The 70,730-nt window shown below is 44.7% G+C and overlaps 3 protein-coding genes across 4 annotated transcripts in view; 2 read left to right on the top strand and 1 right to left on the bottom strand.

The window, feature by feature from the left end:
• AP1AR (adaptor-related protein complex 1 associated regulatory protein) overlaps positions 1–1,702 on the top strand; it is a 28,061-nt gene extending 26,359 nt beyond the window's left edge. For both annotated transcript variants that reach the window (XM_010575534.1, XM_010575535.1), the window contains one exon: positions 548–1,702. In XM_010575534.1, the coding sequence (XP_010573836.1) occupies positions 548–813 (266 nt within the window). In that variant the 3' untranslated portion in view covers positions 814–1,702. The remainder of the gene's footprint in view (positions 1–547) is intronic.
• A 4,005-nt stretch (positions 1,703–5,707) lies between these two features.
• On the bottom strand, positions 5,708–6,378 carry TIFA (TRAF-interacting protein with forkhead-associated domain). Its single transcript, XM_010575536.1, has one exon. The coding sequence runs from the start codon at positions 6,376–6,378 to the stop codon at positions 5,815–5,817; it is 564 nt and encodes a 187-aa protein (XP_010573838.1). The 3' UTR covers positions 5,708–5,814.
• Positions 6,379–28,550: 22,172 nt separating this feature from the next.
• ALPK1 (alpha-kinase 1) lies at positions 28,551–59,494 on the top strand. Its single transcript, XM_010575537.1, has 13 exons — positions 28,551–28,671; positions 33,473–33,627; positions 44,047–44,245; positions 46,257–46,316; positions 47,959–48,045; positions 48,757–48,833; positions 50,421–50,516; positions 51,035–51,139; positions 51,561–53,610; positions 54,398–54,551; positions 55,629–55,791; positions 58,377–58,563; positions 59,187–59,494. The coding sequence occupies exons 1-13, from the start codon at positions 28,551–28,553 to the stop codon at positions 59,381–59,383; spliced, it is 3,651 nt and encodes a 1,216-aa protein (XP_010573839.1). The 3' UTR covers positions 59,384–59,494.
• The last annotated feature ends 11,236 nt before the right edge of the window (positions 59,495–70,730 follow it).

The raw sequence follows: 70,730 nt of genomic DNA on the forward strand, positions 1-70,730 counted from the left end.
TGTTTTGCCTTATTTTGTGTGAAATTAAATACACCTTTTCAGACAAACAGAAGACCTTTCCTAGGCAAATGCACCCAGTATCTATCTAAATTGTAGCTGCTGTTTTAAATGTTTCACATGATGATGTTTCATCTGTTTGTCAGAAAGTTACAGGAGTGTTACAAGATTCCCCAGACATTTAGCTTTTCTTGAAATGGCACAGTACTAAAATTCTTCTAATATTTACATGCCCATAATGTAGGGCAGCAGGCTGCATATATAGGAGAAATAAACACTGCTGGTGAGTTGTTTCACTATGTTGTCTGTCTTCCTTAGAACTCTATAAAATGACATCATTGGCTGTTGTGTTCATTTGGGCCAAAACTGACTGTAAACTATGGATTTAATGTGAACGCCATCAGCAGAAAAGATACGGTGATGCTCAGGAGTGAAATTACCAGAGTCTGGATCTCTAAAGGATTCTTGTTGTTTCTTCTGATGTTCTAACACAAATGTAAAGGTACTTCCCTCAAAATTGTCTTTCTCATAAACATGTCTAAAATTGCAGGCATGAACAGAATGATTCCAATGAGAGAACGCTCCAAAACAGAAGAAGATATACTCCGGGCGGCACTGAAATTTAATAGCAAGAAGACAGGAAGTAATCCAGCTTCAGCTTCTGACGATTCTAATGGATTGGAGTGGGAGAATGATTTTGTTAGCGCCGAAATGGATGATAATGGCAATTCAGAATATGCCGGATTTGTAAATCCTGTATTAGATTTGTCTGCATCAGGTGCAAGGATATCTGATTCTGGTCATCAAGACAGATAATGAAACTGCGTGGCCCTTGTTTATGACCACACATTGAAGAGTGAAATAGAATGTACAAAACCAATTTGCTCTTTTTTAACATGGTTCCCTTTTTCTTACAAATTGATCAGCAAGGAATGGGAATGACTTGCTATCTGAATTAATTCAGAATTAAGTGCAATTTTATCATCTACCTTCTAAGCTTTTATGAAAACTGGGATGATTCTATTCTGTATATTTCTGGATATCTGGATTTAATATAAAATTATCTGCACTAATTTAAGCTTCATAGCTTGACATATCTATATTTTAACTAGCCTTTTTTTCTGGATGATGTTTCTACTGATTTTGGTTTTAAAATTCATCATTGGCCTAACATTTAACTCATAAACAGTCTTATATAATTTATCTAGTACTTGAATATAGAAAAATAATTTAAAAAACATTTTTATTTCCAATATGTGCTTTTTGACTTGTTCTTTAGTTATTTAGAGGGTGTAGTTAGTGAGCTGCAAAACATATTTCCACATGGTAAATTGCAGTTTTTCCCTGTCTAGCTTATAGTCTTCTTAGCCATGTGTTGTCCTCTTCCCATTTATTTTATTTTTTTGTTACTTTATGCTAAGCACAGTTAACCTCAATAAACTTAGTATAAATAATCAGTTTAGGTAAGATACTTTCTTGTATAATATGCCAGACTTAGTAAGTGTGCGCTAGATAGAAAAACAACTATAAAAATTCTTTGTGTCAGACTGGAAATTTTAACCAGTATCTAGTGGAGAACTGGGAGGACCAAAGTCTTGATTTCCCCGCCCTCACAAACAGACCAACATCAGTTACTACATGGTCCTTAAAATTCTGTAGTTGTGGAAAAACTTATAATTCAGCTCAACTGGAACAATTATCAAAAAGCAACATTCTCTGAGTGAGCTGGGAGAGGGATGACTGCTCTGCTGCTGGGGTGGGAAGAGCAAGAACCTAAAGACTGAATTCCTATCGATACATTTTTAAAAAGGAAAAAAAAAAAGTTCAAGTTACAAAACAGTGTGTTTAAGTGCTCTAGCTTTCCTGTGCCTCTAAACCGGATGGTTAATATTGCTAATAGCAGACTGAAATTCAAGGAGGTGTGCAGTTATTGCAAATCTGGTGTAATGTATTGTGTGGTGTCCCCCAATATTTAACATAAGTTACACTTTTTAAAAAAAGAAAAAGCTCACTGAAGAGGACGTGCAAAACACTTGTAGATGTCAAGCTTTCCCCAAGGTTTCAGTAAAGCCATTCTATTCTACTGTTATTTTGTGTAGCTGTCTTGTCCCTGAAAAAAAAGGGAACAGGGTGTAACTTCACCGTTGTGGAGTAAAAGCAACACACTGTGTTAAGTAGTAAATCTGAATCATCATCAGAACTGAATTTGATGGTGAAAATTGTGTCACTGTTAGATCATCTGAGCCTATATATAATATTAGGGTCACTGCAGTGTGGTCCTCTTCATGATAACTTGAACAAAAATAACTGCACACTTGGATTAAATATGTACAAATATCAACATTAATGAACAGATAAATATTGTTGACAACATTCCATTTCTTAATTTAAATAGTAGCTATGTCATTGAAACTATTTTAATGTAATTATCTACGTTTGCAATGCCTGTAAGAAGCTTTAAAAATTTGTACACATCAAATGTATATTTTTGGTTTGGCATAAGCTACTACTGTGTAACTTCTCCTGAACATTTATTTGTATACTATATTCCTATGGAAACAAAGGCAACTTTCTCAACATGTAAATAACACGTTTTTTACCTGCTGAAACTGTAACTTACCTTGCAGTGGTCACTACTTTTTCTGACCAGTGAACATGAGGTTAACTTGTCCTGACCATGCTTTGAGAAAGTAAACTAGCTGATAGTCCTGCTCGTAGAAAGAACAAGCACTTAGGAGAAAGGAAGCTGACTCCAGCTGAAGGCTTTTACTGTGATGGGCATGTCATGTAGCCATGGTTAATAGCATTTTGCTTTTCAGAGCTCAGTGTGCCACACAGAGTGACTTAAGAAATTATGGTCAATAGTTGTGGAAATTTAAGAAATTGAAAGATTATATAAACAGCTCATGTGAAACAATTCAACAGTACTGTAAAATGCGTATCTGTACAAATTTAGAAGTCATTAAAATTTTCAGTCAGTCTTATGTTTGGAAATGTTTTATCTGTTGCTGGTTTTGTGGCTGCCATGTCATGCATGTCAGTAAACTAAGGAAGGTTTTAATAAATAATTAGCTGTGTCTTTAACTACTGAATTCCATAGCATCCCTTCTTGAGACCTGTTGCTTTGGAAGGGAAGCTCTGACAAGCTGCCATATCGGAGGACTTGAGGAACTTGGAGCATGGAGCCCTTCTTCTATCAGAAACAAGCAGCTGTACCCTCATACTTCAAAGGTAAGATAACCTTCCTTGTGTAATGCAAGCAGCTTCCCTGACTTCATGTCTGTCTGAGCTAGTGCACCATTCGAGTTGACTTAGCCAGCTGTGCCTGTATAGAGGAAATTCAGCGTTTTTAATAGGAGAGTATTATTTTTAATTCCAGGGAAGTGTTTTACTGAGTTGTTCACCTACGGGTTACACATATGTTTCTATGCTAAAGTTGAACCATTGTTGAATATAAAAGCATTTGACGTGACTATTTGGGCAGTCTGTTCAGAGTTACTTGGTTAAGCATAAAATTGGTGTTTCAGCATTGTCTTTTAGTATTCCATGATTGTGAATACTAGGACAGTTGAACCAAGCAAAAACTACAAAAAAATGTTAGCTGCCTTTGTGTGTGTAATATTTCTCACAATTAAGTTAGCAGTATATGACTAATGGCAAGTATATGACTATTCCCAAGGTTTTCTCCTGGTTCCTGTAGATGTGCCTAAGGAATCCGCCGCTCTAGATCTGTGGATATCTGTAGAGTCCCTCTGTACAGAGTGAATACAAAATCTACTGAGACGCAGCACTCTGAACTCTGCAGACCAGACAGAAGACTTTTCTCAGGTAAGTACTCTATTTGTAGATGCTTTTGTTTATATATTGTACTTGAAAATTTGAGATTGGGGTTGTCGCTTTTTCTTTAGATAATAGCCCAGAAGGTGTAAGCAATTATTATGATCAGTGCCATAGGTTAATGTAACAGCCAGTGAATGGAAACTGGGTAACGATACTGCTGAGTGGTAGTATTAGCAACCTGTTTTTTAAACCCAAAGCAGTACAAAACAAGAACTTGCATGTCATCCGTAATAACTTAAGAGCACTAATAGCAAGAGAGCCATTTAGTGGGAATACAAAACTAACGTTTCCTCCTCCCTTGCACACAAGCCAAATTAGCGAGCATAAGAAATCCCATGCATTTTATATGAGAGGCTGATTTAATGTAAAAGCTTTTATGCATAAGAGCTTGTTTCAGATTATATTTGCATCTTGCTCTCTTTTTCTAGACAGCTTGCATCTGCATGTATTGGCCACTCTGTCTAATTAAAGAGTCGGAAGACTCGGGTCAAAAGCATAGAAAAGTCGAGCAGCCAACAACTGCTGGAAATCTGCAACCAGTAGCACCATGTCTGGTGACACGGTGATACCTGCTGGGGTTTGTTTTGTTAAGCTGCAGGGCTGGGTGTGTGCAGGCATTTGTGCCAAGTTGGCAGCTGAATTGCACATCTAGGGCCAAAGACTGTAAACGTTAAGTACCAGAGCCTGGTTCAAAGAGTATAAAACATGGCAACAAGGTATTTTTGGCAAGGGTGAGATGAACAGACAAATGAAATCCTACGTAAGGTTGTGTTCAAGTTTCCTTGCCTCTTCTGTGACTTTCTCTCACTTGTGGTTGTTTGCCTTAATCTCAGGTTATGTAGCGTAATTCAGCTGTCCTCCCCTCAGCTGTAATTCTGGTTTTCTTGTAATTATTAACGCTGAAATGCACTCTAATGTTTAGAGGTGGTAAGATGGGTAAGTCTTATGTATGCTCTGTTCTGATTCTTTCCAGTGTGTCTTTCAAGCAAACTAAAATACTTGACAAAAAACAAGTGCCAATGAAAAGCTGAGCCCGTAGCAAAGAAAAACTTAACTGAAACAACCTTAGAAATACTTAAATGAAAACAAAATTGTAAGAGAGGTTGGGACAGGGGGTAGAGGTGGAAAACTTGCTGAAAGTATTTTAGTCAACTCTTATTTTGGAGCAATGCCACTTTTAGCCCAGAATAGTGCCAGTGAAAATTTTTTATCTGGATTGTCGTGGAAATAATTTTGTTCACCATAAGTGCTTTTAGACTGTAGTTGTAGAAGACAGCAAATCCTTACTAGGCAACTAAATGCTTTTATTACAATTTTTTTCTGGATTTTTACATACCATGATCACTGATGCTACATGTTCGTTTACATTCACAAGCGAAAGGAGTTAACTTGCAAAAAATAGGTATTTTTAATTCATTTTAAAAATAGAAGAAAAATCTCGCCGCAAAGTTAATAAAAAACATTGAAGGACTGTGCTGACAAAGTGTTTCTAAGCTGCAAAAATCTGGGAAGTTACAACCTAGGCTTGAAAATACTGTTTGGAATTTCATGTCAAAAGCGAAGCACAACGTATAACAAATGCAGTTAGATGTTATGTCCCTACTTAGCTAACCAGTGTTGGGGCTAAAGCACTGTTCTGTGTGCTCTATATTAATGCCTGTTAAATACATGTTCAAGGCATGCAGTCACAGTTCTTGAATGGAATCTGCTGCAATGGATTGGAGTGGCCCTGCACGTCTCCCACATGTTTATGCAGCAAACAGTGGTGATCAGAGAGCACATACGCCCTGAAGACAGTGGCAGGAATCTGCTTCTGTTGAACAAGTATGTTCCGGTATGCCTATGCTGAAAACAAGTAAGACGACTGATGTGCAGCAGTGAGAACCATCAAGAACAGCGGACTGAGATAACAGCCTTCAGTTTTGGAAGTTGTGCAGGTTGCAAATGATAAATCCTGATCCAGCCTCCTTCTCCCCGCTAGCATGACTCATTTTCATCAGTCTCCATGGGGCTTTTGCCTTGGGAAGGAAACAAGGAAGAAGAAATGCCATTCTCCGGTATGGGTTGCAGTGATGGCAGGCATCTTTCTTGTAAGATTGGCACTTCAGTCAAGTGCAAGTAAGTCTCAAAATAATCCACGGACTCCCCTTCTTGAACCTCTGCTAAAATCTGGTAGTCCCCAAAACAGATGATGCACTTCCATGGCAGGTCTGTTTTGTTTAAGTAACCCAGTTCTGTTTGGTCCACTAGCAGTTTTGTTTTCTTGCTCATGTTCTTTATCTCAAAACAAAATTCTGAGCTGTTCAGTTTTCTGTAAAACTGCAATGAAAACTGAATCCGAGAAACACGAGTATCCGTTAAGTTATAATGGCAGACATTAGAATCGCGGCCAAACTTGGCCATTTCATCTGCTCTGACCTGTTCTCGCTTACAGAAGTTCAAGCAACGAAACATCATCTTGTCTTTTTGGCAAGGATGGTAGAAGGTCATGTGGAGACATGTTACTGTTTCTTCAGTTTCAGCTTCTTCAAAAGAGGTCATGATGAAATGAGTCCTCCGAACTACAAGAAAGAAGTAAAATGACAGCATGAAATCACTGTAGTACCAAAAAAAATGACTGCAGCGTGGCATTAAGATACTTCATGTACTATTGTATAGTGAGTTTATGTAATTTATAGCAAATTGGCTGACAGTAAATGTAATGAAACCACTAGAACAAAGAAGTGGGCGTTGAGCCTACCCAGTCCATGACAACCATCATTCCCCACCATTTTGCCAGAGACTTGTTCGGTGATCACAGCTAAGTGACAGATTGTTCTGTGCTGAATTCTTTCCAGCAGTCAATCTCGCATCTGTTGCAATGGCTGCGTAGCACTTCAGAACTCTGAAAAACACCCATGACTGTAAATTGGTGCCAACTAGTTCTTTCTGAGGATCTCACAGGTAGATTTATCTTTGCAAGAAATATGTCCCTGAGCAGTGACAGTAAGGTTTACTTTATGGACTTAAAATGGAGCATTAGTAGTACTGTCTGGGCATGCGTGCTCTTGTTTTACAGTGTAGTCCTTTGACTAGAAGGTATCAAATGACTTTTACAAATGCAGTCTGACTGTAGGCAGTAGTATTTCAAATGTGTATAAAGCATTCTTGGCTCTTTAGTCATAATTCACCTCTTGTATGAAACAAAATCCAGTGTTTAGAAGTGACTGATGTGCCAGTATGTAAAATGAATGCAAAAGCTGGAATATCAGCGAGACCTAAAGGAGGAATTGTCACCAGCTCTAGGTATTTCCCTGTTGCCTATCAGAAAATCCCAGTTATCTGCTGCAGAAGTACTTAACTAGGCACTAAAAATAACAAATAACTTCTGTTGGGTTTTAGTTTGGCGTTGTTTGTTTTTTTTTTTAAGCTTCTCAAGTGCAGCACAGAGACGCTTGCTTGTAAACTAAGTTCTGTTCTAAAGTCTGAGGAACTGCAGTGCATCCAAGTCTTATCTATGAGACGTCTCTGGAAACACTGTGATCTGGTCCTCTATACGTGCAAGCTCAGTATTTTCCTGCGCTGAAAGTTAGTCTAAAGAAAGAAAAGGCTGGGTACTTAAAGTAGGAACCAGAGAATGAGTTCTCAGTTAGTCACCAGAGAAACATGCGAGCAGTCAATTAACTGAAATAATATAGTACAGATGTTTGTCATGTTTTTCCTTCTAGATTGCAATAAGTTCCCAACATGTCACACACAGATCCTGTGGTTTCTCACCAGCTCTGGTCAATGACTGACACTGAAAAGCAGCTTATCATTTAATCTGCTTTTTTATGGGTAGGTGAATCATCACTGCAGTTAACTATTCTAATTTGTGGTTTTTTTAAGGCTAAATTATACCACTGTACATTAACTCCAAGCACAGTGAATGGTGGTATATCAGTGTGTCACCTTCTGTGTGAAACCTGAAAATTGCTTCCTTCTTCTATCTTTAACACAGTAACAGCAATAGTTTAGCAACCTCAGCTTGTGTGCTTAGGTAGGCTGCAACAGTGCTTCTACCAAGCTTAGATGATTAGAGAAATAGAAAATTTCAAGTAGCTCTCAGAGCTCACTTTAAAACCAGGAAATACCATCTGTGCTTCTGACAGAAGTACAAAGAGACGCCTTGATGGCAGGTTATTCCTGCGGTGGCACCAGTATCCATCCCTCTTCCTGTTAGTATGCCTCAACTCTGGGGAGCTGGAAGTGGCTCTGTGAGCAGCAGGATGGACTCTTTCTGTGCTTAGTTCTGCTCTTTGCTGTTTTGCACCAGCAGGAGGATGTGAGATGTTATTCGAGGTCAGCTTTGGTTAAAGGGGAAAACCAAGTCACTTCACTTATTTTGCAGATCCGCCTACAGGGACAGTTTTCTATCTCAGGATTTGGGCTGAATTTGATATCATCTTAAACGCATGTTCTGCTTCTGTAGTATCTTCCTTCATGGGTTTCTGAAACGGATCAGGACTGGGCAAAACAAAGGAATATAAAGAAATATATTTTGAGAAATCTGCAGTGTATACAACTGTGTATCAGATCAATGCACAATGTTGGCTTTATTCACATTTATGAATGTTACAAATGGCTATGTTTATTAATTAGGGAAGGGCAAGAACAGCCACTGATGGGCTTCAGCAGCACCTATTGAACCTGGATCTCAACAGCTCCCACAGACCCCGCTAGCTATTCATGATCTGCTTGTGTGCCACCTCGGGCATCCCCAGCTCAGCTGCTGAGTCCTGCGTTAAAGGTTTATTGAGGCTGGACTGAACATACTTTCATGTAAGTACTGAAGGAGTGTCTATTTACTAGATGGCAGCAGACAGGAGAAAAATTTCAGAGAACTCCCAACTGGAGATAGAAACTAGTCTATCGTTAAATCCAGACTTCTCCTGCAACTGCAAGGTCCCACGTTGCGCTGCTGTTGTCTGTACCTTAATTTGAGTCAAGCGAATCGTCATCTTACCGCTTGCCCATTTTCCAACATTGTCTCCTTCAGCGTCTGTCATTATCCCCATTGTTAGAGACAGGAGAATGACACAGAGTATTAAGAGCAAGGATGCCTAACCTGAGAACCATAGGGCTCCTCCTTGAGTCTTTAAAGATATTTTCAAGAGCTATGACTCCCTCTACGACTTACTGCTCACAGACCTCTGCCAGTTTGCTTTGGCAAATCTAAACATAAGGGTTCAACCTGTGTGTCAAGAAGAAAAATAACATCTGTGTTGTTGTTTGACTTTCATTTTAAATGACTGCGGACTTTGAGGCAGGGGCCACGCAGAATATGGTTTTCAAGCACATTACACAAGGACAGCTATCCTTTGCGTCTTCCCCAAAAGCCTATTTTTTGCCCCCTGCAAGAGATGACTTGCGTTTCAAACTCTGCTCATCCCGGGGCCAGCTTGTCCCGTGTGCTGGTGCGTGTACCCTGCACCCAGCAAGCCAACAGCTCCTAGGCAAAGCTACTTCTGCCAGCTCCTAACCTGGGAGCGCAGCCTCGGTTTTGTGAAAAATAACCATCGTTGCTGGCGTTTCCCATGAGAGTATGCCCAACCTTGTTGCCCGCCCGCGGACACCCCAAGCAGGACTCCGTGCCCCGCAGCCCCGGCCAGCAACTCCTCGCACGGACGGCAGCAGGCCGAGGGGCCGGAGCTTCCCGAAAGCGTTCGCCGCCGAAGCGGCCGCGTCCGTCGGAACTTACCGAAGAAATCCCGCGTCTCCCCTGTGCCCGTACCCGGGGACCCGGCACGCCGCCTTCCCCCGCCGGCGGGCGGGGGGGGGGCAGCGTCTCCCGCCTCTTTCCTCCCTCCGCGCCGCGGGGGACGCTCCTCAGGCGCCTCACGGAGGGTCCGCACCGGGCGGGCTGCGGCCGCCGACGGCTCCTCGACACCCACTTCCCCCCGGTACGCCGTGAGGGAAGGCGGGGAGCGGGCAAGAGTCCCGGCGCTGCGGGCCGCTCGACCGCCGGCAGGGCCTTCCCGCCAGCGGGGCGGGGGCTGGCTGTGAGGGAAGGCGGGGGCGGCGGGCCGCGTTCGGGGCGGGAGGCGCTGGGGCTGCGTTGGGGCCGGGGCATGAGCTTGAGGGAGTTTTTCAGAAAGTATACCGAGTTCTCCTTTTGTTATAGTGTCTAAACCGGGAGAAAAGAAAAAAATGGTCTCAGCTCTGTCTGCGGTTTTATGTGGGCATCTAAAAATCTCATGCTCGTAACTTAAACCCGTAGTCACAGCGATGTCGAGGACGTGATCCAGAGTTTGCAGGCTCGGGTTTTAGACAAAATATTTCAGGTTCAACCCCCCCCCGCCCCGATTAACACTTTGAAAAGTAAAACACTTTAGTAAGCAGCACGTTATAAGCATAACAGTTGACTGATAGTGTTCTTAAACGGAGTGTTTTCAAGTATTTGGTTATTTGCTTTAAGCAGCAGTGATTCAGCTTCATTGCACTGCCTTTAGGAAAAAAACTAATTTTTCCTTGGCTGCTGATCGAAGCTGAGCTGAAAACTTTCCATTTCACTAGAAAACCTGAGGCAGCGCTGCCATCTGGTAGGAAAAAATGAGCAACTCTCATTCGGCCGCTTCATTTTTCTTATTAAGCAAGATTACTCCCAAGCACAGAACAAGAGGCAGAGTGTAGGAAAAAACCTCTTTCATCTTGGACTCAATCCTGGATAATCAGTGTTCTTCCTTGCCTGTGCTTGTACAGCATTGTGATTAGCAATGTGTTGTGTCTCGATAAGTGCTGTAGGTTTGATTGCTTTGGCACGGGCAGTGAAATACTGTGTTGGTTCATATAAACTATTTTTGATTTGCGGGTTCCTTTTATTTATTCCACAAACAAGTAAATTACTCGTGGCTTGATAAGTTCCTTTGTATTTCTTGCAGAACAGCTTTTATCTGTACGCAGGCTAATAATACCTGCTGTGTATGCCCTCCCCTTATATCAGAAAAAAGGGGTTAGACTGTGTTTTGCAAGAAGTCACGTTGAAAAGCAGAAAGAGAAGACAGATTCTTCCAAGTTTCTCCCTTAGCAGAATGCCTTTCCTGCAGCAAGTAGGGCTGGGCGTGTGTGCTCACACAAAAGCACTTTGCTGCCTTCTGGAAAAGCCCGAGTTGTGCAACCCTGGTATTTATTGCATTTGTTGATGGTTATAATTGTCAGCCCTTCAGTTCCCGAAACAGCCTGCTTCCTGGGCCGCGAGAGAGCTTTTCTCATAGGTTTATTCCCGTACTTGTACATATTAAAGTCTGTGAGTACTTTTCCTTTTTTTTCTAGGATTATCTAACCTCATATTAACCGCATGTTCCTTATTAGTTTGTGATACAAGTATAGCTCTGTGTGATTTTTTACAGGAGAGGACAGGAACTGGATTTACAGCATGCTTTTCTCTTCCCAAAGTTTCTAACTGGTTGAAATGCTGCCAGGTTCAGGAACACAACTCCAGGTTTGCCCCGTGTGAGAAAAATAATTCAGGCACTCTGCTTGTGGGTTTTTTGGGTGATCTTCCTGCTAAAATGGTTATGTGGTCTGCTAGAGTTAATTTCCTGTATTACAATAACTTCTTTTTTTAATTGCTATTTCTTTGGTCAAAAGCGAAACTGCAAATAAATGTGTAAAGCTTTATAGGCTTGAGCTGCACTGTATGGTGAGCAAGTTGCTGGGACTTGGGCCAGGGGACCTGATATCAATGTTAACCTAGTTGCTCTTACTGCCGTCCTGTTTTTTGTTGTCTGCACGAACGCTTCCGCCCCTGGGGTTGTGATTTTCCCCAGATGTGCTTTCCTTTCCAGAGCATGAATCTGCTCTGGCATCTCTGGAGTTATCCAACGGATAATCGAGGTGATGGAAATTTGAGCCTTTCCCCATCGGATTGCAAAGCTGGTGGCACGTGGCATTCCCCTGGATTACAAAGACAGCGTGGGACATGAAAATAAAGGTGGAGCAGAACCATGCTGTCCTTTCAAGTTGTCTTGTAGCTGGCTGGTTTTCAGACACCTGTATTCATTGCCTTGCCAATTCCTACAGAGTAGGAAGGCCTAGGAAAAATCATGCTCATTACTTTAAATGGACGTTTCCTGCTTATGTTATGCCTGGTGTGGCTTCTCTGTGTAGTTATTGGTGGCACATTATCGATGCTAGCTATTTGGGCTAGTTAAGTATTTGTAATGCATAGGCTGAAAGACTGAGGTGGTTTTGACTTGGCAGTGGTGGTGTATTGTTTTTCAAACGACTGATTTGTAAGGCTTCGGATAACTCTAGAGCCTAAATAGGTAAATCGTGAAAATGGAAAAATACTGTTACTGAAATCTAGAATAAAACTCCTTAACAGCAATGAGAAGTTAAGAAGCAGGCACTCCTTTATTGCAGTGCTGGGCACACAGGGGATCGCTCCACCTATCGTGTGCACCTGTCTAGTCTAGCTGTGCAGGTTAAATACACACCTGTTATACATAGTCACTAAAATTCTAGAAAATGTTATACATAATCATTAACTTTCCGATAAATCATTAGCATATATAAATGTCTTTTCACGCAGGCGCAGTGATAGTCTCTGGTGGTCTTCAGAAGCCTGGACCAGTCTGAAACTTCCTATTTCTCTCTGCTATTTAAATTAACATGGTGAAAGTCTCCTTACTGTGTTGAATCAACAAGAAGTCTGGCTTGATTTCAGTGGTGCTGAGATTTCACCACAGTTGGGTCCTTCCCTCCTAAGGCCAGGTTTTACATGCGATTATCAAAACTGCCAATGTAGTGCTTAGGTTTGCCAGCTGTGTGACAGGACGGGTGTAGGTGTAAAGGGGTGATTGCACTTGTAAATGTTGCGTAAGTATGATTTCCGTGGTTTTCTGGTGGGCCTTTTTTTGGTTACCAGCTTTCTCACTCACTGATACAGCTTGTCAGTGGTGTCATCGTGTGAACATTGAAGCGGATGCAGTGACCTAGTGAGACCTCTTATGTCAAACCTTGCATTAGAAATGCTTACAGTGGATTTGAATGCATTGGGGTTTGGTTTTAAGGCAAATACGTAGAGATGCCGTTTTTCTGCAAGGTGGGCCTCTCGCCACAAGGGGACATCAGCAACGCGCTCGTGTTTTGAGGTCATGCGTGTGAAGATGTGAAGTGCAGCATCTGTACTGGGGTTAGCAGAAAGCCTGTGAAGAGCGCAATAGGTGAGCAAGGTACCTCCCAGCCCTCTCTGCATTCCCCTGGTTTGTGCAGCCCCTCAGGCACATCTCCCGAGGGACGTGTGCTCTGTTTGCCGACTTTCCCCAGCATTAAATGCCTCGCTCTTGTCTTGCTGTGGCAGTCGCCTGTCTCGTGGGCCTGAGCTTGCTGGGTGGCAGGGGGCATGCTGCCATTGTGCCTCCCTTGTTCAAGGGCTTGTTCTTCTGGGGTGGCACAGGGGTGACCTGAAATCGTCCTTCAGTCGTTCGGGGATGTAGAGAGACACGGAGGAGGAGGTTGGTGAGAGCTGATTGCTGCTTTAGAGCCATAAAATCCAGGCTGGTGGATGTGTCTGCTTGTGCGTAGACGATGCTAGAGTATAATAATATTCACAGCCTATACCTGTAACACGTGTGCTGGGTTCATATACCAACCTGTGCCCTCCTGCCAGTTTTCCTCTCTACTTCACAGCCTATTTCTTGATCCAAACCATGTTAGCACTGTGGAGGGTACAGGGACAGGGGCCAGTAGGTGGCAATGTGTGACCAGACATGGGGAGCCACCATTTGTTTGGGGGGTTCTGGTGTTTTGTGGTTTGGGTTGTGTTTGTGGGGTTTTTTTAAGTCAGAAACTTTATTGTGATATTGTGAGAGCTGTTGTAGTACTTGTAGGTTAATGGTAATATTGGCAGTGGTAACTTCCAAGAGTTTGTTTGGGAAAGGCGTAACAGAATACGCAGTGACCTATAGCTAGGTTCTGCAATGAGTTATTGCTACCGTACAGCAACCAAGCACCTCATGTTCAAACAGGAAGGAAATAGGCTCTTCTCAAAGACATGCGTATTCCAAAAATAAAGCAAGATATCCAGCTGGATCTCAGCATGAGAGGGAGGAGAGATGCATGGGAAGGAGGTGTGTTCACTGAACTTTTAGATCCCAGTGCCAAGAACAGCTCCACTCTATGAAGCAGAGGGGAGGTCTTGCAAAGGAAGAAGAGAGAGCACAGTTCCCTCTATGTTTATTTACTTCTTTGCTCCTTGTTTACTCAGGAAAAAGAACTCTTCCATTTCCCGTATCATCTGACCTGAGTTAAACTGATGAGGAAGCTCGTGCTGACTACTGAAGAGAACTGTTTCTTACAAGATAGACTTTGTTTATGGCACTCTCCAAGTTCTCATTTTCTTTCTTTTTCTACTTCGTGGTCTGCCCTTGGTCCTCCTCCTGAGCCCCTTTGGCTTCTCCCCTTTGCTTCTTTCTTGTCTGTCTGCTATCTCAGTTTCTCTTCCATCTTCCTGCCCCTCTTGCTGTCTGTTGTTCTTCTCTCTTGCCATTCTCCTGATTGTTTTTCCAACCCCCTCTGTCGCTCCCTCCACCCGTTGTTTGTTTTTTCTTTGGGGCCTTTCTCCCTCTGTCTGGATTGTCTCCCATTCATCCATCCCACTGCCCTTATTTCTGCTTTCTCCCCAGTCTGCTTTTCCTGCTCTGTGCTAGGCACCTGTGGAGTGATTTACAGGACAAGAGAAACCATGCAGTCATGGGGCAGCAAGTAAACAAACACGGGGAAGAGCCTGGGAGGTGGAACAGACTGATCTGTCTGTTGGCATCATGCAGCAAGACCCAGTAGTGGGTCCTCAGCATTTCCCTCCTTATTCTCTTGAAAGGATGGCTGCCCTCTCTATGAATAACTGGTAGAAATCCAGGGCCAGAAAAAGAAAGCACAGCAGGGGACACTGTGGAAAGAGGTGGAGGTGTTCCTTGGGACTTGGAGCCCCTTCTTTATTGATGGCAATGTCTTCAGTGGAAGGTTCGTGCTGCTTGGTGGAAGGGAAGCTCCTGTAATTCCAACTTTCTTGGGACAAGAGGCAGAAAAAAAAGAAGAGTAAGGGAGGTTCTATGCCATAGAGCAGGTGCTTGCTTCTTGCTCAAAATTCTAAGTAAATGATCTTTAAGCCCTGATACAGAAGAAAAATTGTCAGCTATTCCCTACTGTCTTTTTTTTGAAGTTGGAACAAAGCCCGGAGTCTTAATCGTGTTGGAGCATCACATTTCTCAGAGAAGAGTGCCTTAATGAATTTCAGTAGACCTCAAAATGAAAAAATAATTTGTGCAACCTAGAAACATGTCGGGGATGAGTAGTCTGTGCACAGCTGCTGATAGTAACTGGGCTTGGAGGATTCCCCTGTGTATTCTAATAATAGTTAGGAAGCTGTGGGGTTTTTGTTGGTGAGCCCTGCTGGAGTTCTCTTTGTTTACCAATAACTGTGAGTTCAGCTTTCAGTTATTTAGTGGTCATCTCCCATCTTTGTATGTGGAGGTGATTGACCAGTTGAAGTTCTGCTCCCCTAGTTGTACGTCACTACAGTTCTAGCTGGCATATACATCTCCCCACGTTTGTTATTTTGTGGAACTTCTCTCAAACTAGAAAGAGAAAATACTTGGCATACAGATAAGGCTTTTCCTTCTGTAATTGCTTCCAAGAAGTATGCAGTTCATGTGTGATTTTTTTCCCCCCCTCCAGTTACCCTGTGAACTTAGTACATATGATCTATGGTATCTTCATGATATGTCAGTTTTTGACCTTGTCAAATTCACAAGCTGTATGAGACTGGACCTTATCAAGGCTTGCTTAAGAGAAGTCCGTGTTGCTGTGGGTAGCCCAGCACGCAGCGTGACACCTTGACTTGAGTTCTGTGCCACAGAGGGCATGCCAGCAGGTGGAAGCTCCATCTTTCACATCAGATCTCACATTGAAGATCTGAAAAAGAGAGGGCTTGAACTGGTATATTACAATCATTGAGTGAGGGTTTATTAACCTTTGGTATCTCACTGATCAACTGTGACAATTAAGAGACTGACAGCAGTTCTTTGCAAGAACTGGAACAACAGGTTTCCTACAAAGATTACAGTAGAGGTAAGTATGTTCTTCCAAGGTCATAATCCTTGCATTTCAGTTTGATGTTCCTTGCTCTTTGCTATTTTCTCTTCTAGAGAGCTAAACTGAGGAAACTGCACTTTCTCAAAGTATCCAGATACCAGCAGTAATCAAAGGCATCACAATACATAGTTTGGCTAGTGGCAAGTACTTTAAATACTGTATTGGGAATTGATAAGGTTCTAACAATAAAATTTATTTGCTACATTAAAAAAATCTGTTTCCTCTTGCTCTGAAACAAATCCACTGGAGTGTAAAAACTGTGAGAATTGATATAGACTCCAGGGAAATGGTTTGACTGAGAGCAGAAGCTTCACGACTCCAGCGCACTTTGGAGTAGCCTCCAAAACACCATCTCTGTACTTCTTTATATTCACCACTTGAGGGCTGGTGTGATCTTGTCTCCAAGGTATATAGTAGCAATTCTAAATGCGTTGGATTATCAACATTTTGGATGAGATAGTATTTTGATAGCAAGGTGCTTAAACATTGCCTTTACCGGGACCAAGATTTTACCATAGACACCGCATCTGCTCACTCTTTCTGGTTTGACACCATTTAAATGGAGATAATTTTATGTGTACAGTGCAGACTGAACAGAACCAACATTTCCAGCTCCCTTCAAAAGCAGTGGTTGTACAAAGAAAGTTATTTTGAAGAGTTAAAGATAAGCACTAAAATAAACTGTCTTTTCCTGATACGTAGCAGGACCAGGGAATATAGCGCTTCTTCCCCCCTTTGTTGAATTTGTATAGATGTTAAGGTGTTAAAGATTCTACATTCTGTGCTGTGTGGCAATAAAAACTCTACTCCATTATTTCAGTTTATAGCATTTAAGGGCACTCAGCTGTGAGAGATGCAGCCTGCCTTGGACGTATGTGGCCTTTTGGTTTTGGTTTTGTTTTTTTTCTTTTAGAGGTGCGTATGATTGTGTCCCAAGCTACTCTACCTGCGATGTCTTTGTTGTGGAGCTTACTGGCACAATACAACACTATCCATTTTTCCTTGGGTGGAGGCTTTAATTGTAGTTTCTAGTGAATCAATTTGGTATTGCTTTCGCTTCTAGCTAGCATCCTAAAACTAAGTGACGAAAAAATAGACCTTAAATAAATGTGAACCTTGCTGAAATAAATGTGAGCCTTTCCACAGAAAAGGATCTAAGGTGGAACAGAGGCAGAAAGAGAAGACAAGAGGGAACCCAGTTTCAATAAATATTCTCACTTTGGCATCCTCTGTCTCACTCTGGGTTATACTGGCTGTCACCCTTTCAGATTGAGCCGTTGTAACCTGCTGTATTTCAGAAGCCTTGCTGGACTGTGAGAGAGAGGATTTGCCCAAGGAAGCAGGTGCCTGGTTCATCTTTACCTTTTATTGTTCTTGTAACCCTCCCTTGGAGCAGTTGCTGTCTGATGACGTTTAGAAATAAGGCATTTGTATTACTGTAGGCTCATAGGCTTTGGTTATAAATTGGCATTGAGGGGTGGTGAAGGCAGCCGTGTATCCTTCCTCTCTTGTGCAGCCCCTTGCTTGGGACTAGGGAGGGTCTGTCCCTTCCAGAAACTCTTGGTGATGAAAACAGTAGGATTTCACAGCACAGGGAGCATTGGTTTATGGCTCTGTGTATAGTCTCACAAGGGAACACTGTTCAATAGGCTTCAAAGTGATTCAGCCATGGCATAACCGAGGCTGTGGCCACATGTAATATAGCCTGTAGCTCTTTAAAGAGGATTAGCCTTAGATCAGGGACAGCATTCATTGCTGGATTTCATGTAAAGTAGAATATGCTAATGAAATGGAAATGTCTACAGCAAACATTGCATAATATTGTAAACCTCAAAACTGAGCATTGTGTCTTGATATCTCTGCTGAAAGTCAAACTTTCTGTTTGTTACTTGGAGAAAAACTGAAGTTTGTAATATTACCACAAGCTCTCTGTAGTAAATTAAGATTTAGTTTGCAGTTTTACAAGCAAAGTTAAAAAGATAACAACAAACATTTGAAGGTGACTTTTCAAACATTGTTGAATGCTTTAATGCTGTCCTGGCTCTCCAATAGAGACAAAATCCACCATATCTTAAAATATCTTCATTTGGGTTTTCTGCAACAGGCATAGGCTTGGTTCGATCCTGTGTTCTCTCCCCGTCTGCCCTTCTGTTGCTTTAAACACCATGTTTGGGCTTACAAGAGTTTCAGCATCAGTCCTGCAGAGATACAGTATTTCTGACATACGTTTCTGAGCCGTTTAATCTTTTTAAGGCACTTTCTGTCTGTATATCAGCCTCAATTGGCAGTGCAGTAGGCTTGATTTGCCTCTCCTATTTCAGTTTTATGCCATTTTTTTGAATGCTTGAAGTTTAATATTGTATATATGTTAAAAAAGCTCCCAAACTTCAAGGGGACCCATGATTCAAACTGTCTGACTTGAGATGTTGTGAAGGATTTTATTTGCAGAAGGTCATGAATGTCTCTCAGAAAATGGTTCTAGTAAGAGTGCTGGGAAATCACTGGCCACTTCTGAAAGCTTCGCTTGTATTGTTGGATGTAAAGGAACCCATTCTTACTGTATTAATGTGCTGTATGTAGTTTATTAAACCTAGAATCATCTTTATTTTTAATGTCATCTATTTGTAAGCTTCACAGGAGACTTGTTACGCTGATACGAAGCTGACTCAGTGCCTGGATTTGAAACTTTTGCTCGTGGAAGCATTTAGACCCACTATGGGTGCTTTCCTCCTCGCACAAGTAAGCAGGCATTCATGTGAGGCCCTGTCTTACCAGCCCAGCAGTGTGTATTTGTGGCCTGGGGTTTGATGCCCATGCAGCACATTAAGACAAATGCTAGAAATAAAATACAGTGATAGACATTATGTACCCTGACAGGCCATTTTGCTTCTGTGTACTTAAAAATGGTGACTTGAAGTGCCTCATCCCAGTCTGCTGGGGAATAGAAGTCCAAAGAAAGCCTTTGGGAAGAAGATCCTTCTGGCTCCGTTTCCAAAACGTGAGCTTTCATTACTTAGTAGTTTTTTCTGTATGCACAGCTCCGTATCTTAGGATTTTGTTGTTCTGGGCTTTATTTTTTATGGTGGTGGATAGGTTGTTTTTTGGTTTTTTTGTTTTGGGGTTTTTTTTTATTTTGCCACTTGGGATGGGTTTTTTTCTGTAGACGTGGAGGGTGGTGATACATATTCATGAAAGAGAAGTATTTCCAGCCCCTGCTTGCATTGACAAAGACTTAGCTGTTTCACACAGCAAGCTGACTGGAATTGTGTGGGGCCTGCCTGACCAGATTAGAGCAAACAGCAAGCTTATTCCTCCAGTCGTCGGGCCTCCCCTTCCTAACAATTTCCCCAATTGTCATTTTGACAAGGCTGTCATTAGGTGATGGCTTCTTTTGGCCATTTTCAGATAAAGATAATTTCCTTAACTTCCATTTTATTTGACAACAAGTAGTTTGGGAGAGAAAGGAAGTGCTTCAGTAGTTTATGGATTAAGGGTTTGTCACTTCAAAGGCATCTTTGATCTAAAAATATGTGCTGTACCAAATTCATTATGTCCTTTTTTTTTTTTTCAGAACTTCTTAATTTATTGATCTGCCCCTCAATTATTCCCTTTTTTGCATCCCCTAGTAGTACACGAGATAGCAATGGTGAGGGGAAAGTGCCCAAATGGCCTCTCTAAAAAGTCATGACCAGGGCAAAACAACAGGTGCTTTTGTTCGGCACCCAGCGCCGGCTCCGTGGCTGATCTGGTTTTAGCCAGAGGTCCTGCCTGCTCCTGCCGTGGGAGGGATGTGTGGCTGGGTGTAGAGCTTGGGTGAAAACTGGGAGGCAGAGAATTTGTTTCATAAGAGATGGCTTACTGCACATTTTGTATTTGTCTGGGCCGCTCCTCTGGTTTAACTAAATGGCCTAAAAACATGGATCTCGGGCAGCGAGCATTTAGCAAACCGGAGTTTGTGTAGTTTAGTGATCAGTTTTGACTCCCTGGTACCTGCTTCCGCCAGCTCTATGCGGTTGGCAGCTGCCTTGTGGTTTTGGCTTATACACTTTTCTGTGGGTGATTGCCCCCCCCACATGCCACCCCCCTGAGACCCTAGACTGTGACTGCTGCTACAAAAGTGCTGGCAAATGACCTTCTCTGATTCAGGGTAGCTTTGAAGTCAAGTTCTAGAGCTCCTTTTTTTTTTCTTTTTTAATAGCAGTAACTTTAGTGAAGCTCCGTTCTGTGTATGTGCTGCACTAAGAAATCCCAAACCTCATTCTAACTAACAAAACCAGAGAAGCTCTTTTCCTGGTCTGTTTGCAACTTAAATACTCTTCCAAAGCTTAAGCTCAGCTTTGGAGCAGGCAGGTGCAACAGCCATTGAGTATGTTGCTTACCCGACACCATCCACCCGAGGAGGTACACTCGGAACTGGACTTGAGGATCCTTATGGGTTCCTTCCAACTTGAGATCTTCTGTGATTCCTACGTGCAGGTCTGCATGGGCAGTATTTCTCTTCGGGTACTTGGTTTGCACCGCTGCAGGGAGAGCGGGATGTGGTGGAGGTTTGAATATGGATCAAGAGCCAGGCTTTTGCAACGCCTGCCTTAGCTGTGTCAGGCACCAGACTTCTGTTTGACCCCTCCTCTGCTTTTTAGGACTGACAAAACTCTTTGCTGTAGCAGTGTAAATCTATTGTGGTAGCCCATTACACTAGCCTTATGCAGGCTTAGCTGAGGCTGGGATTTGTTCTGTGTTAATATTAATATCTGTTCTACCTAATTACTTCAGCTTTTTCTGTAATGTTATCTCCGTATTATACCCAGCCGGCTAACTACCTCCTTGCTGCTGGAGGCTGTTCTTGATCCCATTTCTAAACAGAAGCACTTCTGCTTCAGCTCTGGCTGGGGTAGCTGTGCAGAGGCTGGCTTTTTTTTTTTCCTTTTGCCTGCTAATTGGCTGAGACCACCAGAATTTGGAGGACACAGATGTCACTGATAGTTTGCCTAGGGAGCACATTCATGCCCATCTGTTGCAGTCTAGAAGGCTGTTCATATATCCACAAGGCCTTCATTTAATTCTTGTCAGAAAGTAATGTAAATCCAGTTTACCTCAGAGGTCACAGCCAAGATTTATGCCAATGAGCCCCCTGCAATTTACACACACTGTAGTTGTATAGGATGAAAAGAAAGCCTTTCATGTTGGTGCATATTAACAAGAAAGCTTGCCTTAGGAGAGGCTTTTTGATTGAGATTCTTCCTTATTTTAATACAGCCAATGCCAGTTGGTATATCCAGCTTTACCAAAAGAAAACATCTAATCTTTAAGCCAGAGAAGTAAACTAACTAAATAAATAACCACCCTAGCAAATCGATTTTTTTTTTTAAACCATCTTTTCTCTTTCATGTGGCAAAGCCTCTGTGTACTGAAAAGAAAGGTGAATGCTCTAGCAAAACACAAGCATGTGTGCATTGAAATAGTCAGGAAACTAAGTTTGCTTTCTGTGGAAGATATTAACTGAATCACTGAAACCTTTGCTAAATTATTGTAAGCATATTTTCTTTTTCTGTTTTTTTTTTTTTCTTCTCGAGCTGCCAAATCTGAAAATAAAGTTGAGCCTGTTATTTTTGACACACGTAATGAGAAGGACTCCAGAAGGCTTGTGCGCAAATCCACAGGAGGCAGAGCAGCTGAGAGTGCCATATGATGTGCATGCTCCCTGTTACCTGCTGAAGGAAAAAACACCAGCCTCAGTGTTCAATTGCTCTTCTAGGGACAATCTTTTGCATTTTTTTCAGTCTCCTTACAGAAAGCAAGGGGAGACAAAATATCATGATAGGGAGTCAAGATGGGACTGTAACTCAATCAGCTGCAGGAGGGGATGCAGCTAGAATAGATCCAGCACTGCCTCTGTGTTGTGATTTCACCCCTGTCCTCCTTATTTAGCAAGAAACTATACCAGCTTAAGAAGCTCCCTCAAAAATTAGTGTAGCTTCATTGACCTTAGTGAAGCTATGTGTAGATAGGCCATGGCACTCTGCAAGCTGCTGTGGGCAGTCTTCGTGTTGGGCAATGAATTACTTGATTAGAACAAGGAAACTGGATTTCACAGAGTTGGAGGCAAGGATTCCTACCCCAGCACTTGCGAAAAATGCTGTCCCACCATGTGGTGTTGGCATGGCTAAAGTGCACAGGAAATCCAGTTGAATTAGACCGGAGGGAAGGCTAGAAGTGCAAGTGGTACAGATACTTGAATTGAAAAACAGCTGTTAAAAAAGAAACACTCTTAAGTACTTTGATTATTAAAATTGCTTGTAAGAGCAGGCAGAGAAAAGTAGCACACAAAGATGGATCAGGGTGTGCCAACAAGATTACAAGGGGGTTTCAGAGTTGGACGCCTCTGCTTCTTTAGGCCCAGTGTAGTTTGAAGGTGTTCCTTTCAGTTATGCTGGCTCCGCTCTGAGGGATCTTCTTCCCTTTTCCTTCTTCCTTTTCCCTAGTTTATCCGGCCAGTGGATTTTACCTTGACAAACACTTTCAAATGTAATAGGCATGAAAATCAGTATCATTTGCATGGTATCATAATGACTGGAGCGGTTTGGGATTAGGAGGGAGGAGAGCAAGGCATCGAAATGAAAACAGGGCTCAGATTCTAAGTTCCAGTGTAGCACTTAAAATAATTAAAATGTTTATTTGAAAGTCAAAACAGCCTCAGTCATAAATAACTATCCATTTCTCGATTGATTGTGTCGAGTCCCAACCGAGAGCTCTGGGAATAAGGTTTATTTGCTCCCTGTTGGGATTAATCCATAAACGTAGTCTCCACATGGAACTCATCAGGTCTTTGCTTCCTCTTCATTAGTCTCCCTGGAACTGGAGGGTAGCCTGAATAAGATGAAAATTAGGATAATATATTTTCAGAGAGAAAAGGTCTGGCAATCTCTAATTTGTGTTTCAGGACTATAATGCTGTGGAAAATCTCCCAAATGATGTTGTCTGAGAAACCAATGCTTGTTATGCTTGCCGTATTTGAAGTTTGAATGCGGCAATTACATCTTCTTTTTCTTAAAGAATCCAAAGCTAATTGCAGCCTTAAACTAGCGAGATAGACTCCCAGGCTTCCTTCTATCCACAGTAGAACTTAAAATTCCTTTCTCTTGACAGATCTTTTGGTCTTCTAGCCCAAGGGCTCTGAAATGTCACAGTATGGCCCATTTCTTATTAAAGAGATGTAGCCCACCCAATTCCTCCCTGCTTTCCTCCTTCCCTCCTTCCCTCCCTCCCTCTTGTTCTGAACCCCAGCTCCGATTAGAGGGCAACCACAGAAATACACTTTCTCATCCCCAGAGACCTTTGTAAGTTTTGGCTTTTTTTCATCATATTTGATGGAAGAAGTTATTTTAATCCAGGCTCCAACCAGAAATGGCACAGATTTTTTTTTTCATAATTTCTGTTTTAAAGTGTCTAACAATTACATCAACCATTTAAAAACACTCTGTGCCCAAAGCTGGAGCAAAGGAGCTTTCCTGTCACCAGAACATGTGTAAGTCCTCAATCTGATGCAAAATTGGTTTTATTATGTGTTTTTTAAAGTGGTAGCTACAGCATTTGTTAGTGTGGTTTTAGACAGCATTTTTGTCTACACAGTTGTGCAGGATATCAAGCTGCAATTTTTATCACTTCAAAACTGTAGTCTCGCTAAAGTACTGGTTCTTAGGATTTAACAGTACTTTAAGAAAGCTAATTAGTAAGCACTGAGAGAGTTCTAAAGGCCTCTAGAAGTTTTAGGTGGTTCTGCTGTTCGGCTTTAGTCTCAGGTCCTGCATTTGCCCCAGGTCCATAAGCTGTGTGCTTGGTTATTTTCACGTCCCAGCTGTCATTCAGTGCTACAGCTGTCACAAAACACAACTTACAAAATGGCATCTGTGTAAAGGATGCTGCTATAGTTTAAAGCTCTTCAGTGCATTTTAAGCTGATTTTATGATGCGAGTCATTGGCGCTAGTAATGGGTCTCAAAAGGCTATCTTCCTTCTGAGTACTAATGTACAGTTTATTGCACTTTTCTATATGGTTCCAGCACTTTGTTGTTGCTGCTGTTGTAAATCATTATTTATTACTCTAAGTGTCCTTGCTGTTTGTTCAGTTCTTTGGAAAAACGTACTTGAAGCAAAATTTCTCGCTTGCTGATGTTTATATATCACTGTTAGAGATCTGGCAGTTTCCCGGTGAGTTAAATCTTTACAATCCTAGGAAGCCAAGTGCTGTACTTCTACACTAATTTAAGCTTCCCTGCTAAGCCCCATCAGTTCTTTGTGAGACTGGCAGTCTGTGTGGCTCACAAAGCCACGGGGCCCTCCTGCTTACAGTACAGACCCAATGTGATCTTCCAGGCTGCAGCACTGCAGCCTTCCAGCCTTTCCTCAAGCTGGGTTTAAAAGACTAATTTTGGGCTCTGGACTGCAGCATAGATAGATAAGTTGGAGTATGTCTGTAAGATCCTTTGGATGCTCTTAATGCCGTGTTATTTTTTGTAAAGGCAAGTATCCCAGCACTTGTTTGCTTTAGTGCATCTTCATAGAAAATTGTGTTTATGAACATATATTTACCAGGGCTGCGAGGTGGCAGTCGAATGCAGGCTTTCTCCAACATGCTTCTACATGCTCTTGAAGGAGTCTTCTCCGCTCAGTCGGACTAATATTCACAGCGGACCTGAGATACATGTATATGTGCTCAGCGATTACTGGAGAGGACTCCCTAGAAAACAAGATTTTTCAGAAATCAATTATACAAAGGAATGGAGTCAGGGCCAGATGGTAGGGATGCTTCATCCCAACCTGGGAGGTACTCATGGGACAGCCACACGCTCGTTCCCACAGGGCTGGGTAATCAGATAAATCAATTAGCAGATGTCAGTGCAGTTAACAGAGCAAGCAACACTAGCATAGGTGTGTTACTGTGATTACAGCAGAGGGGGCTGCTTTTCTTTTCCCCGATGGCTAACCAGCAACTGGATCAGCTTTTCTAGACCTGGCAGGGTAGAAGGAGGGGACTCTGCTTTTCCCAAGAGTCTGCTTTCTGGGTGTTATCACCAGGTTCAGCTGTCTGCCCTTGCCGACTTGGAGGTGCTTAGGGAGAGGGGGCCTTTCAGAACTAGGATGTGGACTAGGACCTTGTGCTGAGAGCAAATCCCATCGGTGTGGTGGCCTTTTTCTAGAATGACCTTTGTCAGTGGCAGATAGTTCAGCCCCGTCTCCTGGGTGGACTTTGGACCATGCTGTAGCTGTGTTTCCAGCCCTGTCTCTGGCCCCGTCTCCTTTTGCTCTTGGCGGGAGCCCCTAAATGGGCCCTGTGCCCCATCCATCCCTTTGCTATGCAGGGGATGATCCCAGCACCCTGTTACCAGCACCCAGCTGTGCTCACCTGGCTCAGAAGCTATGGGACGGTGCCCTGCGTGGGGTAGCCCTGCTCCGTCTTACTTGGAGCTTAAAAAGATGGAGAACCCTTTATGGATTTATCTTCTGCTTTGTGCCTTAATGTCCTGTACCAGGATGGGGAGAGAAGCACTAGGAGAGGCCTTCAGCTATAAATTCTCTATTTGTGGCTTTCTTTTAACTTTGCCGTGCTTAGAAGTTGTATTCTTGGACTATGTTCATACCTGTGTGTGCACCTGTTTTCTGAAAACACTCTAAATCCTCTCCCAGAAAGGCATTTATAATACAAAAGCAACTAGAGAAAAGGAAGGTAGAAATATCAACTTGCGTAGAGCTATGAAAGGGAAGGGAAAACAGCAGAAATCCCATCTCAGGGTTTTGTTGGAGGGATGGGAACTGAACCTGAGTGCAAACTTTAACCTGCTCTCATTATCAGAACTCTGACCTGTATTGTATATTTTATTTGATTTATTTTCCTGGTGGGTTAATTTTTTAACAGCTTTATGAGCACAGAGTTGGTTGGCTGAGAGTCACAACCACAGCAATGAAACCTGTGCTGTTCCTCAGAGCACTTTTTCACCATACAGGCTTTCTGTTCATTCATACGGTAGACATCTCGCAGACCCTGACAAGCTTGACTTCACAGCACCCAAGGTTTATAGCTGTCCATTGAGAGGCCCAGCAAACAGGCCTGATCTCAGATGACATCTCTGTTCCTCTCTCGTGTATGTGACAAGGAGAAACGAGGCACAGTGTATGTGACTCGACATCATGAGGACATCAACAGCAGACCTAAGAACTGAAGCTAGCACCTCTGTATCTCAGTCTGACGCTGTACTCTTGAGACTCCCTACACAGGGAGTTGGACTCAGAGATCCTTAGGGGTCCCTTCCAGCTTGAGATGTTCTGTGATTCTATTCTGTGATTCTGATTCTTACGGGAGGATGGTTTGTACCCTCCGGAATGTGAAGACTACAGTCTGCTTTTGCGGCTGGTTAAATATTGTGCCAGGACCTTCTCATGCCACGATCCCGAGTGCAGCTGGAGCAGAAGGAAGCCCTGCCGAGGTGCTCCATGGTGTGGGTTGCACAGAAAGAATTGACACCAGCAAAACACCACTGTGATGACAAAGCCAAGCCTCAGATGATGGGAAATGTTGAGGATTTGACAGTGTTAGTCTTGCCTAATATTTATCCGTGGCTCTGCATCTAGCTGATTTTTTGCTTGTCCACTGTGCTCTCCAGTTGATCCTATGTGCCTGTGCTCCTGCCCTCAGTCTCCCTTTTACAGCTACTTTTTAAATTTCTTCTTTCTCTGACATTTGTCTGCAGTCAGTCACAGCCCCACTGACTAGCTCCTGCCTCCGGGCTCTTTGCTGATGAATCCCATCTTTTGCCCTGCTCCACCTGCCCTTCCACGGCAGGCTTTCTGATCCTCTCTGCTTTCGCATGAGTGCATCTCTTTTGCCCTCTGCTTTTCAATCTGGCAGCTTGCTCTTACTTGGTGCCATTGAGAACACAGGCTATCTGCCACCAGCTCCAGGATCCAGCGATCCCAGAGCTGCAACAGAAAGGAAAAAAACTGTCTGGAAATTTAGCTGCTAAAATGTAAGTCGTTTCTAGTCAGCAGAGCAAACTGTGCCTCTCTGTGTGTTCCTTTGCACTCCCCTTCCTCCTTCATAGCCTTACTATTTCCCCAATTTTAGAAATGTTTTCACAGAGGCTGTTTCTGACTACATTATTTCAAACTGTGGGAGTAGTTTTCTAAGTGAAAGCATCACCAAATTGGTGGGAAAAAAAACCCAAAGTATTTCTTTTATGCTTCATTTTTGAAAGCCGCTTGACTGTTTTGGCAGATGCTGAGCCAGATACCTGGGATGGAAATTGTGGGGGGGGGTTCTCCATCGCCGTTGGCAATGTCCTAAGCACCTGAAGGACTTGCGGTGGAAAAGTTACAGCAGGCCAGCCTGGCCTTGGATAGAAGCAGTCTAAGCAGACGCTCTCAGACTTTTGCTACTAGGGACTTTGCCCAAAATTACTGCAGTAACTGGAAGGGATTTGGCATTGGTACCCTGCAGATCTCGTGTGAGTTGCTCTACCGTGTATCCAGAGCCTGTGCCTGGCTGCTACCAGCTGACGTCCTCAGCCCTGAGCTGTGGGTGCTTATGGGTGCCCGTGGCCCCTGCCCTGAAGGATGCTCAGCAGCACCCAGGTAATGCTGGTGCCAGGAGTGCTTCCCAAGGGTGGGGGCATGGGGTGGGCAGCCTGGGGAGGCAGAGGGATGGCATCGGTGCGGGAGGTGGGAAGGAGGGGGTTATCAGGTTTGGAAAGGCTCCTGAGAGCTGGTCTGATTGTGGAGACCTGGCTGTGACAAAAAACGAGCCTTGATGTGTTTTTTTTTCAACTGGATCGAAAGCCCCAGTCCTTTCTGTCTGTCACAGAGCTGGTGGAGCTGTGATCAACTCCAGCGCCCATCTAGAAGGCCTGTGGCTTTGTGCTAGGTGAGCTCCTGCTGCGTGCTGCAGCATCAGCAAAAAGACTTTTCATTCTGGTGGGCTCCTTCAAAGACTATTTTTGCTCCACTGCCTCAACCAACCTGTGGTAGGACGCCATGTTATGTGGCAGGAACGGGGCTAGCGTGAGAGGAGGTGAGCGAGCAATGTGGTCCTAGGCCCCAGGGTAAAAGAGACGTCCCCCACGGTCTGATAAACGCACACAACATCCTCCGTGAGTTCAGACCGCGCACGGCTCTGCCATTCAATCCCGGCTAACAGCGTGCGACAGCCTGAGCCTCCCAGGTGCAAAGGGCTTCGGCACAGCCTGGCTAGTCACTTCCCTGCTTGGGGTTTCACAGCTCCATTGAAGAGCCCGTCCTTTCTCCCTGGCACCTCGGAGATGTTCGCCTCGCACAGTTTGTCACTGAGACCCTGCAGTAATTTCACACACTCCTCTAATAAAGTCCTCCGAGGCTGTCATGTATTTTCATGTATTTCCCCTATTATTTCTCCCTGCTTGAGCCTTTCAGATAATTGATGATACTTTAGTTAATCATTTTCCCCGTCCTTTGTTCACCAGGTACCTCAGCCTTGAAGGGATCCTTTTCATTTAGAATCCGTGTCTTCTCTTAAGTAATTGATCACCGTGCACCCGGGGACACCCAATTCACAGCCGAGTGGGATCAGCCTTCATGAATAATCAAAACGCCGTGGCCATGCTGCTGCAGGAGTGCAAGCAAGCTCTGGACGCGCTCCTGTCAGCAAAGGCTGACACGGGCGAGGAAGACGAGCGAGAATACCAGCGGTGCCAAGGTGAGGTCCCCAGGAGAGGCGGCAGGACCACGGCAGCAGCCGCCGGTCCTCAGCCCTGCCCTATTTTTCTTCTCCTGGCAGATGAGTGTCTAGAGATGCCTGGATTTCGAGGCCATGAATGGGATGCGGGCTACAGGCAGGCAGGGAAAGAAGTCCACTTTGTTGCAGTGAATTGCTGTCAGTTCTAATTTTAGGCTTCAGTAAACATGAGGCTGTAAGGAACAGTTTAGTTTGGGAAGACAATGCCCACAAGTTTGCTGATGCACATAAATTTCAGTTATTAAAAAAAAAAAAAGAAAAAAAAGGATGCAACTTCTGAATAAGGGCACATATTTCCTCTCCTTTCATAAGAACTGGGGGAGGGCCTTTTCTGTTTGTCAGCTTCTCCTGATATATTAAAGAGCTCATTGCCTGAATCTTTATGTTGTAAAATGTGTGTGACCTCTATTAAGTGGTGTCCAAAGAAAAAAACTTGCAATATGCCTCTTGAAAAGAAAATCCATGCTGGCTAATGGCTGGAATAAATAACCGGGAAAGGAAGCAGTATTTAACGAGAGAGCTGTAATAGAAGGGTTCTTCATTTGTTTTAATGCTGGCATTACCTGCTGGAAACTAGCATTTATTTTGGTATTGTTGTGGTGCTTTGAGAGTGGTTTGTAAAAAATTTATTATTTTTTAATTGCAGTGGAAATCCAGTTCATGTCAATCATGAAAGGATGTAATACACTCGGTTCAGTTTTATCTAGGTTCAGACTTTCAGAGGGCTACATAACTTCATTGCCACAGCTTTTTTTATTCATGAAATAAAAGCTATGTTTGAATTGCTGAACTTGTTTGAATTACACCTTTTTGGTACAGGGTAGGGAGGTTATGTACCCCTTTCTGCCACACAGAAAAATAACTTTAGCAAGTACGGAAGAATATAGTAAAGGATGAAGGTGAAATTTCTGGGGGAAAAACAAAGGCATTAGCAAAAAAACACAAAAAGTCTATTTATGTGCAGGTTTGCCTTTGCGTGACTCATCTGCAGTACCGTCCATTTTCCAGTTTAGTGTTAATAGTGTTTAGTTTTGCTTTGCATGAATGACTTGTCCATAACGTTAATTTGATCTTTAAAATCCTTTGTTTGTCTCGGAGCGCGGAGCCATTGAGAATATGTTTTTCCAACCATCCTGGTTCTTGCTGGGAGGTCAGCTGTCTTTTTCTGAAGCACCTAAGTCCGTTTGCAGTGAAGGGTGGGGTATAGGTTTCTGTTATGGATACTGGAAGATTTTTCTCTTCGTTTTTGTTTTCAACAAAGGGTACTTTGTTTCCTCATCAGAAATTCTTTTAAGTTTTATTATGGTTCCTTAGAATAGGCTCTTGAACTCCTAATCAGGTAGTGCTTTTTTCCCCTCATCCTCCTCCCTCCTTTTCTCCTATTAAATACCACAAAGTATGAGAAATAATCACTTTAGTTCCAGATAAGGTAAATCAGTGCCCTTATAATCACTCGATTAGACATGGTCCTTCAGGTAAACTGCTTCAGGAAATGGGCAATCAGAGCCTGAAGTGATGCTCGGGTTTTCGGAGGACCGTGTTCCCATCAGCTGAAAGAAAATTACCCAGCAGCGGGGCAGTGACAGCGACATTAATAACTGCTGGGGCTCTCTGCCCGGGGAAGGCAGGGCCTGGCAGGTTGGTGGCTCTTGGCTTCACGGGGACCCTCCTAGTGCAGAGGCGGAGGGGGTTTCTTCGACCCCCTCTCCCCCCAAGGCTGCCTTTGTTCGCCCTGGCTTTCTCAGACCAGGCGCAAGAGGAACTGAAAGCCAAATACATATAAATGGGGCAGGGGAGAGGGGAGAGGGGAGAGGAGGAGCGCATCCTTAACTTGCTTTAGTTGAGGGGGCAGAATGGGTGTTAGGTGGGTCTGGATTGCTTTTTTATTTCTTTTTAGGCTACAGATCATTCCAATCAACTTCTGTGCCAGTTCAGCCTTCATTAATTAATGAATTTGTATTGCCTGCAGTGAGACCAGCTATCTGTTACAAGAGTAAACTCTTGTCCTGGGAGTTGGATTTTAGCTGAAAACTGCAGGACTGTTCACACGAGCTCCCCAACTGGTTGGTGTGGTTCTAGTGGATGTTCTTGCGATACAACATGTTTTATTGTCATTGACACACTAATTGTGTTTATTTCCATGTGGTGACAACTAGACGTCACAGCAAGGCTCGAAGCAGTATCCTGCTAGGCTTACTTGAATGTCCAACCCCAAAGATGACTGAAGGCTCCTAAATGGCCAAATCCTTCTGAAAATGTTACCATGGTTTCCTTTTCTAACCAGCTCGCCAGTAGTGATTGCTGGGGATGCTGCTTTAAAAATCAAAGTTCAATATTCAAGAATTTGGCTATATTCTTTGTTCTTTAGTGCATCAAGTAGGAGGAGGATTAAGGTTTAATTAAGGATAGCATGGAAAATAGGAACAAGAGGACAGCAGTAATACCTTTATGCTTTAGACAGAATACCAATGTGTACATTATCCCACTGATTATTTTCATAGTTGCTGACACTATTATTTTTTTCCTGTTTCAGTGTTATTTTGGTAAGAGTGAGTTTGTGTGGGAAAGACAGAAGGAGAAGGTGGAGAAGGAGACAGAAAGGCTGTTTGTGTAAGCATCCTATTTCTCTTTCTGTAGGTCGGTCCCCAAAATGTCAGTCCTCTGGGATCACATGGCAAAACATGTGCTTGCTGTGACTGCCTTCACGCCCCCCCCATCTTCCTTTGGAAAAGATTTTGGGATGCTCGGTCTTCCTCCTTCTGTATGGGGGGATAAAACCTTCTGTCCGTCATTTTGCGTTCCTTGTGATAGGATGGGTATCCCTGCTCCTGCATTGATTTTGCAGTGAGAGGTGTGAGGATGGGAGCACGACCTCCTTTCCCCTCCAGCTATGCCGCTTGGCCACCTTGCCATGGCTTGGAGGGCTGAGCCCCTCCAGACACCACTTCAGAGGTGAAGGGAAACGTGGCTGCACGTGAAGCTGGGATGTGTAACAGGAAGCATATCCAGAGCTGCAGCAAAAAGTGAGAAAATATGGTTTGGAAAAAGTGGTATCTTTTTAAAGGTGACTTTTTGGGAAAAAGGCCCTCAATATCTGACTTGCCACTTTTTCCTAGGAAAAATGTACCGGTGAATGCACTGTAATATGAGCATGAATTAGACTTTTTATATACTGTGCTTCCTGCAGTCATCTGTAAAGGACTGATTAAAAAATATGTAGTAATACATTTATTGCATTGCCTCGTTAAAGCAATGATGGTCTCTGAGCTGGGCTTTTTCTGAGGATTAATGGCCAGAAGGGGCTAGATCTGCAGCTGATGATCACCGTTAACCCCATCTGGTCAATAATCCTTGTTAATCCACTTTTATTGGCCAGAGAGTCTGCCCGGCCAAGCGGTTAGCACAGCACAGCACACTCAAGCTGCAGCTTCACCCCAGTTTCAAGGAAAATTAAAATGTGGGCTGCAGCTGAAAGGAAGGGACAAATCCAAGCCCAGATCTCTAGCTGTGTGCTCCTACTAGCAACTGCATCTTTAGTTGGGTCAGGTTGGAGATCCATTCGAAGCCGATGGTTATATGGGAGGTGAAGAGCCAGCCCGGGGAGGGAGCAGGGCATGGGCATGGGCCAAACTGCGTTGTTGCCTTGCGAGCTCTGGCACGTTGCTGGAGGATCGGGCCAGGTGTGGGAATTGGGAGTGCTTTGCCCTCATCCAAGAAAAAAAATCTGTCTTTTGACTCCTTTGTGCTTGGCCTTTCCAGGTGGGAGGGAAGCTGTGCTTTGGGTAGGGTTTGGAAACCCTCACATGAAAGGCACGAGGACTGGAGTTTCCGTGTGGCTCCATGTTGGCTGTGCCTGGATAGGAGCATGCCTGGACCAAGGGTACTTTCTCCTCTTCTTTTTAACTGCTGTTGCAAACTGCAAGAGAAATGCAGAAGCTCAGGCCAGCTCCTCAGCTAGTGTAAATTACTTGGCTAGGGCAGCTTCAAAGAAGATGCGTCAGCTTCAAACAGGGAATCTCATGGCAAGGCTTCAGCTGGTATCTGCCATACGTCTGTGGGCACTGCCATGTTAACAGTGGTTCCCAGGCACGTGGGTTAAACCATTTTGTCTTGCTATAGCAGGGAGCTCTCTTGTGCTGAGGAAGAGTGTGTCCTGTAGTCTATAACTACTGCTTTGAGAGCAGGTTGAGTAACTCAGGCCAACAACTTTTTTTTACCGAATTATCAGTCAAATAATTATTCTCAAGAGTGTATGCTTGTTATTCATTATATCCCTTTAGATCTTTGACTAATAGCTTTATATGGTCCGGGTTTATCTCCCAGTTGGGTTGTGGGTTTTCAAGCTGGCTCTGCCCCTGTCACCAGCAAGCCCTGAGCAAGGGGGACAGGTCTTCTGCGCTGTTGGCCTCGTTTGCTCTGCCAGAAGTCCTCTCCTCATATGGGGAAACAGGTTTCCTCCTGTCTGTCTTGGAGCAGCTCTTCACGCCCAGCCAGCCACCAGCCAGCGAGACTTCCTGCTAAAAGCCTTTTTAATGGCTGATAGCTCCCATTTACCTGGAGGGCAGAGCAGCCAAGGGTAACGGATGACAGGCGAGCTCACCTTCCCTCCGGATGAGGCTGGTGGCAAGAGCTAAGAGCTGGTAGCAACTGGGAGAAGGTCTGAAAGGGAGGGGAGGTATGCTTTTTGCAGGGTAGGTGCTCTGTCGTAAGTGTTGTGGCTGAACCCGCTGCAATATCTTTACCTGCTCTTTGACCTTTTCAGCTTTGCTTCCCGAGGACTTGAGAACCCTTCTGGAGGAGGCAAAGGAAATGAAGTGGCCCTTTGTACCGGAGAAGTGGCAATACAAACAAGACCTTGGCCCAGAAGACAAAACAAACCTGCAAGATATGATCAGCGCGAGGCTCCCGGATTTGCTGGTATGAAGTTCAACACACCTGTTGCATAAAATGTCCCGCTGAGGTGCTTGAGAGTATGCAGAGCCCTGGTGGGTTCAGAGGCTTGGTTTTTTGCACAGTGGCAGCAGCAGGTGAGGAACTGCTTGGCAGGCAGAGGCAAGCAAGTCTGTGTTGCGATGGGGCTGCTCACAAAGGCCAAAGGGCCAAAATAGAGATGTGACTTGTATTTGTTTCAGTCTTCAGACAAGAGAGGGACGCTGAAGCTACATATAGTTTCGGATTTTTTTTGTTGAAGTTGCTATGAAGCAACATGTGTGAATCATGGTTTCCTCCTCCTTGTGAGACAGTTCATCTCCATGTCACCACTGCATATTCCAGGAGAATGGAAGTCCTGCTCTCTGCTGCCACTGCAGCCAAGCCAAGGTTGTGAGATCAGTGGGAGCTCTGCCTCAGGGTTAGGCTTCTGGTCTGTTGGCTACATGGCTCGCGGCAGATGGGTGTGCAATACCATGCAAGGCTGTTGGTTTGAGGTCTTACTGGTACCTGCAGTTTTATGTGCTCTCCCAGTGCAGGGAAGATAAAATGGATTCAAGTGATAAAGTTTTGAGCGTGTCCAGGCATTTGGCTGCTGCTGTGCAAGGAAAAAAGTGCCTAGATAGTAACGACAAAGACATTGCAGAGCGGAGGGCGCTTGCTCTGCCTTGTCTAGAAGTGATCCCAGAGGTATATAGGGATTGTGCATGCATTGAGCACCTTGCAGAACAATAGCCTTGTTCACTGAAACATGCAGCGATGACTTTGACTGCATTTATGCTGTTTCTGCTCACTTTCATGCTCAGGCCACAGGGCAGTTCTGTTTCTGTTTCCAGCAAGGTAATGTTTACCTCTTCCCTGAAGAACTGGCATTATAATAAAAGTAAAATGCTGAATGTTTACATAAAGTTTAAAAAAAAAACTATGAAATTGAAAAAAAAGCTGTGCCTTGTTTAGTTCAGCACTGCTCAGAGGCAATGAGGATTACTCACTTTAGTAGGCTTGCACAATTCATGACCTGCTTTCCTTTTTTCAAGAAAATTACTTGACCGGATCCCTTTGCGGACCAAAGCTGACCAAAACCTAGGCAGGAAAGGCAAGATTTTAATGTGACTTCTCTTGTGAGTAAAGGATACTTGGCTGTGTAAAGTGGCAGGATCCAAATGGTGCTTGGGGATCCCATCCTGTAAGGTGGTAATTTTTGAGCTTAAAGATTAGAAAGCGGCAAGAAATGTGGATTGTTTTTTGCTTTTCTGATTTTGTTGGAGGCATGTCAGACATGACTTGAAGCAAATAGAGGATTCCCTTTTCAATGGTAAACGTAGTATCTAGGCTAATGACTATCCCTTTGGCAGGACAGACAAAGTACAGATGAGGTTTGTGAAGTTTTTGTGGTTTTTTGCTTACTGTGGTTAATGTCTGAAGCCAGCACAGTCCCTTTCCTTGTGACAAGGGGCAGTCTGGCCTGAAAATCTGGGGGGTTTGGGACAGGAAGGTCTGGCCCTGCTGAAATCCCAGCTGCAAAACTGCTGTTAACTCCAAGGTGGCCAGGAGGTTTCACCTGCTTCAGAGAGAGCCCTGCCCAAGTAAGGCCAGCAAGTTTTGTTTGAAGATGACGATTACTTTGAATAGCACTGAGCAATGAGAAGCTCAGAAAAGCCAACTGCAGAGCTGGGAAGTGTCAGACCCAGCATCCCCTATTGCAGGGATCCTAAATTTGCTTGCGGGGGGGGGTGTGGGTGGGCAGGGAGCGGCTGCTTCTTGGGTATTTATTTTCTTTTTTCTCTTTGGTGTGTGTGGCCTTAGACAGAAATTTATGGCAGAGGTTGACCTCCTTTACAATCCCCGCGCAGCTCTCTAACTTTGGAGCGTTTGTCTGCTCTCTCCCAGGATAAACACCTGCAGTAAACTCCCTGAGAGACCTGGCTAGATGGGAGATTAATGTGGCTGTAATAGTGGAGCAGTGTTTGCAGCATTATGCCTTCTCCCCAGGTAGATGGATCTTTTCTGAGATGATACCAATTATTTATTGCTGAAACATCTGTTGATAACTGCAGCTGCCCTTGTTAAACAAAGCATATCATGGGGTCATAGACTATAGGGACCTAAAATCCTACCGCATGCTAGTTTTGGACTATTCACCGACACCCCCTGAAGTCCATTGGTTACCGTTGTCTTCAATGTTTCATCCTGCGGTTGCAAATACTTTGTAAACGTTGTGCTGCCTTTCCCCATGTGCTTTGAAGTATTATTTCATCTTCATCGGTAATTTATATTCCAGTGCCATTGTACCATGGGAAAAAGGGAAAACCTTTTTTGTTTTCCATTTAATTGTAGACAGACTGACATTTTGACCTGTATTATTAGTATTAGTCAGGAAAAGGGATTTTTTTTCCCCTTCATCCATTCCTTCCCCCCCTCCTCCCTTTTTTTTAAAATAAAATTTCAAGGCAGAGCAAAGGCTGCTTCAGTTCTTTGAATAAAAAGCTGGGGGGGGAAATGTGGCTGAAGAGAAGTGATTACAGTGTGATGAGGAAAGATAAAAGTCTGAGCAACTTTTTTTCTTCTTTGGTTGGTTTTTTGTTTTTTTTTTTTTTTGGCATGAGGGACAGAAGGATAATTTAATTCCCTGGAGGAAAAGAAGATAAGTCTTTGTCGATTTATTGTTCAGAAAAACCTTTAAAATTTTTCATGACTGTTTATTTTAATTTGCCATGCTTAGAATAAGCTCATAAACCGTAATTCATTACATTTAAAAAGTGCTTTGAGATCCCTGAATGAAAGGCACTTCATTACCATAACACACTGGTGGTGTTATGAGGAGGCAGAGCTGTCTACCAGGGCTCACCGTGAGGATGTTTTACTCTGTGAGTAGGCTGAAAAGCTCCATGAGACCAGCACAGTGAGTAAGCCGATTAAGCTTTGGCTTCAAGGGTTTGCCTTAGTGTTGCACTTTAAAAAGTGGGATACTCATTGCTGGCGGCTGCATGCTAGTTTGACGTATCAAGAAGGCAGAGCCACCTGCACCAGCAGCCTTTTAAAGTGCTCTTCTTTGCCTTTGCTGCGGGATGCTCATTACTTCTGCACGCTGGCTGAAGCAGTAGGAAGGCATGGCAAAACCAGCTTGGGGGGGAGACAGGGGGTAGCGGCAAGCCAGGCTTTCCTCGGCACTCTCTCGCTGCAGCCTTGGTTCAATGGGAGACATGCTGCTTCTGGAGCAGGGCTCAGGGCAGATTTTGGCAATGTACACAAACTTTTTTTCCCCCCTCTCTCTTCAGTATGTGAAATTACTGAATCTCCCTAGGGATTTTAAGGCAACAGATTTACTGTAATCCTTGAGGCAAACCAGGTTTTACAAAATCTTTGCATCTTATCGAAGGTAGGGTTTTTTGGTTTGGCTTTTTTTTTTCTTCTTTTCCCTGCCAGGGATTCGCCAACTAATACAAAGGCCACCCCCGTTCAACAAGCTCAACATACTGTTTTCCACATTTTCCTAGCAGGTTTTAAGAGGGCCTCCCTAAGAGCTGCCATCGGCTAGCAAACCAAACCCATCCTGCAGCCCCTGTCCCAGCCTGAACGCCCCTTCGGTGAGAATCTGCACTAGGGCTTGAAGGGCGATAAGCAACATCTGTATCGAAAGCAAAAACTGGGAAGCACTGGGATTTTTGTTTTTAACAAATGAAAGCCAAATCAAAATTGCAACAGCATCCTTGCTGACAAGTATAAATAAGGAGGGATTACTTTTTCTCTCTGAATGCCACATGTGCTGTGGGGTTCAGACTGGGGCTGCAGATCCAGAAGGGAGGCTGCCAGGGGTTAGTTACCCTTCCTGCAGATCTTCGCTATCCCAAGGGATGGAAATAGCCTTACTCTCGGTAACCAGCCAATAGAGGGCAACATGCCCATGTACACGTGTTTGATCCCACAAACCCTGTTGTGGGTTTCATTGAAGGACACCTCTATACACACAAGTAGTTCTCTTGTGGGATGATTCATGCCACATTAATATTTTTATTATTTTTTTGCAAGATCAGAGCCTGTTTTCAAATCCATTCTGATGATGTGGGGCTTTACTTCATTTTTATCTTACATATCAATAGTTTCTGCATCCAGGCTCAGGCATTCAGCCATGGACCAGGATCTGCTGGGATAGGTACAGTGCGAATACAAAAGGAAAAGCCCCCAAGAGTAGGGCTCCTGCAGGTCCCTCTGCACCCGCTGTAGGGAGCTGTGCAGGCTGACCCCATGCTCTCTGCCGTGGATGGGGGAGCGCGGATCCTGGCCCTGCTGGCACAGAATTTCACGGGAGTTAATGGGAATATTGAAAACAGTAGAAAATAAGGCCCCACAGCCCTTGCCTGGGCCTTGGCTAATTACGTGGTGATGGATTGCCATTAGGGAAACCATTCTGAGGGACATGCCCTAACTACCCTTAGGTGTGTGTGTGGTACTTAAGAGCTGGAAGCCTTTGAAAAAGAGCTAAAGAGGGGGCTGAGGATTTAGTTTTCTCCTCCTTCTAACTGTTGGTGTGGTAACAGGAGAATTAAAGCCCTAAATCATAGCCCTAGGATCTTGGTTGTTCAGGCTGACCTTTTGCTACCTGCCTCATAAGAGCTCTTCTTGGGTGATCCCAGTGAAACAGAGAGTGACGTAAGGGAGAGCTGTGGCTGTGGGCTGAATTCAGCCCGAGAGGGACTCTGTGGGACCCCAGCCTCCCTTACGCTGGGCAATCCTTGACGCTTTGTAAATGAGAAGTATCAGAGATCAGGCGCAGAGAGGAGAGCTTCAGCTGCCCAGGGTGACTGCCCTGATGCTGCCAGCACGCAACGCTGCAAAGCACTCGGTCTTCTGCTGCCTGTGTGGGAAAACAACAGCAGAATTTATGTTGGAGCACCAAATAAAAAAAATGGGAAGCCTGATCCTGGGTACCTGCAGGGCAGTCAGTTCACTTTGCTCATGGCTAGGATCTCCTCTTCTCAGATGCAGCTTTATGGAGTATTTCCTCCCTGGAAAAGACTTTAAATGTTGTATTACTGAGATTGATATGTTGTGTTTTCCTTCCAAATTAAAGTACTTCTCAAATGGGTTGATGTTTTGAGGACACAGATTTAGGAAAGAGACTCTTGGATTTTCAGCTAATTATAATGGTCTCAATGCTGCCCTCTCGGGGCGGGGGGGGGGTGTCACTGGCACTCAGCTATTTTTAAGTGTTAAAATATCCCCTTCAACATAGTATTTTAATGTACCACAGGGAATTTCCACAATAGTTTATAAATAGTCTATTTCCATAATAGTTGATAAATAGAGCCCAGCAGGACAAATCTGGGCCACAAAAAGATTGTTGCACCTATCCTTGTTAATAATTAAGAACAGGTACTCCTGCAGATGACTGCGGTCCCCCAAACCCCTGCTGCCTTGTCGGATACACGAGGCCTCCAGGAACTCCCCCTCAAGGAGCTTCCTCGGCACTTTAAAGGGTTCTGCTTCTGTCCTCACCCCAAAATGCTGCTGTTGAGCAGCCTGAGCCGCCTGCTGCTTTCCTCCTTCCTGAGACCGCTCAAGTTCATCACACAGATGGTTCTCCCACTTGCCCCCACGGGTAGGTGCACTCCCTTCGTTATGGCTACCCAGTGCTGAGAGCTACACATGCCAACAGCAGGTTGGTCAGGGATATGGTGCCTTCTCTGCTTTGTGTTTGATGGGCTGTGGGAGGCCCCCTCCATCCTGCAAGGGACGGAGCTGGTCCTGCCAGCGGGACTCTCCAGGCACCGCTCTGCTGGAGCTTTGCTTCCTGCAAACAGCAGTGGATCTCAGCTAGAGAGTGGAAGCCGAGAGCAGCACGTGGAACATCCCAACAGCAGTACAATGAAATCAGTGGCAAGTTAAATTGCAAAAAAGGGGGGGCTTTTGAGAAAAGCGTGAGTTATTCTCGCTCTAGCACTTCTCAGTTGGTGAAGCAAGATGTGGTTGGTTGTAAAAAACTGACCCGTTCTGTGGTGTTTTAAGCTGCTAATAATGGACCTATCGCTGCTCCCATTGAATAAATGTCCAACTCTCCATTGCCTTCAGGACGAATAACTTGAGCTAATTAACAGCTTCAGAAGCTCAAGCCTTTAAATGGGGTTCTCCACTGCTCTGAGCACAGAGGAAAGTGTCCAGGAGCTTCTTATTCCTCAGTCTGCAGCTATTTACTGTGTGACTTGACCATCCCATGTTTCAAGCGTATCCGTCTGCACCTCGCAGACATGCTTTCTTCTGCCCATCACAGAGGTGGTAGGAGGCTTAATTCCTTGTTATTTGTCAAGTGGGCTCTGATTGCCAGCTGAAAGGCAGAGATTGATAGAGAAGTCCCGTGCGGTGACAGCAGCTTTGGTCTCTTGGAAAGACAGGCTTTGCTAACAGCGCGTGGGGTAAAAGGGTGAAAGACTTCAGCCAAATCCATTGGTGTTGTGACTCTGTGTTTAATCTGACAGGGGACGAATGTAGCGGGAAAGAAAACCGGGCAATTTGTTAGGGTTCAGTGAAGTGCTAACTAGGAACAGCTCTTGGGAGAGAACTAAAGCACCTGGAAGCATGTGCCACTGAAACTCCTGCCTTGTGCACAGAATTAGAAATTCTTTGTTGACTGCTATTGGTTTTGGGTTTCTTTTTAAGATTTTAAACCTCAGCTGCAGTTATAGATGAAACAAAGACTGAAACAGTCTGAGACGAATGGATATAAGCAAACACAGAAATCCAGAGCCCCTGCAAAACTGAGGGGACACTCTGAAAATGAAATGATTCCTGCCCCTGCTTTCGAACCTCGCTGCTTGCAGAGGCGTTTTTCCAAAAGGGACCCTCCCGAGCCCACAGGCTGGGGTTGGGGGGGTGTTGCCTCCGGGATCTTCACTTTATAAAGAGGGCAGAGAGAGTGGATTAAATCAATATTTCATTTATTTGGGCTTGTAATTCCTCTTACATCAGCTGCCACATAAAGATTTTCCCCTATTTTCTTCCCCTCCTCCTCATCCTCATTTACTATGCACCAATAATTTCCCTTTGACGCTTTCCTGCCAGTCCTAGTGCCAGATGGCTCCGGTTCTGAGCTTCTCCCCTCTCTCGGGAGCGGCCCCCATTGTCAATGCAAAGGAGGCGTCGTGGCTTTGAACCCAAAGCTGGGACCCAAACTTCAGCCCCGGCATGAGGAGGAGCTAACCCACTAATGCAGGAAACCATGCAAACAGCACACCCTCCCACTCATCGCCATTAAGGAAAAAAACCCTTCACTAAAGGCTGTTTTGCATTTTCCCCAATGGTCCATGTATAGAAATCTGGTGCAAATTTAATTCTCTCACCACCTGATTCCACTTCCCAGCCGCGAGGTTCCCTTTGTGTCATAAACTCAATTAGACATATGCATTTCACATCATGGACACAGATGTGAAAACAAAGTGCGCACGTACCTCGCTCTTTCTGTCTCTCTCTCTCTCTGTGTAGATGCGCCTACATTGGCTTTAAAGCGATAAAGAAAGCGAGTAAATCTGTTTAGGGCACTAGCCCGCTATGCAGAACAAAGTGTCCGGCTGCGGCGAGCGCAGCGAGTTTCTGATTGTGGTGGGGTAGGCTGCGACATCTTGGAAGTCAATAGGGTTTCCCTGGGTCTGGGCAGGGTGACAGGGAGCCGCTGCCCCGTTTCATTTCAGAGTGGCATGGGGAGGGTCTTTGTGCGTGGTTTGGGTGCGTGCCCAGCACGCCGGTGCATTAGCTGTAGGTGCTGAGGAATTTTCCAGCCACACGAGTTGGCAGGGAATGAAAGGAGCGGGTATTAGTTTCTCGGTGTACTGCTCGGAACAGGGGGGACATAATTACAAAGATTGACATCGAACCGTGTTTCTGTGTGCCACACAGCATGCAGCCCTGCCTTTTAAAAAAAAATAGCCGAGTTTCTCTCCCTGGCTTGACTTTTCTACATTTTGTGTCCATTTGGGTTTGGAGAGGGACACAAGAGGTTTCGGCATTGAGCGGAGAGTTAAATTATGCAGCTGCAAGACTGCCAAGCCCTTCAGAATAGGATGCTTCGTTTAGATTTTCCACAATGCTATTGAAGTGCTTATTTTCCTCCTGAAGAGACACAAACAGATGCAAACTTCTGTAAACACTTTAGAAATGAATTCAGTGAGTTTGGCCTCTCAGCAGTGCTCAATAGCTGACAGAAAAATGTCTAATTAGTGCAAGTGGAAATAATAGGGCCACTTGGATTCCTTCCATCCTCCTCCAAGTCTACTTTTCCTAGGAACTCAAAGGCTCTTTTGTTTGGTAGGTCACCCTCTCTCAGGCTTTTGTGCTCCGATCTATTAAAGGAAGAAGGGGAGGAAAAAAAAAATAGATTAGGCGATGCTCTGTGCTTAAATATATGGCCTGTTGATGAGCATTTCGAATGGCTGGTTTGCAGTGTCAGTTTACAGGTGCTTGGAGAGGGGGATTCCTCCATTGTTGGCCGGCACAAGCGGAGTTGTGCGTGCCCGGCTCCAGGAATCCTTTTCAAGTGCCATCCTCTTAGAAAATCCAACTCAGGCTCCGGGAAAAAAAAAAGGAAATTTGTACAAATCCGCCTCGCCAAAGTGCAAACAAGCTAGCAAATACTTGCAACAGATCGGTGCTGCAAGCCGGCCTTCATGCTGTATACCGTAGGCTCTTCTCCAAATGGTTTGACATAGGCTTTCTCCTGCACGCCTCAGATGGTGGTTATGCTGCTCAAACTCAGGAACGAGTCTTGCTTTCAGATTGTGGGGCTCTGAGCTAAAAGCAAAGAGAATAGAAATGAGGCTGGGGATGAGTCCAAGGAGCCTGCGCGGTGTTTAAAGCAGTTCGTGGACATTGCTGTCTCTCTGGCTCTGCCTGTGCGTTTCCACAAGGAAGGCAAGGGAAGGAGGCTGGTGCTAAGACAAAAGTGGGAGATAGCTGCCAAATTTGATGTTCTAGTAGGGATTTGGACAAAGTTTTCTTGGCAGTCTCTCATCCTCTGATAGTGCTGTGGGGCCTGATCCTCCCTCCCCTGTGTTGCTTTTACTCTGTCAGAAGCGGAGTTACTTGCTGACATGAATGAGAGGAGAAACGCATCCTTCTTTCTGAGGAGCCTTTGTGTGGTTTAAGGTGTTTTCTGTTTTTTCTTTCCTCTTGTGATTGACCACACCGCAAAGCAGTCCTCAACCATTGCCAGCTCCTGGGTGTTGGGGCCAGGCTGGGCAGTAGGAGGCCGGGCTCCTTGTTGGCAGCGTGAGGCTGCGGAATGGCTGGTGGCCGTGAAGACCGGACAGGTCAGGGCACCCGTGAGGCTCCACAGCTGAAGAGATGGGTCTTTCCTTACAGCCGACGGTTGTATTTCAGGCAGACGTTCCAGTGAAACAATGACTGCGCACCACCCTGTGCGACAAACCCGTAAAATGGGAATCGCCTGGATTTCAGCATGTGGAGCCACCTCCTCGCTCCGCCGGGCAAGAGTGCCAACCCCTGCCCGCCATGGGAAGGGGTCGGGTTTTGGTAGATGTCCACAGGTCCGTGTGGACTTCTGCAACTGCGATGAGGCCGTGTGCCTCCTCGTGGCTGTCTTTGCTGGTCTCCTGTCCTCTTAACAGCATGCGATCTCAGGAGCTCGGGCTGATTCTTCATGTCGGTCCCAGCCACTGTGGGAATCCAAGAGAGTTCGTACAGACTTAGTAGTCAGTAAAAATGACCTGCAGGGGAAAAACGTCAGACTCCTGGCCTGTTTGCTTGTTTGTGGTGTACAAAGGAGTGGATGGCTTGAGCTCCATCTGGGACAATGGCTGTAGTGACCATTTCCAGTCTTTCCAGACTCACGTCCTCCTTTTAAACTAATTGTTATTACTGCTAGTAATCTGTCGGGCGTGATTTAAATTCATTAACAGACCACCAGATTATGCAGTTCCAAATACTAAACAACAATTAGAAAGACCAAAAAAAATTCAGGAATGATATCTATGGCTCAAACAAAATAAACAGCTGGAACCTTCCTATCTTAAAATGAAGATGTGATCAGGACTAGTCATAATTACAGGTTATAATAAATCCTATCTAATCACTGCCACAAAGGTTTATTTTTATATAAATATATGTTATATAAATGCCTAGGAACATAGAGATTTTCAGATGGCTGGAAATTTTGAGACAGCCTTTTAATTGCTAGTGAATATTTGCTTCTCGTAATGTTCAGTACTTCACTTGCTGCAAAAACTGTGTAGCCACTTTATAGCAAATAACTAAGGATATCCCATCTGTTTTGAAATGGCATATAGGCAGCATCGTTAGGCAGAGGGTTACTAAAGCTGAATATTTTCTGTAGTCAGTTCAGTGAGCCTTTGCAAGGTGAGTTTCTCCAAGGCTGCCCCATGGCACTGGTGTTCTTTTCAGGTTTATTTGAAAGCCTCCATCATGGTCAAGGACTGCTTAACGGCAACTGCTATTGTGTTCCTGGTTGACCGGTTCCTGTATTGGATTGATGCCTCCAGCAAACTTCTTCGGATTGCCAAGGGTCTGCACAGGCTGCAACCCACCACGCCAATCAGTCCTCAGGTGCTCATCCGCCAGGCTCGCCTCTCTGTCAACACAGGTACTGCTCCATTTTCTCAGCTCAAGCCCAGTTAGGAACTACTTGACTTTGAAGAAGATACTTTGTCCCGTGCTGGGGATGACATGCTTACGGCCCCGGTGCCATCTTTTCAAACGCACAGCCCACTCCCAGCCCCCTTGAGCCCTCCCAGCTCCTCTCACTAGCACAAAGGGGCTGGTATAAAGGGTTTCAGAGCCAAAAGCAGGAGAGAAAATTGTGAAAGGGTGTGGAAAATACTAATTGGAGCTTTTGTTCCTTAACAAATCTTCCCTGCTGGTTTCAAACAGGGATATCTGAATTGCTATACTTCTGACCAAGGGCCTTTAAAAAGTAAATTAGAATCCCGGCATTTTCTCTGTACTGTCCCAGCTGCTTTTTTTTTTTTTTTTCCGGTGGGACCACTTGACTATGCAAACAATGCAGCTTACAATCCCTCGAGGATAAACTGATTAAAACCAAAATAAATTCCACCATTCCTATCGTGTGGGCAACACCTGAAGGATTTTTAATGTATCTTCCCACTGTCATATCGGGGAGAAGAAAACAAAGCCAGACAAACCTGCTCTGAAAAACCCAGCTAAGGAATATTTTATTTGCAGAAAAGAGAACTATAAGTTCCCTGCATAGCCATTTTTATCTGTGGCTGTGCGCTTCTCATGCTCCCTTTGCCGTGGTGTCTGGGTACTGGCACACTCCAATTGATGGGCTAGTTCAGCCAGCACTTACGCTGCTTCACTGGCTGGAGCAGCCTTCTTGAATTCAGCTGGACAATTGAGACAAAAAGCAGGGTTCAACATGAATCAAGCTGATCAAATTAGACCTTAAGGCGTCTCCTGCAGCCCATCAAGCCTGCCACGGGAGACTCCGGCCATGCGACAAAACCTCTGAGCCATATGACAGGAGGATGAAAGGCAGAATCCCCACTTTGCGTTGCAAGCTGCATCCTTTCTATATATTTTTTGGCTATATGTTCGGTACTTAAGATGGTTCTTAAAAGCTAGGTAGAGGGTGACAGGGAGGCAGCATAGCCTGCGGCTATGCTTTCTGTGCTGGGATGTCAAGTCAGCTGGCTTTGAGGTGCATCTGCAGAGCTTCCCCTCCTGGTGAGACCAAAATGGGTTTCCAAAACCCTTCTTTTCTTGGGACAGAAACCAGCAGCTCTGTTGCTGAAGGAAGCAGGCTAGACTGCTTTCTTCTGGAAGAGAAATAAGAGCATGGAATCCCAACTGGTGGGGTGGGCAGCAGCTCAGTGCCTGCCCCAGTCTTGTTGCCACCTCCCGTGCTCTGAATCCTGCAGCAGCCCAAGGCATGGGAAGGAGCAGAGTCAGAAAAGAGTGCCTGGAGCCACCTGCCTATGCCACGGGGTTTGGGTTTACTCTAAAAACAACACACAGCCTCAGCCTTCCCCATAAAGGAGAGGTATCTGTTGTTTTATCCTTGCGGTCGGTTTACTGAAGCCGCATTGTAGAACGTAGACAGTGTGCACAGAAATTCAACAGAAATACCAGAGCTTGACTCGAGGAAGACTTTCTCACATTTTAAGGTTAAGCACTCTTCCAGGAATGTATAGTGTGTTAAGTAAAACAGATACATACGTAATTTCATCTTACCGTGCAAGCACATATTACAAAATGTAGTACATGTACATTTATGACTGTTGACAGCAACAAATCTATGTGCAGGTGATATCAGGATGTATCAGGTTAAATATCATACAGCTTCTCAATGAGATTTTCTGAAGTAAGCATCTGGCTAGAAGCAGTTGCCTCATCAGCATTTTCTGCAATATTTGTTGTATATGTGAAATAGCCTATGTCAAAGAGATTTCTGAGCATGAGGTAGCATCTGCGGTGCATACTTAATTAGAAAGTTTAGTCTAAGTGTGGACACACTGACAGTGCTGGGAAGAAGAGTACAATTTGCAGGGGTTTCACTGATGAATATTTTTGTTCACTTCATGCCACATGATACATTTTTATATTCATTTTCTATCTTTTTTTTTTTTAATCAGGTAAACTTTTAAAAGCTGAATATATCCTAAGCAGCCTTATTAGTGACAATGGAGCAACAGGTACGTATATATTTCTTTTCCAGTTGCATACTTGCTATTTTGGTGGGGTTTTTGATACTAATTTTAACAGTCACAGAAGCTTCAAATACAACCAGTCTGACCTCAGTAATGACTCCTTACATCACATTTCTCTTTTTTTCACCATTCTTTGCTAAAATGTGGAAAATGCAACTTCGTTTTGAAATTTCCATAATTCATCCTTGAATATTTTCAGTTGGGTGGGAAAATATTCTGGACTGACAGCCTTCCTAGAAATTTCTTTGCCTAGAGAATTTTAAAATGTGGACCAATTTCAAGCAATTGACTGATCTAGAAAACAAAGACAATTCCCTGCCCCCCAAAAATCCAGATTGTTAGAGTAATGCTTATCCTCCAAATTCTCACTGAACCTACGAACTAAATGAATACTTTATTCTAGACCTGTAGCAGACTGCAGTGTAATTATTTAGTATCTTTTGGGGTTAAGAAAAAGAGAGAGTGAGTCCTGGTTCTTACAGCAGTTTCTTCTATCACTGGATAGATGTGCAGAACTATAAAAATGGGACCATTCCTTAATGCATGATTATGTTTGTAGAAATTACTTTTTTTTACCTTTCTGTCACATGATTATACTGCTGGTCGTGTGGCTTGTTTCAGGTCTAGAGGGATATGTATTTCTAATGGTAAGAATTCATTAATTTTGACAGACATCCATAATTATTATTTAGTTACGTTTTTGAGACAATATATTTTAGGGTTTTATATCTGTTCTCCATTTTCTTAGCCTTCAGGGTTTATTTAGTCAATACACTCAGGTTTCTCTACAACCATGAAACTTAGAAATTTAAGAAGCCTGTTCTGGGTTTTGTTGGTTTGTTTTTCATGTGAAACTGAATTTCTCGTACAAGAAGGATCTTCACGCAGAGGGCTTTTAACGAAATACCAGTTATCACTATTGAAGTAGAACTGGCTGTGCAAACACTGCATTTCATCTCTCTTGGGATTATGCTTTTCTTTAAGATTATTTTCATAATATTCAGTGATAGTACTTCTTTGTTCAGCATTGAAGATGTGTTGTTGAACAGATACTTTGTGCTGAGAATTGCAGTGAAATGTTCATAATACTTAGGAAAGCTTAGTGATTTTATTTCGTATTCTATTCGGAAATCCAGTACAGATTTGATAACAAAAGACTTCGTGTAAGTAATCATACTGCGTTAACAAGAAAACTTTTGTTTTCATCTTCATGAGATACCGACATCTGAAAAAAACCCCATGTTTTGCCAGTGGTTAAAAGTATTTTGCTCTGCTATATATACTGGTGACAACAAAGATATTCCATATTAATCCTTTTGACTGGTTTTTAGTGGAACTCTGTACAATGTTGATACACAATGACTTTTTGTTACTTCACAGAATAGAGGTACTTTTCACTTTTTAGATTGTTTTTATGCTCTATATAGCTGTCACTCAAGCTGCATACCCATATAGCTGTCTACTTATATTCTTTAACGCACTGTCACTTTGTCATCTATCTGACTCAAACCAGCTGAATTCAATGGGGAGAATCCTGTCAATTTACTGGGATTTAAGTTACCCTCAGAGGCTTAAAATGACAGCAACATTTTTCATTCTCTACTGAGCTTTTCCACTCTTTCTGCAGGTACCTGGCAATATGCTAAGGAAAGCGATAGGATTCTCGTTCAGTCAGTCTGCTTACAAATCAGAGGACAGATTCTGCAAAAGCTTGGTAAGGCTTTTTTCTATAAATATCTGCTCAAGATTTTCCCCTATTTTTTTTTATTTGCAGTCAGGCTTTAAAATGGTACATTTGGCATATGTCAGAGTTTTAGCTTGTGTAGAACACCTGCCTGATGCCCATAACACAGCCACGGAAGATGAGCTGTGCACACATCTGTTTGCAGCAAGGACTTAGAGCCATGTACCAGGCAAACACATTTTAGAAATCACCATTTTATTACTAATCTTACTGGAAGCTGAGGAGCATTCTGAAATGTTGTTCCCTTTTTCCCGGTGCTGCTCCATGTTTGCTAACGCTTTTCCCAAATTCGTTGTTCCCAAAGACATGCAGTAGTTTATCACAGGTACATCATAGCAATTTCCTCTCTCAAGACAAGAAAATCCTTGGTTTTCAGCATGATGGGCTTCTGTATTCAGGGCTTGGTACTTGAGGCCAACAGCCTAATTTTATGCTTTTGATGTGACCTTTCGTCTTCCATGACTGTTGAGCTGAAGGCCTTTATGAGCATAAAATGTGTGTTTATGCACAGCCAAAAGCTAAAGGAAACCAATAAATGTTCAGTGTCACCAAAGCAAAAAACGCCATGGTATGGTTTTATACTGTTTTGAGGGCTCCTGACTCAAGGAGGTGTAAAATAAACTATTGAAAGCCATCTGTAGCAGTAATCTGCTTAATGACTGTTTTTCTGATTTATTTCAGGGATGTGGTATGAGGCAGCAGAGTTGATTTGGGCTTCAGTTGTGGGATATTTCAAACTTCCTCAACCAGATAAAAAGGTAGTATTTCCTTTTCACCCTGGATATCCTTGCCAATCTAATAATCCTTCCAGATAAGCTTTTGTTTACTTCAGAGAAGTCTTTTAGCAATAATGTTTCAATTATGCACCTGAGACAAGGTTAACGTGCAGGACAAATATTCTAGCCAAAGTCTGTATTGCACATTGTTTCCGCATGCATACACAGACTTACGGACACCTTTTTTCCTGCAGGGGAAGAAAAGTAATAGTTTTCATTAAGCAGAATCATCTGAAGTGAACCATCACCTAGGATGTCACAGGTGCCTCTGACAAGGACAGACTAATTCCAGAATGCAGCCATAGATTTTATTCATTTATTAGGACTAAGGCTAATTATTTTTTTCTGGTAACCAAGCATGTTTATTTGCTGAGCTGTGCTACACTATCTGTTGTGGCTGATGGGTGTTCCCCAGCACTGCAGTATCTGAACACCTTGCAACAGCTACCGTATCTGTCTTTTAACACCTTTGTGAGACTTGGCCACGCTAATCTTCCCACTGTAGATGAAGCAACAGTCACACCGTGTATCCATAGCTAAACAGGAATGTGAACCTAAGTCTTGCAAGTCCTAGGGTGATGCTTTAAGAAGTTTTGTAATTGTACCCCAGCATAAGATATACCACAAAACCAGACCTCGTCACCTCTCCTATGCCATGCCTTAAAGCTTGACCTCAAGCTCAGAACATTTCTATGGGAGCAAAGATGTGTAGTGAATTTTGTGGATAGCATCTAGATAATTCCCAGCATTCTTAACTGTTTAGCTGGGCAGACCCTTAGCTAGCATGTATTGATCAAATCTTCCAGAGAGAGACACAATTAACAAGTTGATAGATCTATATGCTATATGTTCATGTCTTATTTTCTAATTGATTCTGTAGAACCAATTACAAATTACCAGAAAAAAACCAATTCTATCAACACCAAGAACTCTTGACTTTTGTCCAACTCTGTTTATTTGATTTTTAAACTGTGCAGTAAGCTAGGGAAGTGTGTTAAAAAAGATGCTTGTTTTCTTGGGCTGTGTGTGATGAGCATTTATTACATCTATCATCTCTCTAGACATTCTTCACCCTAGATTTTTTAGAAAGACTGGGATCAAGTGGCCAATTCTTAAACATAATTTTTGGTTTTCTGTGGTCTTTTCTGAAAAACAACAGTAAAACAGATTGAGTCTTATTTCAGATGTGATTAGCCAAGGGCTTAATGCAGCTTTTGGTGATATTATGAGACTTCACTTTCATTGTCACAAATAGCACCTTGGGAAAATGCAGTGCTAAAGAAAATGCAATGCTGTTTAAGTTGAAACCTAGAGTTAGTGGTAATAGGGATAGCTGCCACTCATGGAAACTCAAATGTATCCACCAGGCTACGCTTTCTGCAAGTTGAAATTAATAAAACCCTACCAAGATGACGTCTCTGAATTTCTTAGCAGTGCTTCTCTTTGGATCTTGTTTGTTTGGTTTGATTTTTTTCCCCTATGTTCTACACAGAACCTCCTTTATTGTAAGCAGTAAAATTCAAAATACAAGGAGAAAAACACTACAATAATTTTCCGTTTCTGTTTCAGGGAATTGCTACTTCCTTGGGTATTATGGCAGACATCTTTGCTTCCATGAACGAAAAGGATTACATACGTTTTAAAACCAATGCTGAGATTGACCTGGTAAGACTTGGTTTGATATTTGTGCGTGTAGATTCTTCATATGGACTGTATGTTGTCGTCCCAAATTCACCCACACTTTGTTCTTCCTCCGGTTCCTCTCCTGTGCTGAGAGGGCTGAAGAAACTTCCATTCATTCCTGGTAAAAAAGTTCATTAGCACCTAGATGGAAGGATGCCTTGCTTCAGGAAAAAAGAAACATTAAGAGTATTTACAGAGTGTGTATGTCTGTGTCTGTGCAATATATAGAATATTTATAGGGTCAAAAAGTGACACATTGAGCAAAAAGTCTCCTGCAGAAACAGACCTGGCTGTTGTTGTTTAAGATATGATGGTGCATTCTGTCAAGACTCAAAGGTCTCAGACAGCTAAGGGAAACTACAACAAACAAGAAATAAATCCCAAGCTGCCTGGCTTCAATCTAACAGGGTTGCTTACCAGGTAGACCCACCTCTTTGGAAAGAAAGCCTTTGAGATGAGGTTTTCCCTTTTGTTTTTTTTTTGTTTGTTTGTTTCGCTAGAACCTTCTCCGAGAGTTCAGTCATCGCTTATTATCAGCTGCTGAGGCCTGCAAACTAGCAGCAGCCTACAGCCAGTACACCCCGTTGTTTGTCCTCACAGCTGTGGTAAGTATTAGTCTTCATTCTGAAAGTGTTATTTGAAGAGTCCAGGCTATTAAATTTGACTCTAACCTGGCTTTCAAACATTGCATCATACAGGGTATTGTGTCTGTGTTGTGGGTATGATGCTATATGTTGCTCTGAACTCCAGTCAGAAGCTAAGCAGATGGGTGGAAAGCAGTATTTGTCCACAGAGCAACGATGGGCTTTCAAGCCCATCTGGAAATGCTGCTTCTCCTTTAATTGTAGCTATTTCAAAGGAAAAAGAGCAAGGTTATTTCCTCCAGGAAACACAGCAGCAGGCAGTTAGAGCTGACGTTTCCTTCCAGTTGTATAAGGGAAAGAAACGTATTTTATCCACCCTTTATTTATCTCTGACAGAGGTCCAGGTTTTTAACTCCTTCACTCCTCTTTCATCCCCTCCCAGAACATCCGTGGGGTGTGTTTGCTGTCCTATAGTCACTCCAAGGACTGTCCCCCAGAAAAGAGAAAGTTCTACTTGTCCGAAGCCAAAGAATCCTTTGAGATTGGCCTCCTCACCAAGAACGATAAGAGTCCTGTCACCAGCAAGCAGGAGCTCCACAGTTTTATTAAAGCTGCTTTCTGCCTCACAACTGTGCATCGATGGCTCTATGGGGAGAGTGAGAAACTCCATGAAGTGAGTCAACTATGTAGAGAAGCCATGGGAAAACTGCATTCATACAGCACTTCACTTACAGAAGAGGAGGAGAAAGGAATGCTTGCCAAAGAGATCATGTCTCTGATCACATCCGTGAAGAAGCACCTGCAGGTGGAAAGCTTCCCTAATTCTGATGCCAGGTCTTATGTTCCAGACAGTTATAAAGGCATAGTAGAGAAACCTATCCTGCAAGGGGAAGCCAGCTTTGAGAAGATCCTTGCCATGCATTCTCAGCATCATCTGTCAGTGTGTGAAGTGTTTGAAAATACTTGCAGGATTCATAAAACCACACCAGGAGAAACCCAAGTGGGAGCTTGTATCACAACCTTAAGAACAGAAACCAAAAACATAGACACTGTGTGTACTACTGAAGAAATAGTGTACCAGAGGAAAGGCGCTGCGAAAATGCTGACTTCACCAAAAGCAGGGAGTAGCTCAGAGAGACTCAGTGGCCAGAGAAATAAATACATTGGCTCTGATGTGATGAAAATTTCCTTCAATGAAGAAATTGAGCCATTAGAAACAGAAACAAATGATGAAAGCGGAGTTTTTGGCAGATGGCAAAACAGGAGTCAGACCACTACTTCAGACAGCTCTTGGTGCAAGCTGTCAAAATCAAGTTATTCATCCAGCTGGGAGGAACTCAACTGTAATAGCAGCAAAGGGTGTCCCAGGGAAGAGCAGCAGCAGGAAAAGGGCTCAGCGGAGGAGCAATGTTGCACAACAGAATCTGATGAAAATGGTCAAGCTGCATACTTGCGCTCATTGCCTCCCAGAGCCTGGCATCCTTCTCCTCGAGAGCCTCGACGTAACTGTTGGAGATCTCCTCAGCCTTCCTTAGAGGCAGACACACCTCTAGCTGGGAGGCTGGTAGACAAGGTGTCTCTTTGCAGAGAAGAGCTGCAGGAGGGAAGACACCGTGGAAAGAGCTCTTCAGAAGAGAAAGCAGGGGAGGCGAACAATGCAGTTCCCTCCTTCTCCACCCCTCACTCCGTTCCTACCAGGCTGGAGGAGGAGGAGGAGGAGGAGAAGTCTTCGTCCTGGGTAGAGCTGAGCTGCGGGACCAAGGAGAGTGGCAGGGAGGGCAGCGGTGGCCCCCCAGCGTCCCGGTGCCAGAGCCAGGCTGCGTGGGTCCAGCCAGGAGGAGAAACTGCAGATAGCACAGAGGATCCCTCCTTTGAGGCACGTCCCCCCACAAATGGGGCTGCTTCTGTGCTATCAACGAGCATCAAGCCGAAAATGGCCAGCGACTCCTCTGCATGTCACCGGCTGGGGAAATCTGCTGTGGTGGGAAACGGATCTCTCAAAGTGCCTGAAGTTGACACCCAAGCAGAAACAATAGATGACACCGAATTTGATCTCATCAGTATTGGAGACTTAGTAAACAATAATCCTACGGCGTCTGTTCCAAAGCATCAGTCAACTCCTGGTGCACCAACAGTTTTCCCCCTGGGTGGAAAGATACCCACAACCAAGCACTTTGACTGTGCCACTACTGAAGAAGATGAAGAAAAGTCTCAGGACATGGTGAGCAGCAAGAGACAATCCAGTTCATCTCTGAGTTCATGGTACAGATCAGCACAGGTGCCCAAGAGTTCCCCTGAAGGTCCATTTCTGAACCCAAGGGGAAGTGGTTTTGTCTTAATGCCTGGGAGAACGAAGGAAGAAATCCTTGACGCTCGATTTCTGAGGGACAATGATTACATGCAGCTTCTGGCAGGGGTAGAACATAATTGGCTTGTCCAGAGACTGATGCCTACTGGAATTTTTAAGTCTAAACAGCTTCGTAATGCATATTGTAAGTTTCCACACAGTGATGGGCATTTTCACGCAGCAATAGGTACTCCCACAGAGAACAGTCCTGACTCAGGCTTTTTAACACAACATTTTAGTCATCATTTATTAGGACTTAATATTTTGTTGTTTTATGAGGTTTTGGATGAGAATTTTAGCAATGGCGGAACACTCCCTTGAACCATTTTCTCCTATTCCTTTGTACCCATTTGCACATCAGTCACAGCTTCATGGAAATGGGCTCCATCTCCGAGCCCACTCAGTACCTCCTGCTTCAATCCCTTCATGCAAGAGGTAACTGAGGCTGCTTGAACTCCCTGTGCCAGTTCACCAAGCCCTTTTTACCCCATTACCTGAGTCTCTGGTTTTGTCGCCCATTTAGATTCCACATTTCATCCCTGCAAACTGTGTATTTAAGGTAATGATTATTAAGTTAATCATAAATAACAGCCATACCTTAATATGCAGACACTTGATCAATATACTTAGAAATACAGAAGCTAAGAGCAACACCACTGTAGGCTGCTTCACTGAGCTCATTAAGTAAAACCCACTTAGGGGTCATCCTATCTTGCATGTCACAAGCCTGTTTGGCAATTTTTTGTCCTTCATGTAAAATATCCAATTCTGCACCTAGATACCTCTTACCATATATTTTGTAGCCCTGTACTTTGCTTTCAGAGAAGCCTGGATATCTTATCTCCTGGGTGCTGGTTATTTCATTCCTCAGCAAAGGCTTAGAGCAGTCCTGTGGAGTTGTCCATTCTATTTGTGGTGTTTTGTTTTTGTAGCTGCTCTTCTATTAAAATACTCAAAGAAATCAGGCCTCTGGACAGGCCAAGAAACGGCTGTATTCATTGGGGACTACCTGAACGTGGCAAAGGAAGGCAAACAGAGAAATGCATTTTGGATACACTTTCTGCACCAAGAAGAAAGCCTGGGAAGGTATTGACCAAACCAATTTCTGAAACAAAATGTTTATCAGTGCTACTTCTGTGTAAAAGTGAATGAAAACTGTCTGGTAAGATTAGTCTTACACTTACACCAAAGATTCAGCTAGTCCAGTGCCTTGTTAGACAGTAGCTTTTATCACGTATTTTCAGAAGACAGTACAAGTTATTACGTGGACAACTACAGAAATCATAGTCACAGTGGGAGAAGATAGTTACTTTAGTCTGTTTCAACCTAGTTTACATTTGGTTAGATTTTGATTGATAGTCTGTAGCAAGAATGTTTTATGGCTTTCCCAAATCTCTTGGGCAGTTTGGCAATCTTTCCCATTGCTCCTTGTAACTCTCTACTTCTTAATTTCTGGGAAGAAAAAGCTAATTCACTGTTGTCTTCTAACAGCCATGTTAGTGTTCATTTGCTCATGACAACTCTTAGGCCTGATTTCACCTTTGTCTGTGCTGGGGTAATCTCATGGGAGCTTAAATGTTGCTTCCTTTTTATTTGACTTCTAGCTTTGCATCAGAGAATTAGCGATATAGATAGATAGATAGATCACAATACCTATAGGCAAAAAGGTGATGCATTTGCTTTTCTTTAATTTTAGCAGCAGGTTTATGCAATGGATGCATCTGCTCTGAAAGCAGGATTAAAATCATCTCTTTGCCTCATAAAGGCCTCTGCACCAGGAGAACTCCGCTAACTGCTAGTTGCAGATTTAGGATTGTTATTTGAAATAACTTATGAATTATTATGGGTTAAGAACAGTATTTTAAGGACCTCTGAGTCGGGTCTCCTTCAGAGTCAAGAAGAGTTGGCTTTAAACAGTGCGGTGTTATGAAACCCCCATCCTAGGATTTGATTGATCAGTACAGCATTTTATGCCTGTAAGAGCTATAAAAGAATAAAACCCCAACTTTAATCACTACCATTTTAAATGCAGCACTAACAGCTGGCTTTGCTTCTGTACAGCCAAGCTCTGCTTTGTAGTGATGTTTCTGTATCACAAGTAGGGCTTCCCAAGTGCAGTCTGCTGCAAATCTGACTACACCAAACACTTCTCTTCTTGTTTAGGTACGTTGGGAAAGAATATAAAGAAGAAAAAGGACTTCTTCATCATTTCAGTGATGTGGAACGGCAAATGACTGCCCAGTACTATGTGACGGAATTCAACAAAAGGCTGTATGAGCAAAAGGTCCCTACCCAAATCTTTTATATCCCATCTGCAGTACTCCTGGTAAGAACTGTCTTTAAGCAATACAAAGGAATTGATGGGAAGAGTGTCTTAAGTCAATTTTTATTTTAAAATGCTAGCAGTTAGGCTACCTCGAGATGACATGGTATCATTCATGTGATCTTATCTGGTAGCTGCAGTTGTTCATTTCAGGACAGAAGACACCTACTGGCAGAGCTACAAGTTTGTGGGTACACTGGCAGAAAACATGCCATGTACTGCTAGAAGTCAGAAATTAAAATAAAGCCCAGGAGTTACCCAGCCTTTTATGTCATCTAACAGTATATGGACATCTGTTTTCAGGGGTAGTTATGAAATCTGAACAGCAAAGTGACCCATTTTAAGCAACACAAAAACATCTAAACCTCACTAGAACCCAGCAAGTGAGGTTCTTGCAGGCAAGTTGATTTGCTGCAGGACAACTTTGAGGCCTTTTCTGCACGATGCTGAATTTCAGGAACACAGGACTGGAAACGACCTCCTTGTGACTCCACGAGGTCCATCAGGTCCAGTGCCCTGATACCACAGGCAACAACACTGCATAATCCCTTTTTATACTCTTTAAGCCCTATCTTAAAAGCAGTTGTGTAGTGTTTAGTGTTTTAACCTTCATTGCTTCCGATAAGAAATCATTCTAGAGCTGCTTTCTTGATGTCTGGAAACTTCTGCTATTTTCTAACCTAAAAGTAGTGAATTTATATTTACTGTCTTTCTCACAACTTCTTTGAGGCCTAGGCTTAAGGAAGGAGTAGCAAAAACATCCCCTCGTAGCCTGTGTTCTCTAGGCTGGGGAAGCCAAGCTCGTTTTCATGTTACATCAAGATACAGGTTTCTCTTGCCCTGTTCACCTGTGAAGCCCTGAGCCTGCTCTACTTTGAACTCCCATTTCTTAAATACTGATGATCAGACCTGTACAGTGTTCCCCTGAGACTCCTCCACACCTTTTGCAGACGCAATAGGAATCCTTACCCTTAGTGAGACCTGCATTTTTCATGGCCATATCACACTGGCAGCTCAGTCATCCTTCAAATGGCTATCACAAAAAGCTCTTTTCCTGAATAACAACCCCTTAGCATAGAATAGGACACCTTTAGACCACAGACATCTTTAAACCACAGTTCAATTAACTTGTTGACACAACCTCACCTCTGATCCAATGCCCTACAGCCTGCTCCTTTTCCAATTGTCCCTGACAGCACAACCAGTATCTCTCTCTCCACCTGTGTGGGCTGTACTCAGTCATGAGAAGGAAATGCCTGTGCCTTCCCTGCAGCCGAGTGTACATGGATGGATGAAGAAAGGCTGGTGGAATTGGCAGGGCCATGAGCTTCAGCGAGGCCACAGTTCCATCAGACATGTCTCAATGAGGCGCATTTCTGTCCCTCCATCCCAAGGGTCCAGCCTCAGAGATGGCCTGCTGAGAGCCACAAGAACTAAGTGGCTGAGAGCTGGCTGGGATGTGGAGTTATCTGAGAGAACCTGGGAGAAAGGGCCAGCAAAGTCACCAGAATTACTCTGTCTCTAGAGCGGGTTGAAAAAAAAAAAGAGCTTGAAGCTAAAAGTTTCAAGAAAAAGCACTTTGGGGTTAGTCTTTTTAAACAACAAAACCACCCATAACTCAACCAAAGCAACAGCCGCTTTTGCTCACAGGAGATGTTTGTTTGCCCACTCAGTTCCAAACACACGGAGTCTGAGGAAGCCGCATTAGACATGCCCTCAAGTCTTAACGCACAGATCACACTGGCCTTATGTGTTTCACGTAACTGTAGCCAGGACAGCTCTTGCTTCTACCCTCTTTCTTCTGCACGATGGTTGTGAGGAGAGCATGCAAAGCCACGAGGCAAATGGCCCTGCTGTGCCAGCACCCAGCCTGATTGTTAGAGGCAGGAGCCTCATTTGGGTGACCTGGCACAGAGGTTAAAGCTGTCATCCAGCCCCCAGCGGGAAAGTAAAGGATCTTTTCTGTATTCGTATGCTTAACTTTCAATTTGACTCGTGTTTCAAATAGGGAGAGCTACCCTCTATAGTACAGAGCTGAATTCACTGTTTTGTTATGAGTAGGTATATGATAACATGCTGTGCATATCGCTATTTCTGTTAGCCATTCTGGCACTACATCTGGCTCTATGCCACTCGCTAATAAGACCTAATGAGAGTCTGGCATGAGTACTTACAAGTCTCTGAACATAGAAATGACTAAAACAACTCTCAAAACCTCCCACTGGTTATTTACACACTGAAGAAGGACCAGGTGCAGGTTTAGCCAAATCTTTTCTAGCTTATTCTTTAGACATAGTCTCCTGAAAGAAGCTTCCTATTTGCTGGACAAACTAGACAGTTGTAGAATTCATTGCTCATGGAGTTTGGCCTGTCAGGCTGATTTTCTGTTGGATCTTGTTCCACCTTTTGTTCTAGTTAAATGTGAGCCTGTGTTTTGAATGAGCTGTGGGTTAACATGGAGACTCTTTCCAACCATCTTACGATGGAAAGTTGTAGGAGGAAAAAACAAGACTTCAGTTAGAGGAGCTTTAGCATCCTTGTTTTCACATTTCTGCTCACATGACGTGTCATTAACACTCTCTTTTCAGATACTGGAAGACAGAACTATAAAAGGATGTGTGAGTGTGGAGCCCTACATCCTTGGGGAGTTTGTGAAGCTGTCCAATAACACGAAGGTGGTGAAGAATGAGTACAAAGCCACAGAGTATGGTCTGGCCTACGGCCATTTCTCCTATGAGTTCTCCAATGGAACAGACGTTGTTGTTGATCTGCAAGGTTTGTATTACAGCAAACTTCATTTCTTGTGTGTCCTCTCATGTTTCAGAATATGCTATATAAAGGGCATACTGTCTCTAAATGACATAAAGTGAGGGAGGGATGTGTAGGTATGTTTTTGCCTTGAGCAGTGCTCTTGTTCTCCACTGCATCACAGCAAAAGCACGTAAGCCGCACGCTCCCAAGTGCACCACAGCTTCGTGCCATGGAGTGGCCTGCATGCAATTAGGCTAAAGCCAGTCTGCAAGGATGTGTCTTCTGGAACCATCTAAAGGAGAATCATTAAAAGAGGCAGTGGGTTTTGTCACACTTCCTCCTTCCTAATATTGGCAAGCCTGAAAAAAGGTCCCCTGTTCAGCTAATGGAGAATTGAGCTCTTTGGTTAAGAGTCAAGGATAAAACCTTTCAGACTCAAACTTTAGCACACAGGTATCTTTGGGATATTAATTTCATTAAATATTCATTACGTCCCTCTTAGAGGTCTACTTTTGCTGACTTAGATGCAAACTGGGAATCACTGAAGGGACATTCTCAGTGTGTGGGCTGTGCCAGACAGACAGTCCTGAGTACGATAATACAAAAGCTGTGATGTTCGATAGCAAGATGTATCTTTTCTTCTACAGGTTGGGTGACAGGTAACGGGAAAGGCCTCATCTACCTCACAGACCCCCAGATTCATTCTCTTAATAGCAAAGATGTTTCACACTCCAACTTCGGTAAGAAAGGAATTTATTACTTCTTTAATAATCAACATGTGGAGTGCAATGATATCTGTCGCTGCCTTTCTTTAACAAGACCCTCAGTAGAGCTGCCTATGTAGACTTGCACAAGACAGTCACACAAAGAATGACCCATAAGCTGGACAGTAACTTTACACTACACACCTTCAGGAGCATATTGTCTTTGTGAGAGCCGCTGAGCTGCTGAAACAATACCCACATGAGTTGGGTCAATCATTACCTGCATGAGTTTGGCAAGTTCTGGTCTTTGCATCCGGGCTGGTAATACCATGTTACCATCTTGTGTACCGTCTGAACCTCATCTTGTTACAACCATCTGTAAGAATTAACAGCACAACATAAGAAGAGTAAGAAAACAGCCTCCCATATTCAGCTAGAGGTGTACTACAAGACTGTATAAACTTCTAATCCATTCAGACCCAATAAGGGCAATGGGCACCATCTGCTCTTTGGATATGAAATGTGAAATAGAGTGAGACAGAAGCAGAGAGTTGTATTTCAGCCATCTGTAAAATTTTCAAAAACTTGTATAAATGCTTCAGGGAACAAATGGTAATGTTTTGGTTTGCTTAAAAAGTAACAAAGTTTTTTTCAGAGGTGTGTATGTGCATACGTGACCACACAACATCTAAACAGATGGAAATATGGTTTTGCCTATAACAGCCAAGAAAGCTCTGCAAGGAAAAAATAGTGTTCTTGAACCCAGATTTGCTTTACATGAATAATTGAGGACTGCTACACTTAACAAACTCTCAGAAGACTTTCCCAAGAGAAGAACAGTTCTCACTTAAGGACAGCACATTTCTTCTGCCTGTAATGAAACTGTGAGCAGTGCAGATTTGGTGACCAATTCCGTAACTAATTCCCACAGATAATCTCACTGGACGTGAGCGTAGCCGCTTGTACAAAGGAGCGGTTCTGGGGGGAGTCCAGCATCTGACAAGCACAGAGTAAGCAGCTTCAGTGCCAGTTTGGTTCCAACTAGGCAGGCAAAGCACACCCTCCCTTTGAGCCTCTGTCACCAGCCTCACAGACCTGTGAGGTGGAAGGTGTTTGGGAATGAGAGGCGCCTTCCTCAGCCGAGTCCCCAACAGAAGCAGACAGAAGGAGGCTTGCAGTTTGCTGCCAGCAGCAAGGATGATGCGTCCGATGGGTTGTGCCTCAGTGCTGGTGGAGGTACAGCCTGCAGAGCTGCCAACCTGCTGCTTTTCTGGCACATCCCAGAAAATACATTTATGGAAGTAAAACAGATGTCCAATAATACTTAAGTGATATATTAACACCCTGCCTCTACCAACAGCCCACATCTAGACCCTGCTCCTCCCACCCCGCTCCACTTGTACAGGCAAAGACTGAACTTGTACCTACACGATGGGAGGGGGGTTCTTGACAACTCCGCCTGCGTTAGGAACACGCTTTACTATCACACATGCAAACAGCTGCAACTTAGGTCTTTAACTCCAACGTTTCAGCAGTATTTTTGTTATTGTTTGTGGTTGTTATCGAGCATATTCAGAGAGCCTCTGATTTTTAACACTAGGACTGAACAGCCCGTGGCATGTACGCTGGCCACATGCTTCAGTAGCGCCTGCCTGGGTTAGAGGCAGCTGCAGCCTTTTACTTTTTATGAAACAATCTTTTGTGGGGGTTTTGTTGTTGTTGTTTGGGTTTTTTTGAACTAAAGCTTGCAGTTAATTCATGTGACCTTCTTGGACACCTACAGCAATTCACATAACTGATAAGCACTCACGCACCTCCAAGAGACCCAACTGCTAGAGTTATTCTGTCACAGCAAATTTCAGAAGCACGTAGAGGAAAGCAGTGCCCTCCCACCTTCATGAATTCTAGCTGAACAGCTGAAATCTTTTTTTCTTTTTTCCCTGCACAGGCTGGTTAGCTGAAAAGAGTCAAACCTGCTGGCATGATCAGATAATGTATACATGCGCTATAAAGAAAACAGCCATAAAAAACAGGGGATGGAAGCTCCTCACACAAAATGCTGTGCCCCTTCAATGCTGAATTAAGCCAACTGGAGTGTCTGGTTGAAAAAAACAAAACAAACCAAAAAACTATTGGCAATATTACCCAAATTCAGGCTATGATGAAAAAAGCATTTTCAAATCAAGTAGGCTGACTAATGCATTTTAGTCCTAAAAAGTTCAGCTGTCCGTTTTACATCTACTGCGGACAGACTTTTAATGCGTTACCTGGCCAGGATGAGTGGGCTTCAACCTTCATTTCCAATGGGCGATTAGCCTGCATGGGCTTCCAGGAGGATGCTTGTTTCAGCCTCTGTCAGGGATGCATTGCAAATTTTGGTTAAAAGCAGAGGGCGTATCTTTGCATCTACAGGTTGCAGCTGATTTTCTGTTCCACAGGAAAAGGAAAGTGATCTTATATTCTTCCAGCACATCTTTCCTGGTGTTACTAGCCTAACAGGCAGGCAGAAAAGCTACCTCTGGGAAAGTTCAAGCAACAGTTATACCTATTCCCCTCAACGGTGCCACATACTACTGGAATAAGACACAGGACTGGAGCTAAAGTTTGTTGCTGCGTCTCCAGCCAAAAGAAACTATGATGAAACCTAGATTTTACTCTTGCAAGACCATGCCAGCACCTCCAGAGTATGTGTGTGCACACATATGCATGTGCACTCCCACGTGTATTATGGGGCTCTTCATTTGAAAAATGGTAGGTAGCTTTCCCGCTCCATCAGCAGTGAAAAGCTGCCTTCATTTCAAATTCTCCTCTTCTCCTCCAAAGCCTTGATGTCCCACTGCCCCCGAGCTGAAAGGCTGGGATCGTTTCTTTGGGAAGATTTTCCTGATGAGAAAGGGAACACAGCATCAAACTTCCATGAAAAGATGGGTCCCCAACAGAGAGTTAGCTTTAACAAAACCATCCGCTTTTGTTTCTGCAGCCAGCAGAGATTTTTAGGCTTTTGTTCCCACTTTTTAGCAATGCTATTGTTTTCTAGGTGATGTTTGTGCCGAGTTGTTTGGAAATATGCCCCATCACTTCACTGACCGATTAGAACTAGGTGTAAAGAGGGAGAAGCAAGAGAAGAAAAAAAAAAAAATTAAATCTCTTTATTATGGTGCATAAACCTTCAGTGTTGGGGAGCTGGGCAGCTGCGCAGGAAGAAAAATGCATTCAAAAATATAATGCTAGTGTGAATAATCCTTTCTCGAATGCTGCTTGCAGACTGCTTCAGCTTTGTCAGGTGAACTTGAACTGGGCCATCAGATTTGCTGCCGTTCCCATTGCATACTGTCTATCACCCCGGGGCATTCACCATCTTGACTGTTGTTAAAAGCGAGCAAACAATCCATCATTGAGCCTGGGAGTCACTCGCTCATAGAAAAGTAAAATCGGCATGTGACGGTACACTCGGCCCCAGTGTTTCGCAGATTAAAGTGATACATGAAAACTCACGTGTTACTGGGAAGATTAAGTCCGTTATCTTGTTCTGCAGCCAATAAAGGACGGCCTTGTCTGGGGCAGTAGGGAAATGCTGGCTTTAACCAAGTGACAAACGTTGCGCATACATAGCTTCGTGCTCCAGCAAAAGAGAGCGCCGAGCTCTAAAGAGGAAACAAAGCTAGTTAGCAAGATCTCGGGAATTAATAGGCAGCAGAGATGCTGTGTTAAAGCCTCTCGGCAGAGGCTTTCTCTTCTCTATAGAGACAATTAAAAGCAAAACAAAACCTCCCGGACAATCTCTGCAGAACAAAGTGTCCTAATACGCTGCCAACAGCCGGCCCCGCGATGTCTGCTGTAATAGCACGTACAGTTTCGAGACCCCTGAAAAGTAATGCCTTTTCCAGCTTATGCCTCTTGTTCAAAGAAAGAAAAACAGAACACATTTAGACATGCTCCTGAATAGATCGATCTGTGGGAAATGTTACTATTTTGATTTCTTCCTGACATTTGCAGTTAGCAGCTGATTTCTTTCGTTAGTTTGTAGCACGCATTTTACCATCTTAGGCAAAGTTACAGCTACTCACAGTTAAAAGTTAGTATCGAGTATCAGCTTGTCCAGTTCTCTGTTAAAACAGACATCATTGTATTTAACTCCGCAGCTTCTACTGGTCTTACTCTTTACAGGCTTGGGCACAAATTCAGAGGTATCAGTCCTTCACATATGCAGGCACTCTGTCTTCATCCAGGGCTTGGATACTGGAAATCCTGGATTAATGTCCTCTATAACCTTGTCGCCTGAAGAACTTAGGCACACACATGGCCCAGAACACACAGAACTTAAATTATTGTTTCATATTTGTGGTATAAATAGGTCATTATTGGGGGAAATAAATAGTTGACTTCTTAGACTGATGATGGAGCATTTAATATTTGGCTGGAGGTTTCATCTTAGAGCCACTGACCAAAAAAATTGCTGTTCTGCTATTTCCTCTGGTTTCAGAAGAAAGTAATTTAAACTGACCAAGACTTAGGGAATACTTTTTTGGGTTTTGGGGTTTGTTTTTTTTTTAGAAACGCAGTGGATTATATTAAGTAACTTGCCACCAAGGGCGCTTTTTGCATTTGATTAATTACAACACACTCCAAAGTCCAATGTAAGAGCTCGGTATGGCGATTAAGAGCCAGTCACCCTGTGGTCTCTACAAAATGAGCAAAACTGTGTTGTGCTGGTACAGTGAAATATTATTATTAATTGTGGGGACATAAAGCCTGAAGAAATGTTTCCTCCTTTTTTTTTTTACACCCAATGCACGTGCTACAGTAAGTCAGGTACAAAAATGTCCTGCTCTTGACAAGGTGGTGACATACTTTCCTGTCCATCAGGGAAGGTATTTTTTAAAAGAGGTTTTGCCTGCTTACCTTGTTGCAGTGTTGTGTACTCATGCATAAAACTTAGTATATTTGATATCAAGAGGGAACAAGTTGATGCAACCAAAGCCTGTTAACCACAGGGAGAATGATTTTCTCATTCTTTTGCCAATACCTAATGTCACTACAAAGCACTTTGGGGAACTTCTGTTACAAAAGATGCAGCGTCGGTTATTCTGACAACAGAAGGCTGAGCCAGGCTTGTCTCCGTCCCTCTCCCTCCGAGTCAGCAGCATCCTGGGCCGTTAAGGCCAGCGGAGAGCGGGCACGGGGTGACCCCTCCAGCTGTGAGGCAGCCCCTGCACGCGAGGCAGCACGTCCCCGCTGCCATAAACCCAGCATCAGCTGCCCTGAGAGCCCAGCTGCTGGATTTAGGCATCGGTCCTTTGCCAGAAAGAGCTATTCATGGGTACTGAGGGGAAAGCTTCACGTGAGCGAGCTCAGAAAGGCAGCCTGCGCTGCCAAATCTCTTCTGCTCGGCAAAATTCAGCGCTACTGCTCAACGCAGCAGCACCAGCCTCCTCGGCGATCTGCTTCCCACTATATGGCTTGGTAGCAAGGGTGGGATTGCTCTTCCAGGCACGGGACTGGCACCCAGCGCGGGCATTTTCCCGGTCCATCCTGATCCCCGGACGGCAGAGCCATGGGGGACCCCCCGCCGATGCTGGGGGAGCCCCCAGGGGAAGGGAAACCAAGCACACACAGCTCGTATCTGTAGGCATTGCGTGCGTGTTGGGAAAAGCATGCTTTTTACAGGTGGTGTGACGTACCATTGTAACCGCTGCTCCCTTGAAATAACCAGAACGGGGATATTTGCAGCAAAGTAGGGGCTGGTAAGTGCCACCGTCACCTGCCGCCTCAGAGGCAAGTCCCTGCACCGGCACCCGGGTGCCTTCCCCAGCCCCGCGGGGAAGCAGCAGCCTGGGGACGGCCCCGCGGCAGCAGCGTGCTGCTCTCACCCCTCTCCCGGGAATGGCACGCACCACCTTCCTTTTTTTCCACTTGGATGAAATCATCTCCCGTGTCCCTCTGCAGAGCGGGAGCAGATGGGGCTTTCGGCCTCCGCAGCCGCCCGCTGCCCCGGCTCGTGTGAGCCCGTGGTGCCTCCAGCCCCCCCGCCTCGCAACCTGCCCTCGGCGACCCTCCAAATAGAACTTAATCCCATTCTTTAATCAGAAAACTTCTCTGCCAAGCTCCTTTTAAGACAGAGCGTATCCTTTCTCAAAAGACACCAAGTTATTAATAATTCGGTTATTGCTAGATCCTGCTTAACTTAGATGCTTGAAGCAGTCTGTGCCGCAGGACCGGAGCACCCGCAGCACCGAGGTGGGGGCACAGGTCCCGTAGAGGCAGGTCCAGCATCCCCCTTCCCCTCCCCATCAAGGGGGGGGTACAAGGGGGGCACAGCCAGCACCCAGGGGTGCCAGGGTAACCCCAGCTGGCAGCGGGTGCCTTTGCTCCCTCAGTAGCAGCCAAGTGAAGCCCAAACTGCTTTTCCCTCCGCGCCGGCTACCGGGGCTGCCGTCCCCTCCGAGCTAGGCCATCATGTTAATAGAGGTTGATTTGCAAACGGCGTCGCCCCCCCCCCCCCCAATACCCCCCTTTGCTTGACTCCCGCTTTTCTGCTCAATGGCACAGATGCTGCTTTGTGCTGCCCAGGACCAAGCAGCTATTAGCAGCAAATCCAGCGAGGGAAATTAATGAAGGCGACTACTAATAAAAGACAGCTCAGGACAGCCATACCAACTTGCTCCAAGCAGTAATTAACTTTTTTTAAAACTCATGAAGGTAAATATGCCATCAGCTTTGGTCTAGTCGCTCTTCTTTTTAATAAAAGCAGGGGGAGGGGAGGCGAGGGAAAGGGGACGGCTGTGTGTCGCAGCCACCCCAGCACCGTCCACGTTCCCTCCTCGCATGCTGCCGGCTGCTGCGAAGCGCCGAGCAACCTTCCATCACAGGCAGTGGTCCGAAGAATTTTTTTTTTTTTTCTCCAATCAATTTCTAAAGGCTTTATTTTAAATCTTAGCATTGCAAGAGTACTACCTCTCTTTAATCAGAAATCTGAATTTGGTACAAGAAGTCACAGGGATGAGAATGTTGCCAGAAGTTTGCTGGACCTGCGCAAATGTTGCAGTGTCATAGGCTGAAGGCAGGATATATCCTTTAGTGGAAGGTGTCAGTTAGCTTGTTAGAGCAAAAGAGTCTGTCTCAGACTTCAAGGCGTGAGATTTGGCCCCGTAGTAAGACAATAACCTACACCAGGTTAAAAAAAAAAGAAACCTCCCACCATGATTTCTCTTCATGCAAGTGGACTGCAGCACTGTGATCACCATATAACACAGGGGTTGCTTGAGATTTTTGTGCCCGTATGGTATGGGAATCGAGGTTGCGAGGGCCAAGTCCACGCATAATAAAGGCAAAATGTCGTGAAGTCCAAGCCCTTACAGGATTTGGTGCATACGATTCACCCCCCAAAAGAAAAACCGTGCCCCCCCCCCCCCCCCGGTCCCTACACCTCTGCAGAGCCCCACAAAGTCTCTGGTGGCTCCTTACCCTACGTGCAACCGGGGGAATCCCCAAGATTGTGCATTACCGTTCCACATTCGCTCGGATGCGTGCCTTATCCCAAACACCGGCCTGCAAGAGCAAAACCCTGCTCGGGCAGCTCGTGCTTTTCGGTTTGCCTGCTGATGCGATACGCTGGGGCGACGCAGCCCCTTCCCACCACGGACCAGCCGGGATGTGCCGCTGGGCGCAGCTGCTTGCTGCCGAGGCAAGCTTTCTGGCCTGCCTGGAAAAACACCGGCTTAGTTTCGTGTCACCGTTAGCCTTGCTCCTGGCTCGCTTTTATTCCTTCACGCTGAGTTTATCTGATTACTTCGGCCGAGGGAAACAGACGGCCTGTTGACATCCCCAGTGAATGCTCAAAATGTCCTGCCCAGGCAGGGAGCAGCTTGCGGGATGAAGCTTTTTGGGGGGGTACAGCAAGTTGCTGCCAGGCAGCAACTTTACTGCTGCTAGGCAAAGCAACACCCCGATTTCTACTGCAAAGCTGGGGGTCCAGGGAGCTGGCTGCCAAATCTGGGGGGTCCAAGTGCTCCCATTGTCTTGGAGGGCTGGGAGCTGGGATCAGGTTCCGGTCCTTTCCCTAAATCAGATTGGGAAGAGCGCTCTGCCAGGCTCCCACGGCGGCCAAGCCCCTCAGGGCCAAGGTTGTGACTTTGCGAGGCAATGCCGGGAGCGCCGGCATCCCCTGCCAATGCGTGGCCCTTTTGGCAATGCCAGGCTCGCTCCCACCCCCCCGGCCCCCCCACCTACACCCACCAGGGCAGTGCCCCTCTCCGCCACCCCTTAAGTCCCATCGCTTCTGCCACCCATGTCCTCTGGTGCCTGGAGGACACGTGCTGTGTCTTGTCCCATGAGAGCATCGCAGGGAGAGTAAGCCGACCACAAAACCAGACAGCCCCCGGCCACCTGTGGCCCCCTGGGCAGGACGGCTGGCATCCCCTTCCCTGGGGGGCTCCTGGCCTCCCCCGGGACCTCCCCTTGCCCCGTGGCATTAGCCGCTGCTTGTGGCTCGTGCTCCCGGTGTGCCGGTCCTCCTCCCTGATGCGTAGCCCCTCTGCCAGGTCCGCAAGTCCCCGCCCTGGGTACCAAAACCCCCTCCCACGGATGTGGAAAATCTTGTTTCCACGGATGTGGAAAACTCTTGTTGCTTCTGCATTGGTCTGGGACTCTGCGAGGTGCCTGAGACGTGGGACCCGCAGATGATAAAACCACACCTCTGGGGGCAATAGGACCCTTGGAGGCTGGAAGAGCTGGGTGGTGGTGGGAACTGAGCTGGTGGGTGATGGACTTTCCCCCAGTGGCTGCTCTCAAATACTTGTTAAACATCATAAAAATGAAAAGGTGATTTTTTTTTTTTTTTTTTTTTTTTTGTGGAATTAGCTTAAAAGCTCTTGGTGTATTCAACCAACGTGAAATCAGTTCAGGGAGAAAAGCCCATGACATTCCCATCTGAGGAGCAGGAGCCCAAAATTTGAGGACTAGCCCCCCTATGTAAAAAGCAAGGCAATGAAACCAGGGAAAGCCTAGGTCCTGGGGGAGAAAGTAGTGAAATGCAAAAAAAACCCCAAAGCCCAGCCCATGGGGAAAGCTGGAGCCTGAGGCGAGGCTGTGGGAAGGTGTGCCCCGTGCACCATCTCTGGCCTGAAATGATGGAAGGCAAAACTTGCCTTCTCTGCAATGGACATGAGAGATTTGGGAGGGAGTTAAAGGACAGAGAGGGGACAGAGGCAGAGCACTGCCGGGCTGGAGACAGTCAGTGAAACGCCTGTCCCAAGATAGAAGGCAGGACCGCAGAGATTGCGTGGGGTCTTGCTTTTCATCTGCAGAGAAATCTATACCCTGTCATATACAAAAATATGCTTTGCAAATATTTTGAGATGGGCTCTTTTTAAGTTGCATACGTATTTTCTTATGGAAATAAGAAAATATGTAACTAACTGTTTAATCATCTCCCAGATGATTGGTCCTTTCGATTAAAACAACATTATGCCATAACTAATGCATCCAGTGTTAAAAAAGCAGCCAGTGTGTGCTTAATTACTTAATGTCACGTACGTTTCAATGACAAAGTCATTAGAGAGCACCATAGGATGCCCCATAGCAGGTGAACCCTCATCTAGTTGTTTCCCAGCATAATGGCATTACTTTTCCACTGTCAGCAAACCCAGGTGTCACTGTGACAATAAAATAATTTAATCAATAAAACCCGGGGAGTGGTGGACCCTGAACCCCAACCTGAGGCACCCGAATGAGGTGGGTTTTTTTTTTAGCTAGACCCTTCATGCTGAGCCTAAATGTCTTCAGCTTTACCTAGAAAGCTACCTAAGTTGAATTTTTGGTCCTCCCAGGTCTTCTACCTTCACTTCAAATCTCGGCGAGCATCCAGGGGCTCAGCAGCGAGGTGCCCGAGCCCAAAAGGCCAGTTCTCTGCCTCGACTCGTAGGTGTTCGCCTAGGAAGGAGGGCCAAAGCTGCGCTTAAAATCCACCGACCAGATGAGGGCTGTGTCGGGAAGGCTTTTTTTAATTACGGCGATAGGTTGCAAGATTTATGTCTGACATGAAAGCGAGCGAGCGCAAGCCCTTGGGGTGCGGCTGCTGTCGCATCGGCACTAGTTTGGCTCCTTGTCGCTATTCTTATGCCAAGGAGGGCTGTAAACCCCCTCAGGGGCCGTAGAGCTGCCCCTCCAGCTCTGACGGTGCGGAGAAGCTTTTATGCCAAAATACAATACACAGAAGGATCATAAACTTGTGTTATTATGGCAAGGTGCTGCCATGGAAACCACCCCCAGGTTTCTCCACTTCATCCGAAGAGGTGCTTTCCCATCCTGCATCCCCTGGTTCCGCTTCCAGGTTCGCCGTCATTTTCTCTGGAGCCATGGGCCGATTTCCTGATGCTCTGGGGAGCAGCAGCTCTGGTGGGAGCTGGGATGTCCCATCACCCCCAACAATCAGTCCTCTGAAAGAAAAGAGGGAAATAAAAGACAAAAAAGGAAAGAGGGAAATAAACTCAAGTTTAGAGGGAAGAAAGAAGGAAATAAACTTTTTTGGCCCCATTCGAAAGAAAAATCGGGGCGCGGGTGAATGGGTTAGGTAACAAACCCAGCCTCTCTGGCTCATCCTTTGCCGGCGCTTCCTTTCCTCCCCCTCTGCACCTTCCTCGGCTCGGGCCCGTCTCCTTCGAGGGCATCTCCCGCCGACCCCAGCCGTGCGGGCAGCCCTGCCCGGGGAGCAGGGAAGGTTTGACTCGCCTGGCTCCCACCCCAAGCCCCACGCTCGGGTGCAGAGAAGCCCTCTCCCAACTCTCCCCCGCTCCATCCTCCAATGCTATGGGTGCTTTTTCCCACGGTTGTTCCCGTTGCCATAGCCCCAGCAGGACAGGGGATGCTCCTGCTAACAGGGTCTATACCTGGGACAGAAGGAAATATATCCAGGATGCCGAACCTGGCAAGAAGCAGCGTCCCTCCCTGAGGACCACGGAGGGAGCATCCCGGTGCTGAGCCACCCGAGACGTCCCTCCCGCTCCTGTGTGGCTTGCCATCGAGAAAGGGGAAACGCATCCCATCCGTCCCGGCCTTTTGAAGAGCCGAAGGCACCTTCTCCAAGTGCTGCTTAAAAGGGGGAGAGAAACCAGGAAGGACAATGAGACCCGACCAGAAAAGACGGAGAGGGTGAGCGAGGCGCTAGCCTTCTTTTTGGCATTCCTGGAGTTTAATCATTAAAAGGGGTCGTTAAAAGAGAGCGAGAGTGAAAAACCCGCTCCCGACGGGCTGCCCCACACACTGCCAGCGGATTGAAAGGCTCCCTCTTGTTTTGTTCCTTCTGGCCCGTGGCAGATTTGGGGGGGACACAGCTTCATCTTGCTGGCCACATCAAAGCAGTGATTATGCAAATGCGCCCACTTTTTTTTAAGGAATTATTTATCACACAATAACCCCCCTGCCAGGGGGGGAAACAATAGATCGGGCTAGATAGCGCTGCTCGCCTGAGGCTGCGGGGCCAGGGGGGGC

This window comes from Haliaeetus leucocephalus, unplaced genomic scaffold (genome assembly GCF_000737465.1).
Source record: "Haliaeetus leucocephalus isolate CR32 unplaced genomic scaffold, Haliaeetus_leucocephalus-4.0 Scaffold484, whole genome shotgun sequence".
In the NCBI taxonomy this organism is placed as follows: Eukaryota; Metazoa; Chordata; class Aves; order Accipitriformes; family Accipitridae; genus Haliaeetus; species Haliaeetus leucocephalus.

What these genes read in the sequence shown, in the direction of transcription:
- ALPK1 (XM_010575537.1), top strand. Translation starts at nt 28,551, where the DNA reads ATGAATAATCAAAACGCCGTGGCCATGCTGCTGCAGGAGTGCAAGCAA. An exon ending in AGAATACCAGCGGTGCCAAG is followed by an intron (nt 28,672 to 33,472) that starts GTGAGGTCCCCA and finishes TGACCTTTTCAG; the next exon opens with CTTTGCTTCCCGAGGACTTG. An exon ending in CCAATGCTGAGATTGACCTG is followed by an intron (nt 50,517 to 51,034) that starts GTAAGACTTGGT and finishes TTGTTTCGCTAG; the next exon opens with AACCTTCTCCGAGAGTTCAG.
- TIFA (XM_010575536.1), bottom strand. Translation starts at nt 6,378, where the DNA reads ATGACCTCTTTTGAAGAAGCTGAAACTGAAGAAACAGTAACATGTCTC.